Source organism: Euphorbia lathyris, chromosome 1, assembly GCF_963576675.1.
Source record: "Euphorbia lathyris chromosome 1, ddEupLath1.1, whole genome shotgun sequence".
In the NCBI taxonomy this organism is placed as follows: domain Eukaryota; kingdom Viridiplantae; phylum Streptophyta; class Magnoliopsida; order Malpighiales; family Euphorbiaceae; genus Euphorbia; species Euphorbia lathyris.
In genome coordinates, this window is record NC_088910.1 from 23,366,884 (window position 1) to 23,438,972 (window position 72,089).

The window sequence follows — 72,089 nt, forward strand, 5'->3', positions numbered from 1 at the left end:
CATTATGTCTGAGTAACCTTAATTTAGTAAAAGGGATTAAAAGGTTATGTTATTCCTTCGACACCATCAGCTTTGGACATGTTTTCAGGGAACAGAATAGGGTTGCTGATCGCCTTGCGGCTGAGAGCCATGTGAGATTACTTAGTGTCTCTACCTTCCAGAATCCTCCGAATTTCCTTTTCTCTCTACTTTCTGATGACCGGGTTGGGGTTAGCTTTCCCAGGCTAATCCCGGGTTAGTCTTTTGGTTTTTGTTTTTTCTTTCCCTTGTCTACCAAAAAAAATAATAAAAAAATATACATAATAAAAAATAAATATAAAAGATATTTTTTTTTTTAATATAATAAATGTTATATATATATATATATATAAATAATTGGACTACTTTTATTGTTTTTAACTATGGTAAAAAGAACAACCCTTGTGAAGAATAATTTTCTAACTATACCTATATGGATAATTATTTACATAAAGTACCCCTATTTGAGGATTACCCCTGCAAAAATTCATTTACTTTGTCAATTCTAATCTTTTTGCTTAAACACTAAAATCGACTTCTCTACGTCCCTAACCAATAACTATTGCATGAAAACGCAAACCTATGACCTTTTACTTTAAGCAAAAATGTTTGAGAGATTAAACACCAAAATCACCTATATCTGAGTGTTAGAATGAGAGCGCTGCTGGAAAAACGTCATTGGTAAGCAGCAAAAACTGGAGTATTTATAACGGGCTAGCCTTTAAAATACAAGACAAAATAATAATTAAAAACATGATTTTCTCCTATTTTAAATTAAAAATATGATAAAAGACAAAATAGAGGATAGTATGTAATTTCCTCATACAAATAACCTTGTAACGGACAAATAAGCCCGTCACAATTACATTTTTCGTAACATGTCTAATCTATTCCAGCTTAGGTTAAATATTCTTGTATACTCTAATCACTAATTTGTTATGTGTGCTTTACCACTTTGAGAAGAAAATAACTCTAATTCCATGATTCTGCAGTCTTCTGAGAAAGTGAAATTACACCTTAGAGGAAGAGTTTCACATTGTACATCAGGCTTGTTCAGGTTGATAAATACATACAATCAAATGCTTTTGTTTTCATTTACATGCTTACACATTTTATTTTGAGGCATGTGGTTTTGGACAATTGTTTACCAAGTCTAAGCTGAAATCCCACAGTTTCGTTGCCAAATTGCGGTCAGTTGCTTGTGAGCTTGCTTCTGCTATGTTACTGTCTGCAAAATACTGACCACTCATCCCTTTAACATGTGGATGCAATGCGACGTAGCAAGTAGTTGCTGCTCCCTACACCAGATGAATTCAACATATAAACAACTTTGTCATAGAAACAGAGAAATTGATTCAAATATTTAGAAGAACGCTTATTGATTGAAGTATCTATTTATAATACTGTGTAATAAAGCCGCGTGCAATTTGCAATAAATACAAAAATGTCAAATTTCCAACGCTGTGATGTGAATCAGCACAGAATGTTTTATCAACAGAAACAACTGTCTGAGTGAAGTGTGCACGACTTCATTGCTACACAAGATAAGGAGATTAGTTGTGAAATATGAGTACCTGTTGAACATTTTTTAGCACAAGTTTACCAATGAGACCAGCAAGACCTGCATCAAAGCAGTTCTTAAATGAATATAAACTTATCCAGGCCAGTCTCAGTTTCATCAAATATATCATACAAGATGAGGAAATAAAGTAGGATGTCATGTTAAAAAATGCAGCATAGTTGCTAGCCGTCTACATGGAATATAAAGATTCATGTGATATAGAATGATGCTTGTCAATACAGTGCTTGCTGACTAAACCAGAGGAATCCCATAAGAAAAAAAATGCGTAAAATACAATGACCTCAGAATTATAGCACTATTAACATTATGACCCTTAAACTTCATTTCTTGATATAAAATTTCTTGAACTTTATAGTCTATAACAGTAAAGTCCAAATCAACAAAAATCCATAAAAAAGATTAACGAAATGACCTGGGCAAGGGTGTTAGATCAATGACTCTTTCTACCCATGTCAACAAAATTATAGCCGAAAATCTACTTTATCCTCATCGTTAATTTAATGTTTTAACAGGTTTTTGGTGATTTGGACTTTAATGTTACAAAATGTAAAGTTCAAGGCTTTTTAAGTCAAGAAATAAAGCTTAGTTTGCAGCGCTATAGTTCAGGGGCCATGATGAATATAATATAAAAAGAAGTAAAAATCATCAGCATTGTGAAAATAGTAAAATACATGTAAATACCACTAATAATAATGTTCTGGCGAAAAAGGTTGGTGTCTACTGGTCCTGGATGAACTGAATTTGCAGTTACCTGTGCCCCATCATCCTGTTATATCACAATTTGTATGGTTAGGGTAACTAGCAACTCTTTGTATGCAAACCTGCAATACTTCTGATAGAGAATGTGATATTGGAAATAAAGGGTAAAATGGGAATTAAAGGAAACGTGGTTTATGGGCTTAGCTGGAGTTTGTTGGAAGAGAAGGAGAGAGAGTTATAGGTTATATGTAGGCGAGGGTTTTAGATGATGAAAGACATCTTATGGAAATTAGTTAGTGATCGGCTTTATGCTTGGGCAGTGTAATTTTTCTTCATTGAAAGTAGTTTTGGCAGTAGGTTTTCTACTGATTCTGTTCTATCATTCCATTCCTTGTATTTTCTATTCTGTTTGGTTAATTTGTGTTTGGAAATACAGTTACTAGTTTCAATTCATTTCATAAGCTCTATTCATCTTCTATTTTCCATATCTCTGTCTCGCGATATCCATCAACTTATGACAAGAATAGGATGTTTACAGATTATCTAACATTTGTGAAAACCTTCATCAACTAACTAAACCTAGAAGAGGAAATCCATAGCTATTACTTCATGTGACTCTAGCTGTAAAACAGAGTACAAAAGTTTTGAAGAACAGACCTGTAGACGCCTTGAAAGTTCATTGGCATGTAAAACATTTGCAAGCTTTGACTGACCGTATGCAGATACTCTGTTGTACCTGTAAATGTTGGATCGGAGCCAAAAAAAAAAATCATGTTCTCTGAAATTTTTTGGGAATAAATAACATGAGAGTCGCCTACAAAATTATTAACAGCTCAATAAAGTAAAAGTTCTCAATTTATGGAGTCTAATAGTCTGTTGGAGATGAAAAAACATACAACTCCCTGAGCAAAATTTCTTCAATGGTTTCCCTGAACTTAACTACTCTTGTTATGAGATTGCTTTTTTTTTTTTTTTGGTTGAGTGTTATGAGATTGCTGAAGAAGACTATTTTGCAAAAGCACTTCACCGTTACAAGAAGGGTTTGGATTTGACAGCTAAAATATCAAATTGATTGCTTAAATTGGCTTGTAGGATCAATTTAGTACAAAATCAGGTTTAGGTACCAATCTCACACTTTAACTTGGCATTTGAGGTCAAATAAGAAGCCAACTTTGGAGCCCAAATTGGCCCTTTATCCATAACTTGCCCACCTTCATTGGGTCTTTGTGAATGAAGGGTCAAAAAAGTCCTTAAAGTTGGCAGCCAAGATCAATTTCACCTAAATCGAATTTTAGGTATAAAATCAACTTCAAGTTCGCAAATTTTGACAAATTGGTCCAAATACAGTCGGTATTATATACGTAAAATTTGTAGAATTTGCGTTAATTTGTCAAAATTTATCAAGTTGAAGGTTGAGTTGATACTTAAAAAAGGGCTAAATTGACCGACCGCCAACTTTAGATACTTTTTTTACTCTTAATTTGGGTCTTTGCATTACCAAATATGAAATGTTCCAACAGTCCAACTCAATTTTGTTAGGAATAAATGATCAATTTGGTCGTTGAAGTTGGCTAATAGGATCAATTTAGTCCAAAATCAAGTTTAGGTATTATTTTGGCCCTTTAACTTGACATCCAGGGTCAAATAAGCCCAAAAATAACAAATGTCAGTATATGATTGGTTGTTATTTGACAGGAGTTACTTCCTCATGCTGGCACATTTCATTTTTAATTAATTTGATCTCAAATGCCAAGTTGGAGGACCAAATTGATACCCAAACTTGAGTTTGGACTAAATTGATTCTACTAGCCAACTTCAAGAACCAATTTGATCATTAATTCGTTTTGTTAAAGATAAAAAATGCTACTTCTCGAACAAAATGATAAAGATCATCTTTGAATAAGGAGAATTTTTATTTTTTTTTCCTTTAACAAAAATTTCCTGCACCAAGACTGCTGCAATTATGGGATCCACTAAAATAGGTTTACCCTGATGAATCATTAATTTTAGTAAAACGTATCCCTTCAGGATAAGAGAACTTGTGTCGACGTGAGGAAACATTCACGATCCTTCCTTCTTTCTTACTTTCACTTGCTGTCTTTTTTATGGTTTCCATCAGTAGATTTGTCAAAAGAAAATGACCTATAATATAAGAACATAAACAAGTATGTATCAGATGCTAATCAAAAGATCACATCAATTACCTGAAGAGTATTGATAAACTAATAAAGACTCGCCATTCTAAGGTCTCCAAATGTTCATAATTTGGGATGTCCCTTTTTATACTGTCAAGGACACAATTCTGTTATTAATTGTCGACCGTGCGGCACTAGCAATATCCTCCCCTAATTGCTAGTCAGCCTCTCCCAATTTGCTAAGCTAGAATGCTAAGTAAAGTTATAAGATTTATAAGGTTCTTGCACAATTAAGTGAGGAATAGTTTCTTTTATTGCCTTAAAAATTGGTTAACAAAGTTATAAGCTTTACAAGGACTTTGGAACATATAACTATGTTACAAATGCCCCCAAGTTCTATTTATAAGCTTACAACCAACTTAAGCAATGGCTAGGATCAATTTGATCCAATGGGTAGAATTAAATTCCTAGTAAATTAAATTCTAGAGATTGACCGTTGGCAGGCTTTAGAAGCGGTTTGGGGCGCCACTAGAAACTTCTAGGCAGTTCTGGCCCATTCTGGCAGATGCGTGGGCCCGTAGCATGCTGATCTGAGGTTCTATTGGCAGAGTTTCTCGCAGGCGCTAGCCTCTGTTGGGCACTGGCAGTCTGGCGGCCGCACAAACCCGTGCCAGATCACACGGGCCCGACGATGAACCCTCTAGCCAAATTGCAATCCCTAGCCCTTCCCCGTGCCTTCTCAATGCTTCTAGACTCCCTTTAGTCCCCTTTGGATTATCCTCAAAGTTTCGGAGCATTTGAAATTCTCTAGGGCATTTTTAATGGGGGAGTGTTTGTTTGAATTTGACCATACCAACCTACTCCTCCCAGACCCAGAGTCAGTATAAGCACTACTATAGGGGGGTGGGCAGACTCTGCCCAAGCACGGGCCGATGCCCGGCTGCAATGGGCTCATAGGCTATTTGAATTGGCTTGATGTGGGGGAATTAGTGCGGACTGTGACATCCTCCCCCACTCCAACGAGGAACGACCCCGTTGCTTCCTGGTGGTAATTCTCGATTTATAGGCTTAACACTGACTTCAGGAATGGCTAGGATAACATTTAAGTCATGGTATCTTACCAATGTGGTTTGTTGCGAACTGAAGTTCTATGTTGTCATTGGAAAGCAAGAACGGTGTTGCCATTATTCCTGCATTGTTACTGAGAAATGAGGATCTGTCTTCAGCACAAGTTTTTGCTAGTCCAAGCAGAAAATGAAAAGACAGTATAAGCATTTGGGAGAGAGATTATATATACGTATATTTACGGTTCATAAACATAATGATTCATCATAGTATAAATCTGCAAATGCAAATAAACTCACATGAGAAGGTTTAGGGGAAGATCCAAGGATTTGAACTCGTCTGCAAATTTTCTTACTGATGCTAATGAACTTAGATCCAATTGCATGGAATCAACTTGAGCAATGGGATTTCCCTTGATTATTGCTTCTTTGACCATTTTTCCAGCTTCCATATTCCTCACTCCCATAATTACATGAACACCACGCATTGCCAAGACACGTGCTGTTTCAGAGCCAATACCACTCGTTGCTCCTGCAGTTGTAATGAGTGAAGAATCATCAACATTTGCAAATGTCATAATAATTAAAATGGACTAAGCTCCATCACAAGCCAAAACCATGAGGTAAAAAAGGATGGCTATAAATTATCCATTTTGCAACAACGATAGTTATTAAATTCGCAAGGCCGAAGGCTCGGGCGCATCTGAGTGGTACAAGGCCCACTATAGAAAAATAAGATATGAAATCATAAATAACAACAATTAACATTTCTAAATGCAACAAACAATCAAATACTAAATCATATCTAATTATTCATAATCTTAATCATAAAATGCATGAAATAAATTCCAAATTAACGGCCAACTCTTCCATAATCATAATTCAGAATAAAAATCCTAAATCTAGAGACCAAAGTTAATTAACTAATAGTTTAATAACTACTTTAGTTTTGATCAAGACTAAATTCTCCATTTGTGATAGTTTTAAACTCTTCAAAATGGAGCAACATTTTTTCATGTTGTTCTTTGCCATATTTGTGTTGTCCAAATCTTATTTCCTTTTTATTTATTTCTTTTTATTCTAATTTAATTTCAGCCGCAGATCATATAGATAGAAAACCGTCGAGATTAAACATCCTAATTTTCACTTGAAACCCTAGAAAACACTTTGTAGCTTCTAAATTTGTGCCTAGGTGCGCTTCTGGCAAGGCGCTAGGTTCAGAAAGACGCACTCACAGGCGTGCCTCTTGAACAGAGCCCACCTTTTGGCTTCTCTGCCTAGAGCCTAGTAGGCGCAACTTTGATAACTATATGCACATCCTTCTCAAACAGCCATTATTTGACCATATATATTCATCATCATCTATGTTTATTTTCATCCACAGCTAAAAACTAAAGATAAGAAGGCGGATCAGAATCTAAGCATTGTGTGCAAAGGCAAACAACTTTACATTATCCAATTTTATATAAAGTAGCAATTCGAGTCTCAAAGGTTTTAGTGTCATTCATCTGCTCAATATAAATGTGAAGCAGAGATGGCTTCAGATGTTACACAGCAACACGAGTTGGAACTTGAGTCCAAGTAGTTCACACAATTAAATGCAAAAGCACAACCAACTAAGTCATAGACTAAGATACTTCCCCTTAATTCAGTATATGCATATTGACATTATGGACTGAAGAAATTTGTTCAAACAAACTGTTAAAAGTATGCCTAGAATCCTATATCGTTTGTTTTTTCTAATTAGAATAGAAATTGAAAATTTTCTCTTAAGTAAAGAAAATGATTATACTTTTAGGCCTATATAAGTAAGGATTGTTTGTTCATTTATTTGGGATGAGAGTTTTGGAGCTTGAACTCTTGGCATATGCATATGTTTGAGTTTTTGTTGCAATCGGGTCATGATGAGATTTTCTTACTGTTGTACCAATTTGTCGATTATTAATGAATTATATGCTTCTGCTCGGACATAGATGCAGACACAAATAGTTCGTAAATCTCACATATTGTACGTCTAATCTTCTATTAAGTTTGATAAGCTTGTTATAATCAACAACTGATGAAATTCCTAACACAAACAAATTTCAAGGTCACGTTATTGAGGATCTTGTGGAATAAAACTCCCAAATTCGTTGTCAAAGGAAGAAATTATATATATAATTTTGCATCAACATATGGGGTAAATTACATATTAAACTATACAACCTTTATCACATCCACCCTTTTCTCTCTGCTTCATTTATTCTTTGAATCTCTCTCTAACTCTCCCTTTCTCTCTCTAAAACCAGTTTCCTTTTAACACTAAAAGTTGTAACACCAAAGTGTGAAATCGAGCTGAAGTTATACAACACTTATGTAATTTACACTCTAACATATATGTTCAACTTTTAAGCCTATAAACAACATGGCTATAACGCACAAATGGTTATTTGTCCAATTTGGTATTTTTTCCAGTAAGCCATCCAGTTGAGTTCCTCGCAACTTATTCATACGAGTAAGCATTTCGTTTTATAATTCAATTTCAAGGTACCCAAATCAAATCAATTAATCAAATGAAGAGAAGTGGAAATGAATCCAGCGGTGAATTTCTCATTTATGTTGTAAAGTAGACGCAGATAAAATATAAAAGAAGTAAAGAAAGAAGGACCTGTAACAATGGCGGTGAGACCAGAGCCATCAATCCCTTGCGTCACTTGTTCAGCAGTGGAAGAAGGCGAGAACCCAGATGCTCCTTTCCTACTAAATAACCACATAATTCTCTCCCGAGCAAACACCAACGATTCTAGTTTCAGTTTGTGTCAAACATTTTAGAATTCAAATAACTGCCTAATCCAATTGGCTGTAACGTCCACTTGCATATGATCAAGAAGCCCAATTTCTGGCCCTCTCGACTTCACGTAATTCAACAAGCCCATTTTCTCCTTTCTTCGCTAATCAAATCTGGAAATGGATTAGTTTTAGGGAAAATTAGACAGAAATTTATCTTTTAAAAACTATTTATAGCTATTTCAAATCATGATTTTGGATTATGTCATCAAATTATAATTTTAGATTATATCAAACTAATAAAATCAGTACTTTTAATATATTTTAAGAATTAAAATTTATAAATTAGAAGTTTAGAATATATTTCTAGGGTTGATGATTTATGAATTGGAGTCTAGATCTTTTAAATTATGGTATAAAATCATAATATATAGAAAATAATGGCATATTAAGAATTAAGTTTGGTGATATGACTTAGTTGTAATTTTATACTTAATTATGATACTTATATATTTGACCCATAGTTTTAGCTATTTTGCCAAGCCGTCTATGTTTTTTTAGGGAGAAAATCATAATTAATTATAATACTATTAATTAAATCATATTGTAAAAATTAATTTTCTAAATGTCACTATTTTTTTTATATATTACAAAAAATATATATTTTTATATTCTAACTTAAAATTCTAAACACTAATTCATAATTTAAATTACTACTTTATATAATTATGTAATTATAGATCAATTTTCAAATCTAAATTTCCCCTTTTCTTTGGGGGGTTGGTTACATGGAATTCATTACTGCACTAAAAAATATACAAATTTCTTATAACAATGAGATTTATTCTTTAAATGTCAAAACTCCAAAATATTAATAAAAACTATTAAGTTTTGTTTGGTTTCTCTAGTAGATTGTGTACTTGTTTTTATGGGATACATGAACATGTCATCATGCATCGTCCACATCATGTTGGTGTGTTCCTAATCCGGTGGTGCTTTGACTGTATCCTACGTGTGAAAGAGTTTTGTTCTAGTAATTGGTTAAAGACTTATAAAAACCATTTATTTATGGGTCAATTACATGAATATTATAACTAAGTACAAAATTGCCAACTTAGTTGGGATGTCTAACCTCTTAATCGCGTCCCAATCTTTCACTAAAAAAAACTAAGTACAAAATTACAACTAAGTCATATCACCAAATTTAATTTTTAATATGTTATTATTCTCTATATATTATAAATTTACATCATAATTTAAAAATTCTAGATTCCAATTCATAAATCATAAATCATAAACCCTAAAAAATATATTATAGACTTCTAATTTATAAATTATAATCCTTAAAATATATTAAAAGTATTGATTTTACTAGTTTGACATAATCTAAAATTATGACTTGACATATTTGTAAATAGTTTCCAAAAAATGAATTGTGTAATTATCCCTTTATTTATAAATTAGTAATTCTCCTTTCTTTTCTATATGGAATGAGAAAGCTTAATTTCCTTTTACTCTCTTCAAAATCATTTCAAGTGGTTTACATTAAGCATCAATTTCTCATTCATCACTTGTTTGTTTGGAGCTTATAATATACCGTCAAAAAGATCCCATTGCATAGGATACATTGACGTATTTTAAGTTATCCTAAACTTCATTTATCCATTATGTATTTAAATTTCAAATTGAAAAAAAAAATAATAACAAACTAAAAATTGTTATTTTAACAAAATTTATACTACCTATAATAGCCAAAACAAAAATAAATAAAAAATTACGGAAACTGTTCTAAATGGATTTTAGCTTAACTGGTAATTTGTGACAATATAAATGCATTTTTAGCTTAGGTAGTAATTTGTGACTATCTATAGATAGCCAAGCCCTAATTCGCTAAAACCTAATCGCTGAAAGAAGCCGCCAAACCTACCGTCGTGCTCAGCCGCCGTTCAGATCTCGCACCGCCTTCGTCTTGCACTGCCGTCGTCTCGCATCGCCTTCGTTGATTAAGGTGTTAAATATGGTTATGTTAGGGTTTTGGATTTCTCCGCCGCCGCTCCCTTCTTGCCGTCGTCTCCTCGTTTAATCTCGAGGATCTGTTTCTCCCGTCCGTCGCCGGTCTCTTCGCCGCCGCCTTCCCGCTGTGGTTCTAATAATAAGTTCCGGTCTCATAGATCGTAATAGATGGAACGACTGGCTCTGTTAGGGCTTTGTATCCCTCCGCCGCCGCTCCCTCCTCGCCGTTGTTTCCTTGATTAGAGTCGCGGATCTGTTTCTCCCGTCCGCCGCCGAGCCCTTCGCCGCCGACTCCTCTCTTGATTCGCAGATTTGTTCCGGAGCTATTTCCAGTCTGAAATTGCAAAGGATATTTCATCATTGTTTTGTTTCCTATCGTCGTACTCTTTGTTTCTGTGGATATTCCCTGCCGTCGCCGTACTCTTTGATTCTCTTCGCCGCTCGCGGTTCTGATCCAACGCCGATCCATTTCCGTAACTGCAGAATGGCGGCTCTTGTTGTTTGAACAGATTGAGTTTATGGATTGATTAAGTAGAAGACCTAAAATAATTATAAGCCTATTGGTTTAAGTAAAGTGATAAAAAGGGATTGTTTTCATTGGTTAATTGGCTATTAAACATTTTTGGTTTCAACAATATGAATTAAGAATCTCAACCGTATGAGGTGTTTTTTTCGGACAATTTTATTGTAATTTTTTCTGTGTTCAGATCTAGTCTTTGTATTCAATTCAATGGCAAATTCGAATAATCATAATATGATTGATGGGGTGGGGTGGATAGAAGTCTGCAGTTGGGGCTTGTGCTTGAAGCAGATGATGTGATACAAACGGCGCCGATTCATCGATGGAGCTTTCTTGGGCATTTTTTGACAGAGAGGATTATAAGAACCCAAAAAATGTCGAGCGTTTTGGCTGATATCTGGCAACCGGCAAAAGATTTGACGGTGGAACCATTGGGTCCTAATCTGTTTCGGTTTGATCTATATCATCCATGGGAGCGTGAACGGATCTTAAAAGGAGGCCCTTGGACTTATGACCAACATCTTTTAATCATGCAAAAAATTGAAGGGGATGTTGTTCGTGGTGATGAAGAACTTATGTATACGGAGATGTGGGTCCAAGTGCATAATTTGCCAAGTGGTTTTATGTCAGAAAAGGGTGGCTGTTTTGATTGGCAATACTTTAGGGAGTTTTGTTGAATCGGATCCGAACAACTTCAATGGCGTCGGCAGAACGTATATGAGGGTTAGGGTTTCTTTTGATGTTCGGAAAAGATTGTGTGCTTCTATGCCTATCAGCAGAGCGGGTGAGACTCCGCAAACTATTACGTTCAAATATGAACGCCTGCCTATATTCTGTTTCTTCTGTGGTTGTTTAGGGCATGCTGAGAGATTTTGTATGAAATTGCTTGATGTGCCTGATTCGGCTACTATCATACGGCCATTCTCGATGGAATTACATGCTCTGCCCCGCAGGTTGCAGCCCCCACCTCAGTCGAAGTGGCTCTTGTCAAAGCCGCCTGAAACGGCTCGTCCGTTTGAAAATATTACGGCCCCGGAAAGTTCTATTGGAGGTATTATGAAACAAGGAGTTGGAACAAAGACAGTGTTGAATACTGTTTCCTTGTTTGAAAATAATAAGGGAATGGCCTCAAAGCAAGGAGACAAGAAGGATAGCCTTGTTGTAATAGAGTCAAAGAGGAGAAGAAAGGAGGAGGTGATTGAGAATAAAACCTCTGATATGGTGGTGGATACAACGCCAGTAGTGGCTGGTTCAAAGAACTTTCAGCAGGCGGGCTCTGGAGACCAGACCCGCCGAGGAGAATGAGTACATTAAGCTGGAACTGTCGAGGTATGGGCAACCCTCGAACAGTTCGTATGTTAAAGAACTTAGTTGCGAGGTTCAAGCCCGACTTTATTTTTCTGATGGAGGTGAAATGTAGCCGCGAGAAAGTTGAGGTAATAAAGCGTAGTCTTTCTTATTCTGGTCTATTTTTCATTGATCCTATTAACCAATGTGGAGGTTTGGCTTTTCTTTGGAAAATTCATGGTTCAGTCAGTTTGTTACGGGCTTCTAGAAATTTTATTGATGTCAAAGTCTCTTTGTTGGGTTTGCCGGAGTATCGATTAACTGGTTTTTATGGTTTTCTTGAGCGTTATAGAAGGTCAGCTTCTTGGGAGATGATCCGGGATCTGTGTAGTAATGATTCTTTGCCTTGGGTAATTATTGGAGACTTTAACGACATGGCTTTACAGAGTGAGAAGAGTGGTGGTCGCAGACATCCACCTTATTTAATTAATGGTTTTTCTGATGTGATTGAGCAATGTAATCTGTTCGAGGTCCCTATGTTTGGGCATGCGTTTACTTGGAAAAAGAGCAGAGGCTATCATAATTTTGTTGAAGAGAAGTTAGATCGGGGATTAGCGTCATCCAGCTGGTTTCAATTGTTTCCTTCGGCCAAAGTTATTAATGAGGAAGCTTCGGCCTCTGATCATTCAGCTCTTGTGTTGTGTCCAACCCCTAGTGAAAGGGTGTTTGTTCGCCGGTTCCGATTCGAAGCTGCTTGGACTCAAGAACCTGATTGTCATGAACGGATTGTATGCTCCTGGAATATGAATGTCTCGGCTGACATTTTGGTTCGGCAGGAGCAGTGCGGGCAGGCGCTGTATCAGTGGGGAGCTGAGTTACGCAGTCGGTTTTCTTCCAAGCTTGTGGATTGTCGAGCTGAGATTAAAAGGTTGCTGAATTGCATCGACGGGGCTGGTCAGGCATTACTTTTAGAAGCTCGGGAAAAGCTGAAAAATATCCTGTACCAACAGGAATTGTATTGGAAGCAAAGAGCAAAAAAATTGTGCCTGGCTGGCGGTGATATGAATTCAAAATTTTTTCATGCAGCTGCTAATAATAGAAGGAAAAAGAATAGCTTTGTGAGGCTTCGTGATGTAGATGGCGAATGGCGCAGCTGGGGTGCAGGTTTGGATTCTGTTATTCCCTCTTACTTTACTCAGCTTTTTGCCTCGAATGGTTGTGTTTTGGGGCCTATTATTGAAAATGTGGTGCCAAAGTTGTCTGTGGAAAATTGTGATATGCTCTGTGGTGATTTTAATGCTGTGGAAATTAAAGAAGCCTTGTTTTCAATGCACCCTGACAAAAGCCCAGGTCCTGATGGTTTTAACCCCGGTTTTTATCAGAAATTTTGGGATGTAGTAGGAGGTCATGTTACTGAAGCATGTTTGTTATGGTTAAATTCTGGATTGTTGCCTGATGAGATTCATGAAACTAATATTGTATTAATCCCTAAGAAATCGAAGCCTGAGATGGTTTCTGATTTGAGACCGATAGCTCTTTGTAATGTGATCTACAAAATTGTGTCAAAAGTCTTAGCTAATCGGTTGAAGAAAGTCCTTCATGTTCTTATATCTCCGTCCCAGAGTACCTTTATCCCTGGCAGACTTATCACTGATAATGTTATGCTGGCATTTGAGGTGAATCACTATCTCCATCAGAGGACTGGAAGGGTTTCAAGTGGTATAGCTGCTCTTAAGCTTGATATGTCTAAAGCATATGACAGGATGGAATGGAGATTTCTTCAGGAGATGTTAGTGAAACTTGGTTTCCCATCGAGCTTTGTTAACCTATTAATGCAGTGCGTTACAAAGGTTAAATATAGGGTTGTCCATGGGAAGCATGTTGTGGGCCCTATTGTTCCACAGAGGGGGCTCCGTCAAGGGGATCCGCTGTTACCATATCTTTTTATTATCTGTGCGGAGGGTCTTTCTCTCTATTTATCTCGGCTAGAGTCAGACGGTCGGATCCAAGGTTGTGTTGTTGCGGACTAAGCGCCAGCAATCTCTCATCTGTTCTTCGCTGATGATAGTTACTTCTTTTTCGGAGCCAATCGATCAGAAGCTTCAGCAATTAAACAAGCTCTAAATGACTATGAGTGTGCTTCTGGACAGAAAATAAATTTATCAAAATCCTCTATATCTTTCAGTCGAAACTGCCCAGATGGTGGGTGTGCTGAAACTAGTAATATCTTAGGGGTTTCCGTTGTAGCCCTCCCGGATAAGTACCTGGGTCTACCTTCGGTGGTGGGAAGGAATAGGTCACAGGTTTTTGGCTTTGTTGAGGACATGGTGCGGGCTATATTGAAGAGTTGGAAAGCCAGATTTATGTCAAGAGCAGGAAAGGAGATTATGATCAAATCAGTAGTGCACGCGCTTCCTACTTATGCTATGAGTCTCTTCCTTTTTCCTATGAATATCTGTGATGACCTTGAGAAGTTGATGAATTCTTTTTCGTGGGGATCAGATGGTTCGGGTAAAGGTAGCTTACATTGGAAATCGTGGGATAAGCTGTGTTGCCCTAAAAAAGCTGGTGGAATGGGGTTCAGGAAATTGCATAATTTCAACTTAGCTTTATTGGCTAAACAAGGTTGGCGTCTCAGCTCAAATCCTGAGTCTCTTGTGGCTCGAGTTTTTAAGGCTCTTTATTATCCGAATTGCTCTTTTCTTGATGCATCATTATCTGATGGGCCTAGCTTCATCTGGCGTAGTATTTTGGGTGCTCAAGAATTGTTAAAGTCAGGTATTCGTAGATTTGTAGGGGCGGGTGGGGAGGTCTGGATTTGGGATGACCCGTGGCTCCCTGACGATCATTTTCCATATATTGAAAGTGAAAAATTGGATGGGTTAGGGGTGGAAGTGGTGGTTGATCTTATGGAGGAGGGTAGGCGGTCTTGGGATGTTGGGTTAGTTTCGGGCATTTTTGCTCCTCGAGATGCAGATCTTATTCTCCGTATCCCATTATCTAATCGGGTTGATCAAGATGTGTGGTATTGGAAGGATGACCGACGGGGCAACTATACAGTTAAAGGTGGGTACCGAAAGCTTATGTCTGGATTTGGAACAAATTGGTTCATTGATTCTCCACTATGGAATAAAGTTTGGAATCTTAAAGTGCCCCCTAAAGTTAAGAACCTTCTTTGGCGGGTTCTTGCTAACTGTTTCCCTTCTAAAGTCGCGCTAAAAGCCCGAAGGGTTCCTATCTCAGATTTATGTGAGCTCTGTCATGGGGCGGTGGAAGATTCTTATCATATTTTTCTCAAATGTACTAGGGCTCGAGCTATTTGGACTATTTCGCCTATTGGGGATGTGGGAACCCAATTTCAAAATATTTTTGATTATTGGGGTTGGATCTTCTCTAAACCGGTGGAGCTTGTTGAGCTTGTAGCGGTTTTGTGGTGGATTATTTGGGGTTATAGAAATGACATTGTGTGGAATCGGAAGGATTCACAAGCTTCGATCATGTACCATTCGGCCGGTTCCTTTCTACAAGCCTGGAAGAAAGCGCAGGCGTCGGTTTCTCCTTCAGGCAGTCCGGTTGTGCCAAGCCTGACGGTGTGGCAGCGTCCTCCAAGTGGCTTCCTAAAATTGAATGTAGATGGTGCGTCATTTGCGGACGAGAATGTGGCTGGGTTTGGGTGTATTGTTCGGGATGAGTTGGACCGTTTTGTTGCGGCTAAAAATGGAACCTTGCAGAATTATCAAGATGCATCGTTCATTGAAGCGCTATCGGTCCGTGAAGCTCTTAGTTGGATCAAAGACCGCGGATGGAAGGATGTAATCATTGAATTAGATTCTTTGATCGTGGTACAGTCTATGGCCCGTCCGTTAGAGGTTTCATCTCCTTTTAACGCCTTAGCCAATGATTGTCATTTTTCATTGAACGAGTCTTTTAATTGCTCTATTCGTTTTGTCTGTCATTCTGCAAACTCTGTTGCTCATTTGTTAGCTAGAAGTAGTATTTTACCTTTACATCAGGGTGAGTGGTTTCTATACCTCTGATTTTATTTGTAATATGCTTTTTCTTGATTCTTAATATATGTTTCTTTGGTTGTCAACAAAAAAAATAGATAGCCAAAACAAAAATACACACTCTGATGTATTATAGCTTAGGTTCATGCTTCAGCGTATGTTATCTGTTATTTAATTGATGTATTATTTTCTTAGACAAAGTAAAAGAATATATTTGTTTGTAGTTTGCATCTATCATTATTAAGCTTAAGTTGTTTAGGAAATCCCCACGATACACTTTAGAAGCAGACAAAGAATTAATGCTATATTGTTTAGGAAAAATTCAACTATACAGTAAAACCTTTATATTGGAATACATTTGGAACCGAGCTATTTGTATAACAATTGGGAGGTTATTACTAAATAGAGTTTAGTATAATAAAATTTGTCAACATATAAAATTTTAAATTCGATCGATACTTGTTTAAGATTATCATAGGCATGCATGGTTTATATATAATGCATAACAATAGATATTAATGGAACAAATTAAATATTTAGAATTTCTAATATAGATAATTGGAAGAGTTTTATGGGAAAAATGTAAATATCAATGATAAAACTAAATATTTATAATTTCAAGTTGTAGTTTGTGTTTTCAACTCATAGATAATTTCAATATTTTTTTTTAATATTTCATAATTTAGTTTGAATTCTTAATATATATACATATAAATATATAATTATTACTATATAGAGATATAGTTTCTAAAGGTGGGACTTGAAAAGTGTATAACAAATAATGTTTGAGAGGTTATTCCTATTTATAACTGGACCAAGCTGGGACCGAATTTTTTTTATAACAAAATAGAGGTTATTCCTATATAGAGTATTCTTATATAGAGGTTTTACTGTACCTCGTTTGGATTATAGAAAGAAAAAGAAAGTAGTTGCCTTCTACGAATTAATCGTACTCTGAGAAAAACATCTAGCTATCTTCTCTGAGCCCATTCTACAATTAATTCTAGTAAGCAACGGATATGGTTCTTGAATAACAAGATTGGAAGCTCTATCCAGCGATAATACACACTCTCGTCATGGATGTGTTTTGATAGTACCTTTCTCTGATCTTGATGTTAAGAAGAAATTGCAGTTTGTTGAACTTCTTCATTTTTGTCTGATGACCGTCCGATCTGGTATCATAATCCAACATCGCTGCAAATCGAAGTGAATATAGATCTTATAGGCCATCACAAAATAAGGAACGAGCACGACCTAGATAGATTGAACAATATCTGTTTCATAGGATCGTACCCCGATCACAATGGAAAAATCCTATCACATTGGAAAAATGAAACTAAATTTGGTAGAGAAATCATGGATAGATTGAGCATGATTAACCATCCAGCTTAGGTACAAGAAACCAATATGAGAATGGAAGTCTCGGTACATCTTGCATATCATATTTACAGATTCATCAAAATTTCATCAAATTTATTACCATATATATCATTTAACATTTCATTACTTTGATATTTAAAATTTATAAACATTTAATATTTCATTACTTTGTATCTTCCATTCTTTTCCTTTAATAACTCTTTATGCACTTAACTCAAAGAGATCATAAGTGTCATTCTCATAATTTACACACTCATATGTTTTTAAAACACAACATACTTGTATAATCTAAAAAGTTTTTTTTATATGAATTCAGTTCACTTATTTCCCCATAATCACAACATAACCAATTTGTTCATACTTCAATCCTGAAAATGATGAGAAACAAACCATTTGGCTCATGGTATCAGTACAACTGATCCTGATGTTTTTCGATTCTCAAGGTCCTCGTGTGCTTGTGCCGCCTGAGACAGAGGATAGGTGTGGTTGACTCTAACTTTCAGGATGCCAGATGCAATGTTGGCAAAGACCTCACCAGCACATTCAAGGAGCTCATCTCGAGTTTCATTATATAGCATCAGGGATGGTCTTGTCAAGTACAGGGCTTTTGGCGCAAGCGCTGACAATGGAACAGGATCTGCTGTACCTGACGACTGCCCAAAACTCACCATGTACCCACGAGTCTTCAAGCATGCCAATGATCCCTGAATACGAATATGGAAGGCTTAAATATACATCAACAATCACAAATATTGTTAATCCAGAAGATTATGTATTACCATCCATCTAATAGGAGGACAGATCAAGACTAATTACCTGAAAGGTGTCTTTTCCCACGGAATCATATACAACATTGACACCACTGCCAGATGTGATCTCATTCACACGGGCGACAAAATCTTCTACATTATAATTTATTACATGGTGACATCCATCCTCCTTGGCTTGCGCTTCTTTCTGCTTGGTTGAGACAGTTCCGATAACAGTAGCTCCAAGGGCATTCCCCCATTGGCATAAGAGAGACCCAACTCCACCGGCTGCTGCATGAACAAGGATAGTATGCCCAGGTTCAACCTACAACGCAGAGAGAGCTCAGACGGATAATTCCATTTGTGCAAAGACTGATTTTCAGTTCACAGAGGCCCTCATAAAATGCTGGAATACCAACATTTACAAAAATCCAGTGCACGCAATGATAACATTCAAATAAGCAATAGAAGGACTTTGCACTAATGCAAGATTAATTTATATACAATAGGCTACATTAATGGACATATTTTCACCTGTTATGATGTTGATATATAGACATTAAATTGTAAAGAAATGATACTATCATGCAACACCATATCTCATCTTGTCAAATTCAAAATGACTTTTCAACCTGATAATCAATGAAAATATGAATTAGGAAAGCTTCTTGAAACAAAATGCAGCTTACTTTGAAGCAACGGCGGAGCAGGAACTGAGCAGTCATTCCTTTAAGCATTACAGATGCTGCAATAACAGGGCTAATGGAGGAAGGAACAGGAACAACCTTGTCTGCAGGAAGGATCTGCTCTTCAGCATATGAACCCATAGGATTGCCAGCATAGGCAACTATATCTCCAACTTCCCGACCAGTAAGTCCAGGGCCGACGGCTATCACCTCTCCAACCCCTTCCATGCCTACAACATTTTATCAATGCCTGATTAACCAACATGATAGGTGCAATAGAAAAGTGAAGAATTTTATACATGTATTGGTGTCGAAAACGGGCTCAATAAGAGGTACCTCATAATTCAGAACATCAAGATTCTAAATTTCACATGTTATCTTTTATTTTTCAAAATGCTGATTTCTTTATTGATACTTTATGGTTAATAGTATTCTCAAGAAAAAGATTAAATAAAAGAGCATCAAATCTTTTTCTTCATGTATGACATTTATATTTTGATAAAAGAAATTCAGTGAAACCATAATTCCAACAGAACCTAATTGCATACGAATTACAATAGGTGCACTCACTAACTTTCATGTAAAGTTTAATCTACTGGCAACCAAAAAAGAAAATTCTACATGATATTCCATCCCCAGCTAAAATCACAGGGGTAATGCAATGTCTATCAAGTATCACTCGCAAAATTTATGTTAGAATTTTCCTCACGATTCAATCTCAGAAATGCATCATCTTCAGAGGTGTCATGTATAAAACTTTCACCAATTTGTGGTTTGCCACAGCCCTTAACAAGCAGGATTTTCAGTCACCTAGAGCAATAGAGAACCCCTTCACTCCTTATTTTGGCATCATTGAATTTGAATTCATGCACAAGTATAAGCACCAAACCTACAACTATGAAAACAGAGCTTCCCCTTCTGCGAATAGCTCATGGCTTGTCTGGTTGGTTGTTGTTTGCTTGATCAATGAATTTTTAAGTAGAGTAATTGTCTATGCAATAAATAAGCCAATAAAGGAAGATAAAAATTTGTTTTGTCCTCTGATGCATAAATGGTGGATCAAAGCTAGTGATAACCATGGTACAAGATAATTGAAACCTACATTTAGGTATCAGGCAAACTTAAACCATCCAGAGAGAAAGAAACACATGTATGCAAATAAACAACTCCATATGACTCGCATGTAAGCAAATTGTTATCATCAATAAAATGTAAGCATTCGATAGAGTGAAAAAGGTGAGAGAGAGTAAAACCTGGAGTAAAGGGCAACGACGAAGCCTTATAAACTCCTTCCCTGAAGTACACATCAATGAAATTAAGCCCAATTGCTTTGTTTTTCACACGTATCTCGCCACGACCTGGTTCTCCTATCTCCACATCCTCCCATTTCAGGACCTAGAATTAGTCACAAGTGAAGATGAATAAGCACTAAGCAGAGCTGACTTGATGATTACAGTAGACAGAACCCAGAGATTACAGAGCTGAGTTGATGATTTTGGTAAAGCCATAACAAAATAAACAAATTTAAATACGATCATAAGAAAGTGATCGAAGAAAATACATGGCCCATCATGTGTCTCAGATACAAATAGATGTGTAGAAGAGAAAGGGATATAAACCTGAGGTCCACCAAGCTCATGAACCCTGATCGCTTTGACCATTTTTGGCGCTGTTGCAGTGGTAAGCGCTCTCACCGCTAATTTCCTTTGAGCAGGGAAACTTGAAAGGGGAGTGGAAGATCTTGGGTAACGATTGAATTGAAGCAGCAGTGGTTTAGGAACCAAAAATGAGGTTTGATTCCAGAATTTGACACTCAATAAGCACATTTACCAGTGGCTGATTTGCAATTGCCACTCTTCGGTTATTATTATAAAGTTGCGATTTCAACATTCACATTTTTGTAATTCCCAAATTGGAATAAAATATTTAATTTTATAAAATTTTAATACTATCTCATCGATATTTTAGGGATGTAAACGGAACGGACAGGGAATGCATTTCTCATCCTTGTTTTCCGACTAGTCGGGGATTCTCATCCCCGTTCGCGAGTGTTAAACGATGACAAACTTATTCCCATCCTTCCAGTTTTCACTGGGATCCTCATTCTCAATTTATAAATGTTTCAAAAACTTTATCAGCATTCCTCATTCTCTGCGGAGAATCATTGTTTATATTTAAAAAAAAATAAGTAAATACAAAAACGTTTAAGAAACAATGACTAACAATACTAAGTATTAACAATTATTCTCAATTTTTTCAAATCGCAAAAAAAAAAAAAAAACTAAAAATTATCACCTAATTAAAATGTACTTAAATCATCCAAAAAAATATCAATTATCACGGGAATAATTGGAGATCCTCATTGTGGATTAATAGGACGGGGGACGAGGATAACTTTCCTCATCTCCGCCCCATCCCCCTCCCATATGAATCCTTATCGGGAATTATCCGTCCATGTCCGGGTGATAGGGATGAAAAATCCTCACCACATTTACATCGTTGTACACTTTCCAAAAAAAGATACATTGATATTGACTTATCACTTATTCACTATTTAAACCTATTTGAATCTCACATGATTTTAATTTTCATCCTACAATTTTAATAAATCTATCTCCATTTTATAATTTTAATTTTCATCCTACAATTTTAATAAATTTATCTCCATTTTATGACTTTAATTTTCATCCTATGATTTAAAAATTTATCTTTAACCTATCATGCGATTTAATAAGCTTGAATTTAACTATCACTGATTGAGGTAGTTTAGTCACTTTATATGAATTAATATAATTAAGAAACAAGTTAAGAGAAAATTTACTTAAAAATGATTTTCTAATAACATAGTTAAATTTGAATGAAAATTTCGATATATTTGTTAAAGTTGATGATGACGATGATGTGATGAAACATATTTATGCCCAATTAATTTTTTTATCATCTAATTCATGTAGAGAAAAAAAAAATCACACTAATATAAATTTCAAAATAATAGTTCAGATTAAACTCATATCAGCTCTTTATCGGTAAAACTTTCCATTAAAAATTTGACGATTTGAAGTTATTTAGTACAGTTGTAAAAGATAGCAAAATGAAATATATTTTTTTTTGGTAGAAAAGGAAAAGAAAAACGAACAACAACAAACTACCTAGGAATTAGCCTAGGGAAGCTAACCCCAATTCTATCTTCTAAAAGAAGAGGAGAGATGAAACTAGGGGAAACATGAAGGGTAGCAAAATGAAATATTAGACAAAAGTAATTGGACAAAAATTTCCTTAATCATAAAAGTGTTGTTAAAAGTTTTTTTTCCAGCGGTGAACAAATACCATTTTGTCACGAAAAAAAACCACAATTTTCAAAATGTAAAAGCCTAAAATCACAAGATTTTTTTAAACTTATACATGTAATTAATTAAACTTTAACAAATGTATTCTTTTAAATGTAAAATTAGGTGTTTTTACTAACAAAGTAAGTATTACTTTTATTTTCAAACTATTCTTAAAATTCTATATAAAAAAAATGTAAAAGGTAATTGATTTTCATGATGTGTTGATTCTCTATTTTCTTTCTCGCTGTAGGGTTTGTGAATTTGTCCTTACCCCTCGAAGAGGATAGGAAACTAGTTCTGGAATCTAACGTTGATGATGGAGAGGAGAGTTGAATGAGTTATGCTTGGTGGGGGGATTCTTGACAAATCGTGTTATTAAGTTTTCGAGCATCAGATGGCAATACTATGATGACCTGGGAAAAGAATTACGATCTGAAACCTTAGCAATGGTTTATATCTATGTCCATTTTATCATACTCTAGATTTGAAATACGTTGTTGATGGGGGATCATGGACCTTTCACAAGATTTTTAGTGCTTCATCATCTATAATATGGTGAAGAAAAATGACAGCTTTGTAAATAAAAAACCTTCTATATGGAAAGGAATTACGATCTAAGACCATTTGTATATAAACTTAACGTCTCTAAAAACATCATAGATCGTAAACGAAAACAATCCCGTCTAGCATTTTGTCTTGAAGGACGCGAGATTTTTCCCACCACTGCATTTTAACGAAATAATTCATCCCGTCTCAAGCATATGAATTCATTTGTGTCAAAACTTTGTCTTCCATCACAACATTCAGTCACAGATTCATGATTTTCTAGCAGTGTCAATTGTTTCGTTGTTCCATGTACCCGTAAGAATGGATTACAGTTGTTTTACAATGGAATTTGACTTACGAGAAGTATATGATTTCTATTTTTTTTTTTTTTTTTGTATTTGTATATTTTTATGGGTTTTATTGTTCTTTGTAGTCTTTTTATTGCTCTTTGTAATTTATTTTCTTCCCTTTATAGATCTTGTACTGGTTGTACTCAATATGGTATGAGGTTTTATTCCTCTTAATTATGGTGATGTATTTTATACTTTGTGATTTAATGGAATAATAATGGAAAAATAATTTCATTACTATCAACACTATTAACTCATATACATCAACAACGCCTTAAAATAAAATTATATACTCATTAATGTATAGTAGTGATTACACCTCCAAGATTACACCTTTCTTTGCCTGGTCATGGAGATGAGTTAACAAGATTCCTTGTGAAATCCCAGAGTTTGTTAGCCAAATCCACATCTCTGGCCTGACCACTTGCTTCGCTTATGTTACTATTCACAAAATATGCACCACTTATGCCCTCCACTTCCGGATGTAATGCCACATAGCATGTGGTTGCTGCCCCCTACATTCAAATAAAGCAGAGAACTCCATATTTAGAGGCAGCAATTGCGTATACAACCCGAAAACATATGAATCACGAATTTAGCAGGTTAGTATTTTCTTAAATAGGTAATAGGTCGTTTTTGGATTGACACATAATTTTTTTTGTTGGGTTAGGTTGAACCTGTTAACTCGAAAATGACATGCTTTTACATGTCACCTTGATAGAAGTAATAAAATTACAATTGTTACTCGCAAATACTGACTTAAAACTTCTATATTTTGATATTGTCAATCTTAATAGAGATAGTGAAATTATATGTTATGTAATATGTGAACTCATTACACGAATCTGGAATAGTATTAGCAAATTAGGGACTTGTTAAATAGATTTTGAGTCAAACTTTTGGCTAATCAAAGTTAATCTGTAAGTCTGAAAAGTGAAGTAAATATTTGAAGTATTATAATGTTCTCCTATATTTCTAAATATCACTGGTAAGTTATATATGACCAGCGAACGTGACACTAACTCAATTAGGTTGACGCGGTTATGACACGAATTTTTTAGGTTGGATTAGGGTTACACTAACGTTTAATTTATCCAGTGATGCATCACTAAGAGTAAGGGATCATTCTTGATACAATAGAACATGGTTTACCTGCTGGACGTTTTTAATGAAAGGTCTAACAAACATCTTAGCAAGGTCTGCAGCAGCCAAGAAGAAAATCAATAAAGGAAGCAATTTCAGCAAAGTATTAACAAAGTATCAGAAGCATCATATGTGAACCAAACCTCAATGAACATTTTCAAGCCGTAAGAGACGAGCAATTACCATTAACAATTTTGTTGTTTGGACGAAAAATATTGGTGGCAACCACACCAGGGTGAAGAGAATTTGCAGTTATGTTTACCCCATCATCCTGGTCAAAGAAACAACATCAAATTCAAGAACATTTCACCAATCAATGGAGATGAAATAAGACGAGGAGAAGTTCAACTACCTTTAAGCGTCTTGCGAGCTCGTTAGCATGGAGAACATTAGCAAGCTTTGATTGGCAATATGCTAACATATTATTGTACCTGTGGCAGATAAACATGTTCATACTTCATACCATAGCACTGCCACATATTATCTATTGATGATAAAACTGTATCATAAAATCATTCTAAATTGTGTTTTCACTATATCATGTTACCCTGAAGGATCATTAAGCTTATCAAATCGAATCCCTCCACGATATGAGATTCGATGACCATCAGAAGAGACGTTTACAATTCTTCCTTCCCTTTTACTTTTAATTGTTGTTTTTTTCATGGTTTCCAACAATAGATCTGTCAAAAGAAAATGACCTGAAACCAGAAAAAAGGACTCATCATTCTCATGTTGTAAAATTCCAATTTATATAATACCATTGTTAAGCTTGCAAACCGATATCATTTCCTTCGACATTTATACCAAAAATTCCTAGTAAATTGCAGTCTGAGGCAAATATTGAATGAAATTCTAGCAACATATGAGAGATGTCTAACATATCTGCAATACATACCCAAGTAATTTGTGGCAAAATTAAGTTCTATGTTGTCTTTGGAGAGCATGAACTTATTGGCAATCACACCTGCATTATTACTTGCAGAAATAACAATGATAAATAACAAGGAAAAAACAAACAGCTGGCTGAAGTAATTCAAATCCACCATTCTTTTCCAGTAAAGCTCATAGTACAAATTCAATAAGTGATCTTACATAAGGATATTAAGCGGTAGACCAGATGACTTGAAATTTGATGCAAATTTCTTCACTGAAGCCATGGAACTGAGATCTAACTCCATTGCATCAACTTTAGCAGTAGGAATTTCCTTCACTATCGCTGCTTTAACATTTCCAGCAGCAGCCATATTCCGCACCCCCATAACCACATGAACACCACGCAACGCAAGAACGCGTGCCGTTTCGACTCCGACACCGCTGGTTGCTCCTATGAACAAGCAAATTGAACCAAGGGATATCCAATTCAGTGATTAAAAGAGGCAAGAACACCAATTCAACTCAGAATTCAAAAAAAAAAAAACCTGTAACGACAGCAGTGAGAGCAGAGCCATCAATTCCTTCCGTTACTTGCTCAGCTGTGGAAGAAGCAGAAAATCCAGATGGTGCTTTCCTGTTAAACAGCCAGCAGAACCACATTTTCACTGTTCACTCCTCCTTTCCTGTCAAATCCGTGGACCCGACGTTGTAAACTGCGTGCAATCCTTATCCGGTGCTCGAAGGTTCTCTACGTCGTCGTTCTGGTTCTGTCTAAAAACTTTTCTTTTTTTTTTTCTTTTGAGCAAATAACTTAAATCTTTGCTAAATATAGCAAGACTAGAGAGAGAGTGCTTGAAGTACATTACATGGGAAATCTCACTTCGAACCGACTGAAGACAAGGTAACAAAGATCCTAGCCTGGGTAAGGTTTCCAGACCTCCCAATTGAATATTACAGTGCTGCTTCCTTGATGAAGTTTGGGAACCTAGTCGGACAAGCTCAGTACGTGGACAAAAATTCCTCTGCTGGTACAAGAGGGAAATATGCCAGAGTTTGTGTTGAACTCGACCTGTCCAAGCCACTGATAGCCAAATACAAATTGCGCAGAAAAATCTACCGTGTAGAGTACGAAGGCCTTCATAATATCTGCTTCCATTGTGGTAGATATGGTCACAATTTGGAACACTGCCCTTCACGCAAAGAGGAGTCCGTACCTAACGAGCAAGCCACATCAGGAAATCAAAAGGAAAATGAGGAAGTTGACCTTAGAGGGGAGGTGGTGGACGACTACGGCCCCTGGATGGTGGTTCGTCGGTCAAAAGGTAGAAGACAGGCAAGGAACACCAGTCCAATCAATATCCAAGAGGTTCCTGCAGAAAAGCCAAAAACCAACGCCAATGAAGGTAATGACAAGAATATGCCCATTATTTCCACTGTACCCCATGCACTATCAAACAAATTGCCTGTTTTAGAAAGTCAGGATAAGAGCAAAGCTTTAATGACTATTAAAGATACATCAGGCCACATAGTAATAAATGGGATGGGAGAGGGTCAACCTTCAAAAGCCACCATAGACCCACTAAACAATCATTTGCCCCAAATACCCATTCAGTTACCTTTTACCAAAACCCACCCCGAAACAAATCTTTTGACCATTTCTACACCCTCCCATATCCTTCCTTTGCAAATGAACCCTTCCACTATCTCTCCTAAACACAGCAACGCCCCTCTTTCATTCGTAAGCGACAAGAACATTCAACCTTCAATCCAACGCCAGAGTGCTGAAGGTAGGAACTCTTTGGAGCCTCCCACTTTATCAATTACAAAACAAATCCAGAAACTTTCTCAAGCCTTCCAACAAGAATTTTCAAATGGAGGGGATGGAAAACCACCAGACAGAGGCCCTGAACCGCTTAGGCAAACACCTACCTTACCAAAGGCGAGCTCTGCGTCCCCGAGAGTGGGGAAAAGACAAGTTTCTAAAAAGCTTTTATAGCTTTTTCCACACTTCTCGTACCATTTCCTTTTATGATAGTAATGAGTTGGAATATTAGGGGGGCTGCTAGCAAACATAACCTCCTTCACCTTCACGACCTTCTTAAAATTCATAGGCCGATTGTGTTTGCAATTCTGGAAACCAAAGTTGGAGGCACGAAAGCGGATGATATCGTTAAGCGTTTTAAAGAGTGGTCCTGTACTCGAGCTGAAGCTACTGGCAGATCGGGTGGCATCTGGCTTTTCTGGAGGAAAAACCAAGTTAGTTTTTACCGAATTGCTTCTAGTAATCAATTTATTCATGGGAAAATCATGAATGGCAATAAGTTAATCTGCTTCCTCACAATAATTTATGCTAGTACAAATTGCTATCTTCGTAGTGGCCTCTGGGATGACTTGTATAATCTCCAGATATCCCCAAATGACCCTTGGCTGACTATTGGCGACTTCAATGACATAGCCAGTATTGAAGATCAGCGAGGAGGCTCCCCATTGTATCTGAAAAGGTGTGAAATTCATAAGAGGCAGATTAACAGGGTGGGTTTGATAGACTTGGGCACGACAGGAGGGAGATTCTCTTGGCGCAGAAGGAACCTGCAAGTTAGACTGGACAGAGCCTATATGAATTCAGGTGGCCGCCTTGCCTTTCCTGAAGCAGAGACGTGGACCCTCCCCTACAGATCCTCCGATCACGCGCCGATCGTTTGCAGTCTACATGGTTTTACCGCTCGTGCTAGGCAGAATAAACCCTTCAGATATGAATTAGCTTGGGAGACGCATGAATCCTTTCCGGAAGTCGTGAGACGGAGTTGGCTCCCTCATTACAGTTTCAACCTTGCTGCCGCTAATTTCAAATCGGAAGTCCAACGGTGGAATCGAGAAACCTTTGGTAACATTTTTCAGAAGAAACGGCGTATCCTCGGGAGAATTGAAGGCATCCAAAGGATACTGACTCAAGGATGGCACCACCATCTATATGAATTGGAAAAGGTGTTACAGATAGAGCTTCTGGGTATCATGAAACAAGAAGAATTGATGTGGTATCAGAAATCGCGTAAGCAATGGATTAAAGATGGCGACCGGAATACGAAATACTTTCATATCTCGACCATGATAAGAAGGCACCGTAACCGTATTGTTTCTTTAAAGGATGAAACCGGGAATTGCATTGAGGATCAAGATATGTTGAAAACTATGGCCCAAAATTTTTTCAGGAACCTATTTGTTTAAATTCATGAAATGATGAATTGAGAAAATATCTCAGAGAGAATTGTTATTGATCGAAAAAAATTTACAATGAATAGAATGGCCTTTATATAGGCAAAGAAAAGGGAAAAGAATAGGAAATATGGGAAAAACTAGCTTGCATTACATCCTATATTACCTAGTATGAACCTTCATTAAATTCTCAATTCTAACACCCCCCTCTCAAGTTGTGGATGGTAGATTGACCAATCCCAACTTGCTCAAACTCGGATTCATCTGATTTGAGTTCAATGGCTTGGTTAAAACATCAGCCAACTGACTTTTGCTGTTCACATATGATGTAGATATGAAACCATTTATCATATATTCCCTTACCACATGACAATCGATAGCAATGTGCTTCGTTTGTTCATGGAAAACAGGATTTGATGCAATATAAATTGCAGATTGATTATCACATCTGAGGGATACTGGTAGCTGTACTTCAATATTGAACTCTTTAAGTAGATAAGCTAACCATTTGATCTCACAAACAGTCGTGGCCATTGCTCTATATTCAGCCTCTGCTGAAGATTTTGTCACAGTGCTTTGTTTCTTGGACTTCCATGAAATAAGAGCATTTCCCATGAGAATGCAATAACCAGTTACAGATCTTCTAGTAATCTTGCATCTCCCCCAATCTGAGTCACAATAAGCATGAAGCTGAAAATCATTATCACTAGGATAAAATAATCCTAAAGACATTGTCCCCTTGAGGTACTTCAGAACATGTAATGCCATCTGCATATGAATTTCTAATGGTTTAGTCATGAATTGACTTAACTGTTGAGTTACAAAGCCTATGTCACGGCGTGTAAAACCCAAGTAGAGCAGTTTACCAACCAATCGTCTATACCTATCTGGTTTAGAACAAATGGGAGATGCATCAGTGAATTGCAAACTACTAGAAAAAGGGCTCGATGTTTCTTTAGCACCCTGCAAACCGGCTTCCACTATCATATCTTTGATATACTTCTGCTGAGACAATATAATACTAGAAGATGACCTTGCAAGTTCTATCCCAAGGAAAAACTTTGCAAACCCCATGTCTTTAATAGTGAATGTCCTGTCCAATTCTTCTTTAACTTTTTGAATAAGTTCATCAGATGTTCCTGATATCAGGATGTCATCTACATAAACTATAAGCACAAGAAACTCCCCTCCACTCTGCTTGGTAAACAAACAATAGTCATGAATGGATTTTTTAAAACCCATTGATAGGAGCTTGTTAGTGAATTCCAAATTCCACTGTCTCCCAGCCTGCTTCAAGCCATACAATGATTTCACCAGTTTACAACATTGACCTGGCTTTGCTTTATCATACCCTTCTGGTGGTACTAGGTAAAGATTTTCATCAACATGACCATGTAAATATGCATTATTAATGTCAGCCTGATGTATATTCCACCCTTTAGCTGCTGCAATAGCAATGAAAATTCTGACTGTAGTTACCTTTGTAACAGGGGAAAAACAATCAGTATAATCCTCTCCATATGTCTATGTAAACCCTCTAGCCACTAGTCTGGCCTTGTATCTATCAACTGTGCCATCTTGATTGTATTTGATTCTAAACAGCCATCTTGAAGTGATTGGCTTCTTACCTGCTGGTAAATCAGTTAGAATCCAAGTTTCATTGGACTCCAGTGCCTGTAACTCCTTATTCATGGCCTCCTGTCATTTGGAATCATGACATGCCTCAGCATAAGTTTTAGGTTCTTGGCTTTTAGTAATATTAGCTAGAAAGGATTTGTGATTTGATGAATAGGCTAAACAAGACATTTGGTTAAGAGGATGAGCTTTTGATTGAAGAACAAAGTCATTGAATTTCGCTGGTTGTCTACATACTCTATTTGACTGTCGGATTGGGGGAGGAACTGATGGAATAGGGGCAGACTGATCACTATCAGGTGTGTTTATGGCATCAGATGAAGATTCTGATGAATTGTTTTGGTTTTGAAGTTGGAGGGGACTTTGGCTGTTTGTTTCTTTTTGTGGTTCGGGAATTGAAACAAAAACTTCCTCTATCGGATCATTGTAAAAAGAGGCTGAGGTAGATGGAGTTAAGACAGAATTGGGAGCATTAAATTAATCAGTAGTTTGGAATGGAAATTGGGTTTCATGAAAAATAATGTCTCTAGACACACATAACTTCTTAGAATCAAGATTATACACCTTATAACCCTTCTAATTTAATGAATTTCCAACATATACTGATCTGTAAGCTCTGACTTCAAACTTATCCTTGTGAGGATTGACATTGGCAATGTGACAAGCACTGCCAAATACCTTAAACTTGTCATAGTTTGGTTCATTACCATATAACTTCTGATATGGTGTCTCCCAATTCAAAACCTTGGTTGGCATAACATTGATCAAAGTTGTTGCATGTAAGATGGCTTCACCCCAAAAGTAAGTTGGCATTTCAGCTTGAAACAAAAGTGCTCTGGCCACTTCTGTTAAGTGTCTATGTTTCCTTTCAGCCACTCCATTCTGCTGAGGAGTATAGACACAAGTCTTCTGATGTTTAATGCCAAAAGACTGAAATACAGACTGACATGACTGCCCCACAAACTCCATTCCATTATCAGTCCTAACACACTTCACATTAAGCTCAAATTGATTTTTGATCATCTGTATAAAACTTCTAAGTAAGTTTGGAACTTGATCTTTAGTTTTGAATAAAACTGTCCATGTAGATCTGGTGTAATCATCTACAAGAGTAAGCATGAATCTATCTCCAGTAATAGATTTTTGTTTGTACGGACCCCAACAATCCACATGCATAAGTTCAAAAGGCTTAGATGTCTGTATTGCACTAGATGCAAAAGGCGTCCTGTGTTGTTTGGACTGATAACAAACATTACACTCTCTGATCACATCCTCTTTATTGAAAACTCGTAAATGTTTTTGTTTTTCAACTGAAACATGACCTAATCTATGATGCCATAGCCAAGCATTAGAAGGCCTAGACTGATTTATTGTAGCACTACTATGTAAAGCAATATTAGACTTACAGGGGAAAATTGGATCAAGTTGATATAACCCTTGATGCAGTGTCCCTGTAGCCAAAACGGCTTCAATACGCTGGTCCTGTAGATAACATTTATGTCCAACAAAGATCAACTTTACTGTATCATTTTGGAGTAATTGTGGTACAGATAATAAATTTTATTGGAAATTCTCCAAGTACAACACATCTGTGATTGTGAAATCATGTGAAAAAGTCACAGACCCCATTATATTAACCATCTGAGAAGATCCATCTGGAAGAGTGACCTTCCTTGGAGGACATATCTTTTTCACATCATGAAACAAGTTAATGCAATAGCTCATATGTGATGTAGCTCCGGAATCCACTATCCAGGCTTCTACATCATTTGCATTTGCAGATACCACCAAATGAGGTTTAGAAATACCTGAAGTAGATGCAAAAGCACTGAAATCATGAGAGTTCTGTGAATTTTGCTGCTTCATTCCCTTATTCTTGCTTTTTAAGTATTTCTGGATTTCGACCTGCATGATTTTCTGCATTTCTTTCTGTACACCTTGAGAAATATGCTTCATCATATCATCATCATCTTCTGAATCTTCATACTCATCAAAAGGAGTATTAGATCCTTGAGTAAGCATTGCTTTGCCATTATTGTTTGTAGAAGCTCCTCCAGATGTCAGAGTAGGCTTTGGTCCCTTCCACCATTCTGGATATCCATGGACCTTAAAACAGGTAGTTCTATCATGCCTCTGTCATTTGCATATATCATAAAACAATTTGCTCTTATCTTCTTTCTCTTTGTTGTTTTTGTTATTCAAATTTCCAGTACGTTTATTGCTGACAGATTTTGAACTTGTAGACAGATTTGCAAAATCATTGCTAGACACATCAACAACGCTGATTTCTTTCTGCTTTTCAATTCTCACGAACATTGAACAAGCCTTATTCAAATCTGGTGGTGGATCCATAAGAAGTACCTGATTACGAACATGCTCATACTCAACATTCAAGCCACATAAGAATTGCATAAGCTTATCTTCTTCGTATAAATTCTGAATCAGAGATCTGGCTTCCTTGCATCTACAATTAGGTGTAGGCTTCAAAATAGCTATCTCATCCCATAGCCTCTTTAATTTGTTGTAGAACACTGTAACAGATGAGTTTCCTTGAACTACATTACTCAATTCCTTCCTCAAATGAAAGTACAGGTGGCCATCCTTCTCACCATAGCGCGCTTCCAGTTCCTTCCATAAATCCCTAGCAGTAGGAGCATAGAGAAAAGTCTCTGCTAAATCCTTAGCCAGAGTATTGATTATCCAAGCAAAAACAAGGTTATCACCTTGAAGCCAGGTTTCATACTCAGTTGATTCAACATTTTCAGGTGCTAAATCATCCTTTAAAACGAAATTAGTTCGTTTTTTAACTGCTAGGGCTATAAGCATAGATCGTTTCCAGGACAAGTAATTACTTCCGATTAAAGGTGAATGAACCAAAATCAAACCTGGATTATCTGTGTGATGATTTGATTCAGGCTGATTTCGGTTCCGATTCTCATTTTCTGAATTATTACGATCACGATTCATCTCAGATTCTGAACTATCTTCAATTTCCGGTGGATTGGCTTCGATTTCTGGTGACTCTTGATCGTCTTCTTCTTCTTCTTCCTCTTCTTCTTCTTCTTCTTCAGATATATTTGATTGGTCAACAACTTCAGCGTAGCTTTTCTTTCTTTTCACCATGAAAGAAAATGCCCTAAATACCTTGAAGCTCTGATACCATGTTTAAATTCATGAAATGATGAATTGAGAAAATATCTCAGAGAGAATTGTTATTGATCGAAAAAAATTTACAATGAATAGAATGGCCTTTATATAGGCAAAGAAAAGGGAAAAGAATAGGAAATATAGGAAAAACTAGCCTGCATTACATCCTATATTATCTAGTATGAACCTTCATTAAATTCTCAATTCTAACACTATTTACTTTGGAAAATGGCAGCAACCCTATTACCCCACCTCAAGCGAATTTTCCCATACTCCCTCCGGAAGTGATTCAAAAGACCTTCAGTCATATTACCAAGAAAGAAATTAAGCAAGCTGTCTTCGACATGGGGGCTACCAAGGCTCCTGGAATTGACGGACTGACCGCGGGTTTCTTTCAAAAGCACTGGAAAGTAGTGTCTAATAGCATCTATCAGTTTGTTCTTGGTTGCTTCTCAGGGACTGCTTCCATCAATTCTGTCAACGAGACCATTCTAGTGCTGATTCCCAAAGTTAACAACCCAGAATTTTTACATCAGTTTCGTCCGATTAGCCTGTGTTCGGTGATCTACAAAACCGTTACGAAGCTGATTACAACCAGACTAAAGGGGATTATGCCGTTGCTAGTTGATGAATGCAAGACAAGCTTCATCCAGGGGAGACAGCTTCATGACAACATCATCCTGGCTCAGGAAGCAGTCCATTCTATGCGAATTAAATCAGGAAAAAAAGGGTTTATGGCAATTAAGCTAGACCTGGAGAAAGCGTATGATAGGCTCCGATGGGATTTCATAACAGACACCCTCCAATATACTGGGATGCCCCCCAAGCTGGGTCAATCTCGTTGAAAAGTTTATATCTTCTTCTTCCTTCAGGGTGGCCTTCAATGGGGAGCTTACTGACAGCTTTATACCTTCTCGTGGAATCCGTCAGGGTGATCCCCTTTCCCCCTTCCTCTTCGTCTTGTGCATGGAGCGCTTGAGCCAAATGATACGCGCAGAAGTTAGTAAGGGCTACTGGAAAGGGCTCTCGATTGCTAGAAACTGCCCTAAGCTTACACACCTATTTTTCGCAGATGACCTCATTTTATTTGCTGAAGCTTCTTATTCCCAGATGATCATTATTAATCGGTGCCTAGACGAGTTCTGCAGGATTTCAGGGCAAAAAGTAAGTCTATCTAAGTCCAGGATCTGTTTCTCCAAAAATGTCTCCTCGAGTCTCGCTCGCAGCCTCAGCAGTCAGAGTAGAATCCCCCTCACGATGTGTCTTGGGAAATACCTTGGGGTTAATCTTCTCCAGAATCGAACGAAGGTCTCTGATTTTCAAGGGGTGGTTAATAACGTCAATGGGCACCTTACAGGTTGGAAAGCAGACTCCCTCTCCTTAGCGGGCAGAGCTACATTAATTCAAGCCGTCTCAAATTCCATTCCAGCGCACACAATGAGCACCAACCTTCTTCCTAAATCTACGACGAGGAAGATTGATAGCCTCAACAGAAGCTTCCTATGGGGTAGTCAAGATAGGAAAAAGAAAGTCCCCCTAATCCCATGGGTGGATGTGTGCAAACCAAAAGACAAATGTGGCTTAGGTTTGAGGATTACTACAGACCAAAACAGAGCTCTCCTTATGAAACTCGCGTGGCGTATTATCAGAGAGCCCGACACACTCTGGGTCAAAATACTGAAAGCTAAGTATTTCCCCAATACTGATCTCTTCAATGCTGCCCACAAAACTGCTAAATGCTCTCATGTATGGAGAAGCATTCTGTCTATCATTGGCGAATTCAATAGAGGCCTTGTGTGGAGTGCGGGAGATGGAAACACTATTAACTTCTGGCACGATAAATGGTTAGGAGATTTTCGTCTCTGCGACTGTGTGAACCTCATCCCAGATACACATCTTAACTACAACCTCAACCATTACACGACTGATGGAGGCTCTTGGAACTGGTCAGTTTTAGAGAAATGGATCCCTTTGGAATTGAGACTCCGAATGGCGGCAGTACGCATAGACAAATCTGGTTACTTGAAGGACCAGCTGATCTGGAACAGAGCCAGTAATGGTGTCTTCACATCCAAATCGGCTTACCAGTTAGTTGCAAAGGAAGCTTGGGCAAGCGATAACTGGAAATGGTATTTTATATGGAGTTTAAAGATACCTCAACGCATTATCTTCTTCCTCTGGATTGCCCTACACAGTCGCTTGCTCACAAATCTGGAGCGACACCGCCGACATCTGGTGTATTCTAGCACGTGTTCAATTTGTAACCAAGGGGACGAATCTATCCTCCATGTCCTTCGAGACTGCACGGCTAGTAGCTCTACATGGTTAAAGCTTAACCCAGCTCTGTTAACAGGTAATTTTTTCTCTTTGGATATTGAAAGCTGGATGATGGAAAACCTTAAAAATGATAGGAGGGGAATCTGGGGGATCAGCTGGAATATTACCTTTGCTACCTGCCTCTGGTATCAATGGAAGTGGCGAAATTGCAGCATTTTTGATAACCAAAGCGCCATCCCAATCGACAAAATCCGTTGTATCCAAGCGTTCATCAGCCTGTATGTGGAAGCAGACTCAGGGATCAACCACAGAACTCTTTCTGAGTTAATGATAAATTGGAGGAAACCCAACCCACCATGGTTTACGCTGAATACCGATGGATCCTGTTGCTCGAGAACGAAGAGAATAGGAGCAGGGGGTTTAATAAGAGACATTAATGGCATTTGGGTTAAAGGATTCATGCATAACATCGGCATAGGCGATAGTTTCATAGCGGAAAGCTGGGGGATCCTTACAAGCTTGGAGTTGGCTATCGAAATCGGGCTCCAATTCGTCTCTCTAGAATCGGATTGCGCGGAGCTGATTAATCTGCTCAACGACGACACGGGACAACTGGATGTTCACCCTTTGAAGGCTGTCCTGGTTACCATTCTAGACTTCCAAAAGACCTTGAACATCAGATTCAGTCACATTTACAGAGAGGTCAATCGATGTGCGAACTGGCTGGCTAGAGAGGCAAGGAATTCTCCCTGGGGTAAGCATATTCTAGTGGATTCACCTTTGAATCTGAAACACCTACTTGAGGAGGATTATCGAGGGAGTTGTCAAATTCGAAGGGTCACTGATCCTATTGGGAACCTGTAGCGCTTTTTGTTGGCTGGTCTTTTTATTTTGTTTGTTTTGTTTTTTCTTTTCTGCTGTAAGCTCCTGTAAAACCAAAAAAAAAAAAAATTTGTTTATTTTATTTTACTTTTTTTTTTAATATTGCAAAGCACCATTATTATCTTTTTCTTAATGAAAAATATGTTTTTTTAAAGAATATAAAAAATATAATTAAATAATAAAAAATTCTATTATTTAATGATATTTATGGAACCATATGGGTAATTTTGTAGTTGTTAGCATTGAGTATGTTTTTTTTAAGTTACCAAAAGTGGAGGATGACAAAGAAAATAAAATATTATATTTTTAAATCATTTGTTAAATTTTAGCAATTTTTGATGTTACTTGCATGGAGATACATTAAGGGTGTTTGTTTCAATTTTTCAGATCAACGTTTCGTGAAATTGCATAAAATGTAGCGTTTGATTAGATTTATACAATATCAGTGATTAATATTTTTTTATCGAAAATGCAGCATTTTAGAGTTTTTTTTTTATGAAAAGTTGATTGTATATATTTGATGTTCACAAATTATCTTTCTAATTTTCAAACATTTTTATTATTTATATTTTTATAATATTATTGTTGAAAGAACAATGTTTTATCTGATTCAATAAAAAAATTAGTTTTTATTTAGTTATTTAGATTAATTTGGATTATATTTTTTATTGGATAAATTTTAAATATAATTCTATAATTTCGCCAATTTATAAATATATGCTTATATTTATTTATTTTTACTGCTAAAAGAGGATTAGGATTCTCATTGTTAATAAAATTAAACTTTTAACGTCAATTTTAACATTCATAACCTCAAATTATAAAATTTCAAGAATTAAAATATATTCATATTAAATATTTTACATACTAACACTAACAGTTCATCACACTTTTACCAACACTAATAACTAATCAGCTAATAACAAACAGCTAACAGCAACAGTAAACAGTTAATTGCGAACAACAACAACAACAACAATTATTAATTAACAGTTGAACCAAAATGTCATAATACATTTTTCAAAAAACATACTTGATAATTTAGCGAAAAATTGCAAGGTGGCCCGTAGGTATAGACTAGTGGCTAATACATGATTGTTCGCTTGGGGGCCGATTTTGTACGTGGTATAAAAAAAATTGCTAAATTGAACTTGTTCAAAAAAATTTCGTATATATACGTGTTATAATCAGAGTGGTAAAGAATCAAGTTTTAAGTACCAATGTAAAACTTTTCAAAATTAAGCTATATTGTGTTTAAGATTCTTAACATGTAAAAAAATTTGCCTAATAGAAAAAATCGGATTTAGGAAAACGGCCTAATAGGCAAAAAAAATAGAAATTTGGATTTAAGGACTTAACAAGCTAAAAAATTTAAAAATTTGGATTCAATGAAAGTCAAACAGAGAAAAAATTAGAATTTTGGATTTAGAGAGGTCTAATATGTCAAAAAAAAATTGGAATTTTGGATTTAGAGATGGCCTAATAGGACCTGGGCCAAGTTTGAGGTGCTAATTCATCATCTGATCATTATTTTTTGGAAACAGTGGCCGGAACCAGCGCAACCTCAATTTTATAGAGATAGAGAGAGTCGAAACTGTTCGTGATCATGGTGGTTCTGACGATCGGAGGAGACCGGACCCCTTTGTCTCCACCCGTAGTATAGACCGTACTTTCTTTAATTTGAATGACTTGATCCCAAGTAAAAGTCGTATGTTATGTCCAAGACTGAATATTTTTAATCAGAATCGAATGATTTTAGCTGAATGTGAGGGACTTACAAAATAATATAGACACTTCGATGTTTAATTCTGGTCTAGAAATTATAGAAATTATGCAAGATAAGAGAAATAATAAATTCATCCCAAATTTTGATTGTATTCTCTGAGTACTAATAGGGATACTTTATTCCTACTATGTAGTGCCCTTTTCATCTCATTTCAATATTTAATTTGTATTGTCCGGAGTTAATGCATGTTTTTAGTTCAAACTTTTACTAGTTTTCATTTAATGTCAATTGATTTTGATGTTGTAATTAATTTAGTTAAAATATTATTTTTAGTTTTTATCTAGGTAATTTAATTCGATCTAAATGATTAGGGACAATGGAATATGGGTAGAAGACAAGGGGGTATGGCAAGAAAGTTGGTTCGGAAGGCAACAAGAGTAATGGCATAAGTTGACATTTGAAAGAATCACAAATTGACTCAAAATCTACCCAACATGTCGTGCCCGATGTCCATGCACCTCGAGCATGCGCTAAAAGCCAAGATCCGGTGCCCATGTGTGCGCCAGGCTGACACTGCCCATGCATCTCGGAGACAACCAACACGTAGTGCCTAATGACCATGCATCTCGAGCCCGTGCTAAAAGCTAAGATCTGCAAGTCATGCATCTTGTAGTCAGCCAACACGGTGCTCCAGTGCCAATTTTTGTGGACAAAATGTTTTGACTATTCGGACACGCCGAGCCCAGTCTAAGCATGTGGTGCGCACCTTAAAGTCAGCAGTATTCCAAATCCGCACAATTTCTCGCACGTCAACCCCAAATTTTGACAGTAAATTTTTAGATTTTGTTATTTCACGGACTTTAAACACTTTTATTTTATAACTTAACCAATTTTTGCAGTCCACTTTCTCATCTTTTGCAATCCAACTTCAATTTCATACATAAATCTAATATTTATAAATTTCTTTATATATGTTAATTTTGGATATTTTAACTTAGTTTGTACCTGATATTGGTAGATTTTATCCAACATGATGGATTCGCAGTTTATGATTTTGCTTCCGTGGCTAAACAAAATCGTAAATTGCTAGTACATTTGGTTACCAGCAACTTTAACATTCTTCATAGGCATGAATCTCAGCCGACCCAATCTCATACTTCTGCACAAATTAGTCCCTGATGTGCCCCCTTATCAATGCAAATCCAATTGGAGCAAATGTATCGCTGATTCAAGAAACAACATTCTCTTGCAGCGGATTGGGGATGGGGCTTTCAATTTCACATACAACCGTCGAGGGAATCGCCTTGGCTTCATTCATCAAAGCTTGGGCTACAATAGTGGTGAAAGAGATGAGAAATGCAATGTCAAGACAGGTGGAGTTTACAATATTCAGTAGTTGGGTGTAATTTTGGGTTATATGATTGTGATTTTGGATGGGGAAATATTTAGAGTGATTCTGAGCTTCTTCAATATGTTTCTGTTAACCCAAGTGTCTTGAAAATGAGCCATGCTTGATTACTTTGCAGAAAGGGACCATTTCTCTAATGGAAAAGTTAATTGGTTTGAGCAGAAAGAAAGTGAAATATTCTACAAAAGTTAAAGTTATTGATTGCAATGAAAAATTAATTACAAAAATAATTGAACTTGTCTACTTTTGTTTCCACTGCGAAATAAAATCGTAAACTAATAATTAGTAGTTGCTTTCACTGCGGAAAAAAATCGTAAACTGGGAACCCATCAGGTTAGATAAAATCTCCAAATATCATTCGATAAAGCTGCAAACTAACTTAAAATACCCAAAACTAACATATACAAAAGGATTGATGGATTTTGCATTGATGTATGAAATCAAAATTAGATTGCAAAGGATAAAAAGTAGAGCGAAAAAATTAGTTAAATCATAATATATATACTAAGTGATATCGTGTATAATTAAAGATTGGACCCTGGACAGTTCACAAAAGCCCATTAGTCCATACTTTTAGGATCAGCCCACTTAGGATCCTAAAGGCCTCTTAACAGAGGCAGCAAGGATTAAAGCTGTGGACCTCAAACACACCCCAAAGCCATTTGGTACGAGAATTTAGATTCCAGACTAATATGGTGATGACATATGTATCCAAACCTAAGCTCAAATATCTATATCTATAAATAGGAACCAAGTTCAAGGAGGAAAGTACACCATTCTAGATACTCAAACTCATTTACATTCTTCCTAAGCTTTGTATTACCATACTAACTTAAGCATCGGAGAGGGTTCGCCGGTCTCCGGCCCCTTTCTAATTGTTTATTATCTTGCAGGTCACTGAAAGCAGTATTTAAGTATTTTGAGGATATTCCGATATCACTAAGTATATTTTGAGAAAACCTAATTTGAAAGTGTCTAATTTGTTAAAAAGTAGTGTAATGAACAAGTCTATCAATTCAATAAGTTTTGTAATTTACCCACATTTGAAACTATAATTGATTTATACAAACTTCATCCTTTTATTTTATTTTATTTTATTTTGAAGGATTTTGTATTAGAACTTTAAAGAAGAATGACATCGTAATAGAAAGATAATATTATAAAAAATTAAACGCGACAACGTTTACTTCTATTTCTAATTTATTTGCAATAAATTTTCTATTAGTTGGAAAAATTGCTTCATCTTGTAAAAGTTTGTATTACTATAACATTTCTAACCCTCACAAAAATCATAATTAAAACATTTATCTTTTCACTCTCTAATATCTAATTATGCTTCTTGTACACAAATACATTTAAGAAAAATATAAGAATGATTGTACTTTGTGTAAACATATCAAGGAAGCATTGAAGCTTTATTCACTTAACCAAGTTCATGCTGAAATCCCAGAGCTTCATAGCCAATTCAGAATCGGTACCTTGTGCAGATGCTTTGCCCAAATTGGAGTCTGAAAAATATTCACCGCTCTTCCCCTTTACTTGTGGATGCAATGCCGCATAGCATGTCGTTGCAGCGCCCTGAATCAGATACGAAATCCCGAGTTAATATCTGCTGCTGAAACATATGCAGTTTAAGAAATAATGAAATTGTTTCACAAGTCTATTTCTCACTTGTTGGGCATTTTTAATCACAAATTTACCAAACGCATTGACCACGCCTGCATTAGAGAAACAAAATCGGAGTTACAGAAGGCATTTTTGGTTCATGCAATAAAATGGGGCACCAAGAACACAGCTTAGTTTGCTCAAGTTTTTTGCTCTAGGACGGAGCAAATTACGATATAGAGTTTCCTGATCAAACAATGTTGAACGAAAATTAAAATGTAATTTACCATTAAGGATTCCCATGTGGCGGAAAAGATTGGTGGCAATTAATCCGGGATGAAGTGAATTGGCAGTTATATTGACCCCATCTTCCTGCTTATTTGTAATCATCAAACATTAATCAAGATTGTACAAAACATCAAATTATTTGTGAAGCAACCCCATGTGGATGCTATGCACATCTTACATGTTTGTAATAAACATCTTTGAATTAGGCAGATAATTTCACATAAAAGGAGCAATATGAGACTCATTGAGCAGATTAATGCTTCATTAATACAAGGACATTGACAATATCACATTTGATTATACAGCCAAGTACAAGTGCAAGACATGTCAGACTAGTTTGAAATGTCCACATTCATTACAACAATTAATGATTGTGTAATATACTGTGGTTTAATTTAACAAATAATAATAAGCTTAAAAAAAAGTTACATATCTGCTTTTTGAGATCAAGATTCTGAGAGAAAATATACAGTGGACAAATCTATGCATGACCCATTGCTTAACATTCAAATTTGTGAAACATTATCTATAAATAAGAGCATCCACAATGGTCAGTAATAACCTTGTGGATTTTTTGTAGGTTAGTAACAAAGGTTAGTAACATCCCACTAGGAGTAGTTTTTCAAAAAATTTGTGGGGTAAAAAAATTATTAATTACAAATAGGGACCGAAACTGTAATTTTTCGAGACTGATTAGTAATTTGCCGCGGACTGATTAGTAATTTGCTGCATAAAGTTTGCAGCCACAGATGGCGCGTATGGCGCCATCCTTGTCTGTCAAACGTGAAGATTTTGGATTTTTGGGATGTAAGGATTGTTTGTGACTACATTATATAACAAACAAAAATTGTTATAACACTCTAGTGGTTTGTTGTTACTCCACATAGGAAAGTAACAACAAAATAATGCCCACTACAGTTGGTCTAAACTAACATGGTTAACAGCATCTTCAAAATTCCAGAAATGTTTAAAAATGATGTCAGTAATCTCTTTCCTGTTTAGCTGCTATTGAAGAGAAGTGTACCTTAAAACGTCTTGTAAGCTCATTAGCATGCAATACATTAGCAAGCTTTGACTGACCATAGGCAAATATGTTACTATACCTGCACAATACAATGTCTAAACACTTTGAGTCCTTTACTCAAGGACGATTCAAATATGGGATAATCATTATGCAACTAGCTGCCCATATTGGTTTTAGAGGGCTACATTAGAAACTAGAAAATTATAAACTTCTCTCGATGAATTACGCTCATGTTCCAAGAGAAAATTCAAGCTTCCTACCTTATTGTTCTTACAGGCTAAAGGTAGAATAATACAAATCATCCAGACGGATTTTCAAGATTCAGTCATATTCCTATACGTGTAACATCAGTTATCTCTTTATTGTGTTCAGTAATAACCCTCACTCTAACAAGTTGTCTGAATTATTCATACAGCGTACTATTTGTCAAAGAGTCACTTGAAACTTCAAATCTACCTAATCAGTTGGGCTATAGCATTAACCTTGAGAGAAGATGTAAAATATAATAACATAAACATACTTTTGGATCAAGAAATTTGTCTTAAATGACGTAAAGGAAAGACTATTAATGCCGATCTTCTGTACAAAGCATGAATGTTAATCTATTACTTGAAAAATAAGAGGAGTGAAAAGGCTCCAGCCTATACGACATATTTTTCACAAATCAGGCATGCTGCAGCTGTGAACACTTAATGAGAAATCAAATGCAGGTTGAAATTGTGAAAAAATTACCCAGACTGATCATTAATTTTATCAAAACGAATTCCTTCACTATAGGAGTAACGGTGAGCCTCTGATGAGACGTTGATGATTCTTCCTTCTCTTTTGCTATCATGTGTTGTTTTCTTCATAGTGTCCAACAAAAGATGTGTTAAAAGAAAATGACCTGCAAAAGACCCTTTAATAATGAGAAGGACTACATAAACCTTTTGATTAGTTATTCTGAGTTCTATGGGAACAATTACAGGTTTAAAAGGACAACAATCCAACAAAGCTTCATGTACAAAAGTAAATGGACAATAAATGTGACACAATAGAGTCTGATATCATCTTTATGATTTATCTTGAAACTTCATCTAATTAATATATATATATATATATATATATATATAAAAATAAAGGTAGCTCCTGAGTTGAATGATAGTATTGGTACTAGGTCAGGGACCACAGAAAGCTAAGTCACTCTAATCCCATCAATTCTTTAGTACCTTGAACTTTAGCAATAATTTTCATCAATAAATGATATGTCCAACCAAAAATAAAGAATTACTATATAATTACTCATCTAAACTTGTAACTTTTTTGGGCCCAAAATTGACAAGTTCAGAATGCTGAAGGGCAAAAAATTACAAGTTTAGATGTGCGATAGATCTAACTTCTAAGCATATGTACAAGGTGCCAAACGGTAAAACGTTATAAGTTTAGGTGTGCAATTAATTAACTAATTATGTATTACTCCCAAAATAACTAAAAGAAATGAAACAGTAACTTGAGAGTGCTCATGAAGCAAGTACAAGCAGCAGCATGAGTTATATCCAACATACCTATGTGGTTTGTTGCAAATTGTAGCTCTATGTTGTCTTTGGAAAGTGCAAAGGGTATAGCCATGATTCCTGCATTATTACTTTACAGTAAAAGGAAAGATAAAAGGTATCATTCTTTGCTCTATAATTCAACAGCAATGTATTTGAAGATAGATGAAAAGTACAGACAACTATATGACTGGTACAATCATGAATTGTATACATGTGGATGTGATGTATACAGTTATCGTTCCCATTTTACCCTTACATGAGGATGTTCAATGGGAGACCTGCAGATCCGAAATCTGATGCAAACTTCCTCACAGATGTCATTGAACTGAGGTCCAATTCCATGACCTCAACTTTGGCAGAGGGGATATCCTTCACGATAGTGTCCTTCACATTGTTTCCAGCAGATACATTTCGTACCCCCATTACTACATGGACACCGCGCAACGCAAGTACCCGTGCGGTTTCAGAACCAATACCACTAGATGCTCCTACAATCACAGAGGTTCACACGGGTAAATTGCCACTCAGTAAATAAAGTAAAACTGCTGCAACACAAAAAAAACCTATCTTCTACCACTGCCTCTTTTACTACATCTAAAGTTTACAAATGAGTTCAAAAGAAGGTGAAGCTCTCATTATGAGTAACAAAAAACAATTAGATTGCCATGTTCATGTTCTAGCAACAATAATAATTGAGATGAGCTTGCTGACTAAAAGCGTTTTGTTCGCAGCACCTTACATATGTTGATTACAAAATATGACAACTAAAACTTCCATTCAAGGTAGATCTGGAATTCCTTGTTCATAAAAAACTCCATAGATAATTAATTGTTATGTGATTTTGTAGCTTCTGCCTCAACGCCATATAGACAGTTCATACCTACTCCGGCAGAAAATTCCTCCTCGGTGGTGAAAAATTCAACAAAATTACTGATAGATTCATGCTAATTAATCATGTGTTTGACGTACGAAATGAAGAAATTACCCGATTAAGCAAATAGCAAAAAAAAAGTTGTTTAACTCTCACTTTCATGTATATGAAATGAAAGTGGACCTAACGATTTACTAACTGAAATTTGATGTGGAACGAGAATTTTCAGAAGCAATAAATGCCAAACATCAATAGAATGTCAGAATTTAAAGCTTTTCAGCGAAAGAAAAAGCACAACTAACGTCTTCTTCCATCCATTCTAACAACAATTAGAGAAACTCTTAATTCCACATCGAAACTTATGTTTGGCGAAGAATTGATAAAATTAAAGAAGAAAATATAAGAAAAATCAGGACCTGTAACAATAGCAGTAAGGCCCGAACCATCAATCCCCTCTGTGACTTGCTCAGCTGTGGAAGATGATGAGAAGCCAGATGGCCCTTTCCTACTAAACAACCACATATTCTCTCTCTTCTCTCTCTCTCTGAACTGCTGAGAAAAGTGGAAAATGAAGATAGCTTCTTTTTTCTATGTAAAGAAGTATTGCTCCCTCTCACCTTTTGATTTTTCAAACTTCATATAGTAGTATTTATTTATTCAAATAATCATAACTACACACTTGAACATCAAACTTGGATAAAAGTTTTGGTCTATTTTATATTTAATGATCCAATTTTAAGAGTGGAGAATTTGTATTATACTTTTTGGTAATCGAAATTTGTATTATACTTGGAATAGTATTATTATACATGATTGATGTTAATGTATATATATATATATATATATATATTTATATATATAATATTATTATGAAGATGGAGAATTTTGAGATTTATCTTCTCTCTCTCAGATCTATTTCTCTCTTTTAGATCTTTTTTCTCTCTTTTAGATCTATCCTCTCTCTCTCAGATCTATTTCTCTCTTTTATATCTTTTTCTCTCTTTTATATCTTTTTCTCTCTTTTAGATCTATCTCCTCTCTCTCTCTCTCTCGGCTAGGGTTCATGGTAAAGCGTGTTAGGGATAGATCTAGGGAGAGGGGGGCTGTGGCCGGCGAGGGGGGGTCGGATCTGGAGGGGATTTGCGGCAAGGAAGGGGGCGGTGGCCTGGTGGTTTGGGGCGAGAAGGGTGAGGCAAGTTTTGTTGGCGGCGAGCGTGCACCTGGTGTAGATCGGGGCGGGGCGCTTGGCGGGGTGGAGGCAGGGGAATCCAGGGGCGTCGGTAGGGATCTCGTGGGCATGGATGGTGCGTCGGCAGGGTTCTCGCGGGCGCCGCCCGTGCGGCTGGGGACGGATCTTTGCGATCCACAGGCGGCAGATTCGACAAGGTTGTCGCGGCTGGGTGCGGATCAATGGGAGATACGGGCGGCTGGGTTTTCTGATGCCGGGGGTAAGGCTCCCCCAATCTCGAGGGGAGAAGTGGGGCCGGGGGTGCCTGGCGCAGGGCTATGCGCCGATAGTGCCGGGCACTGCCCAGGCGCTGCCGGCTCCTCGGTCGGGCAGTGGGCTGGGGCTGTCGGCGCAGTGCCTTGCGCGGGATCCTCTCCTCCGGGCTGTGAGGGGCAGGCAGGGGCTACGACGGGGAGGCAGGCTGCCTCGGGTCTGGATGTTTCTAATAATTCGGGAAGGGTGGGTGTTGTAGGAGTAGCTCATGGGAAGACGGTCTCCCCCAGACCTAGGGTTCAGATGAGCGAGATTGGTAAAAACTCTTGGAAGGACACGGTCATGGGGGTGGCTGAGGAAGAGCCGGTTTTAGAGGAAGTTTTAATGGTGGGAGATTCTGATGATATGTTCTCGGATTCTGATGAGGAAGATAATGGCCAGGAGGATCCTCTCTGTCCGGTCATTAGACTTTCCGCTGCAGAGAAGCGTGAGCTTAGAGAGAAGTGGAAGGTGTCTTTGATTGTTACTGTCCTGGGTAAGCGAATTAGTTTTAACTATTTTGCCCAAAGAATACAAGCGCAGTGGGCAAGAAAAGGTAAAGTCAGTATTACTGACCTGGAAAATGACTACTATGTCATTAAATTTACTAGGGTTGAGGATTATAATTCGGTTATCAAGGGAGGCCCATATATCATTTCCAATCATGTTTTGGCCTTAAGGCTTTGGGTTCCTAATTTTAATCCTCACGACTGTTCGGTTAACAGGATCTTGACTTGGGTTAGATTCCCGGGCCTTCCCATTGAGTACTACAGTGAAAACTTTCTGAGTAAAATAGGAGGTTTGGTTGGTAAGGTCCACCATGTGGACAAGACTACAATTGGGGCCATTAGGGGTAAGTTTGCTAGAGTATGTATAGATGTTGATCTGGCTAAACCTTTACTTTCTAAGTTCTGTGTTCAGGATAAAGTGTTCTTTATTGAGTATGAAGGTTTACATAACATCTGTTATGATTGTGGCATGTATGGTCATTCTCAGGAGGGTTGCCCTAAAAGGGAGAGGGTTGTTATAGAGAGGGTTGAGAGTAGTGTGCGGATTACTGGAGGGAACCAGGGGTATGAAGGGAACTTTGGTCCCTGGATGGTGGCAAAGAGGCCCGCTAGACGTAGGAATCAACCTGCAGTGGTTCACAATCGTCCTCCTGATATCAACACAAATTCTAAGTCCCTTTCTCCTAAAGCTACTGTTATTCCAAATGTCAAGGAGAAGCCTGTCCTCAAAGCTAGAAAGGAGGCTGGGGTTTCTTCAGTAGCCTTGCCTGGGTCCAGATTTGGGGCCCTGATGATTGAGGTAGTTCAAGAGTCAGACCAAGATGAGAATCATATGGATGAGAGTATTCCAGGATTAGAGGCTGTAGATCCAGTCGAGAAGGTGGTTGAATCTGTGAACCCGCTTTTTGTCTCTAAGGATGAAGCCCAGGGGGGGACCCTGACCCTTGCAGCTAGAAGGATGAAGAATTCAAATGAGGTTAGTATTCCTGTTCCTGGTATTGATCCTGGGATTGGGAAATCTATGGGAGTTAACAAAACTAATATGAAAAAGCTTAAAGGAAAACAAAAAAGTGGCCTTAACACTTTGGCGTTTCTAGATAAGAGGGGGCCCGGGGGTACCTCGGTAAGGCTCTCAGGAGCCCCTAGTAAATACCTAGCTTAGGGTAGGGGTGTGGTCAGTTGTCCTCCTTTCTATGGATTTGTTATTTTGGAATGTTAGGGGTGCGGCTAGCAAGGCTACCCGTATCCATATTAATGATCTTACTAAGCAATTTAATCCATCTTGTTTTGCTCTTTTGGAAACTAAGATTAGTGGTGAGAAAGCAGATGAGGTGGTTAAGAAGTTTAAGAACTGGCACTGTGTTAGATCGGAGGCAACTGGCCGGGCTGGGGGGATTTGGCTTTTTTGGAGGCCAGATCGGATTCATTTTGATATTCTTAGCATGGATAAGCAGTTCATTCATTGTAAAGTGAGTATTTCCGGCAATACTCCCTTTTTTATTACCCTTGTGTATGCTGACCCTATCTTGTCTAATCGAAAACGGCTCTGGGAGGTTCTCTATTCTATGAGTGTCAGCATTTCGGAGCCCTGGTTTGTGGCGGGTGACTTCAATGATATCGCCTTTATGAGTGATCAGAGAGGGGGATCCAATCATTATGTTAATCGCTGTCTGCATCACAAGAATAGTATGGATTTATGTGGGCTTTCCGATCTGGGGGCTTCTGGTTATAAATTCACTTGGAAGCGTAATAATACTTTTGTTCGATTGGACAAAGTCTACGCTAATGTTTTAGCTCTAACTTCCTTCCCCGAGTGCTCTGTGTTGAACCTCCCGTTCCGTCATTCGGATCATTGTCCTATTTTGTTTAGACTTTTGAGAGGTAAGCATCCTAGGGGTAAGAGACCATTCCGGTATCAGTTGGCTTGGGAGTCCCATCCTAAGTTTAAAGAGTTCGTTCATGAGAGTTGGAGACCTCATTCGTATGTACTGCAAGCTGCTGAAGGGTTCAGGAATAAGGTGCAGGGGTGGAATAGGAATGTGTTTGGGCATATTATCAGAAGGAAGAACAAGTTATTAAAGAGGATGGAGGGCATTCAACGCAGGTTGGAGGGGAGGTTTGATCATAGCCTTGAGGGCCTCCTCAGAACCCTTCAGAAGGAGCTGGAGGCTGTGCTTAGGCAGGAGGAGTTCCTTTGGTTCCAGAAGTCTCGGAAGTCCTGGATTAGAGATGGGGATCGTAATACCAAATACTTCCATCTCTCTACCCTGATCAGAAGGCAGAGAAATAGAATTGAGGCCATTAAGGATTCTAATGGTGATTGGGTTTATGAAGATGAGGTTATTCGGAACTTAGCCCTGGATTTCTACAGAGAGCTGTTCAAAGAGGAACCTGTTCTTTTGGAGAGGGCTCACTCTATTGCTACATTTCCTTTAATCAGTGAGGATTGTAGTCAGGAGGCCTTTCAACCTATTTCCCGAAAAGAGATTGACCAAGCTATCTTCAGCATTGGGGCTTCTAAAGCTCCTGGGATTGATGGTCTTCCGGCGGGCTTTTACCATAAGCATTGGGATGTAGTGAAGGAAGGCATCTATAATTTTGTCTTGGGGGTGTTCAGTGGTTCGAAGGATATTGAGCTGGTTAATAGAACCCTCCTGGTTCTGATTCCTAAGATTGATAAGCCTTCTTCCTTTTTGCATATGAGACCTATCAGTCTTTGTAATGTTCTTTACAAAACTGTTACAAAGATTGTGGCTAATAGAATCCGTGGCATTCTTCCTGCGATCATTTGTCAGAATCAGGGTAGCTTTGTGCCTGGTAGACAAATGATGGATAATGTGGTGATCGCCCAAGAGATGGTCCACACGATGAAGATTAGGAAGGGGAGGAAAGGCATTGTGGCTCTGAAGCTGGATTTAGAGAAGGCCTATGATCGAATTAATTGGGATTTCTTGATGGAGAGCCTTGAGAGAGCTAGAATCCCAGACAGCTGGAGAAGTTTAATTAAGGTATGTATTTCTTCTCCTGTGTTTCAAGTTATGGTCAATGGGGATATGTCGGAGGAATTTTCCCCGGGCAGAGGAATCCGTCAGGGGGATCCTATGAGCCCTTTCCTTTTTGTTATTGCTATGGAGAGGCTCTCTCACCTGATTCAGGATGCGATTGATAATGGGAGTTTCCACCCTGTGGCGATCAACAGCTTCTGTCCCCAGGTGACTCACTTATTCTTTGCAGATGATGTCCTTATCTTTCTTGAGGGTAATGAGGAGCAGTTGAGAGTCATTATGGATATTCTGGATTGTTTTTGTTCGGCCTCTGGGCAGAAGCTTAATATCCAAAAATCTAGGATGATGTGCTCTAAGAATATGAATCAGAGAGTCTGTAAGAGATTAAGTGATCTCTCAGGTATTCCTCTTACTGATTCTCTTGGGAAGTATCTGGGCGTTCCCCTCCATAGTGAGCGTGTGTCTAAAGGCTCCTTCAAAGAGACTTTGGATAAAGCTAATTCGAAGTGTGCCACTTGGAAAGCCAAGACTCTGTCTCTCGCTGGCCGCCTCACGTTAATTCAATCTGTTAATTGTGCTGCTCCCAATCACATCATGCAGGCTTGTAAGCTTCCGGATCCTGTGCTTAATGATCTTGATAAGATTAACCGTAGGTTCCTGTGGGGGAAAGCTGTGGAGGGCAGGAAGATCCATCTTGTGCCTTGGAGTGAGGTTTGCCAGCCTAAAGATTCTGGGGGTCTGGGTATTAGGAAAGCAAAGGACAATAATAAAGTTTTATTAATGAAACTCCTTTGGCGTATGTGGCAAAACCCCTCCTCTCTTTGGGTTCGCCTCCTTTGTGGTAAGTATCGGAAAGACAAAATCTTCGGGGGCCCGAAAGAGAGAGTTGCTAATTGTTCCTTCCTCTGGAAAGGACTTAGTGCTGTGTTTGATGAGTTCTGCTCGGGAGTTGGCCTGGAGGTGGGGAATGGTAAGTCCATTAGTTTCTGGTTTGATAACTGGATTGGGGATAAACCGTTAATTGAGGTGTGTTCTTCCCCCCCGCCTAGTGATATACGCAACTGGAGGATTGCCGATGTGGTTGACTCGGAAGGGGACTGGATCTGGTCAAAGTTTGATACTTTCTTTAGCCTTGAGACTCTCCTTAGAATGCGGGGAGTGAAGGTGAGTAATCAAGAGGAAGACTTGGATAGGCACTGTTGGGCGCTGACTAACAATGGAGTTTATTCTTGCAAATCGGCCTTTGAAGCTTTCTCTCTCTTTAGATCTGATCCTCCCTCGGATGTGTGGAAGTCGATTTGGACCCTTAAAGTTCCTTTCCGTATTAGGAGTTTCCTGTGGCTGGGCGTTAAGGACAGGCTTCTTACTAATTCGGATAGGCACAGAAGGCACTTGGCTGATTCTGGAGCTTGCAGTAGATGCAGAGGCCATGTTGAGACTTTGTGCCATGCTCTTAGAGATTGCTCTAATAGTAAAGAGGTTTGGAGGAAAATTCTCCCACACCATATTTTCTCTTCCTTCATGGCACATTCTGAGGTCGACTGGTTCTCTGATGGTGTTAGAGGAAAGTTGCTTCCATACATGGAACATGGTGACATTTTCTTTGCTATTATCTGTCACCAAGTTTGGAAATGGAGAAACGAGGAGATTTTTGGAGATAAAACTGTTTTTATGACAAACTTAGCTGATTTCTTCTCGAAAAAACTTTTCTCTATTATCGATAGTTTCAAAGGAGAGTCCCTTGCCAGAGCCTCTCAGTGTTGTGATGTCCATCTCGTGGGATGGAGCAGGCCAAGAGAGGGGATTGTGAAGCTGAATACTGATGGTTCCTGCCTCAGTAACGGTAAGATTGCGGCTGGAGGTGTGCTTAGAGATGTAGGGGGCGTCTGGCTTTTTGGGTTCTCCCAGAATTTAGGGTTGGGTTCTTCCTTTTCTGCGGAGCTCTGGGCTATTCTTACTGGAATCAATCTTGCTAAAAGGCTGGGTGTTAAGAGGCTCTCTGTGGATTCTGATAATTTGGAAGCAATCAAAATGATTTCTGAGAATCATTCTATGGGTCTTATCAGTCGCAACCTCATCAAAGCTATTATAAGGCTTTGCTCCTCCTTTGAGTTCGTAGAGTTCAGACACATTTTTAGAGAGCAGAATCGTGTTGCTGATCGCTTGGCGGCGGCGGGCCATGAAGGGACGTTAGGCGTTACTACCCTTCCTGTTTCCCCTAGTTTCATCTCTCATCTTCTCTTAGAAGATAGGATTGGGGTTAGCTTCCCTAGGCTAATTCCTGGGTAGTTTGTTATTATTCGTTTTTCTTTTCCTTTTCTACCAAAAAAAAAAATTATATAATATTATTTTATCGATTAGAAATATTATCCCGAAAATTACTAGTAGTGTTTACATGAACTTTGACGGATTTAGGCTTATTAAATTTAAGTATGATTTCATTTTCATCCTAAAATTTTAATAAATGTTAATTTAATGGTGACCGATAAAATAGTCGGTCAAGATTCATGTGGACGTTGTTTCTCCAAAAATACTATTGATATCAGAGATATAACTATATCGCGTGGTGTTTAGGAGACCCGAACCAACTTTTGAAGAAAGAGAGCACGTGGCATCTCCTCAATAAAACAGAGTAGTATGATTGTGTATCATGAAACTTGATTCGGAAAGTCTCACTAGAGTTAGTCAAGAATCCAATCGTTACCATAACCACGTTTGATCCCGAGAATCACGATTTTGAGGAATATCAGGCCCCGATATTTGGGTACACGTTCACCGGTCAATAGGTGACACGTAGCACGTCCCACTCTTCAACCCGTCGCAGTATAAATAGAGTAAGCTCATCTTAAGGTACATAGATTCATTCATTCTATTAAGCTTACATTATATCTTTTGTTTACTGATTGTGACCATCTCGCTAAATTTCAAGAAATTGATAGAATCCCGTCTTTTTTGCTGTAAAAAAAATCAATCTCCTGGTCCTTTCATAAATTCACGTAGGCATCGAAATGGGTTAGTCAGACAATGACTTCTTCTGACCTTGTTTTTGTACAATCGCAGATTGACAAGTGGACTCTCATAATTCAACCACGTCAATGTAAACTATTGTAAAATTATTTATTCATATGAAAATTATTTATGTATATAATTAGTACTTAATATTTTTAATTAATTTATATTAAATATTAATTACTTTAAAAAGTTATATTCAATTTATTTGATAATAAATATATAGTTATTATTTTATTTTAAAATAAATATAATTGTATTAATGAATGTATAGTTATATAAACAAATGTAGTATACATACGAATTATTTGATAATAAATATACAATTATTAATGAAATGTTGTGTTACATTTAATTTTTATTGTTTTTCATAATTAATATTCTAAAAATTTATTAATTTAATATTAATTAATTAATCAAATAAAATTAATATATTGGATAATATATTAAAAAATATTTAATTTATTAATCACAAATATTTAATATTAAAATATTAACTGGATTTTATAAATTGAAAGTAATGTGAATTGGAAATAAATATAGAAATAAAATATATTTAAAAATAAAATTAAACTTTTGTTGATTATACATTATTTTGTAATTGCTTTTGCAATTCCTAACCTAATGTAGATATTTTCAGGAAAAAAAAAAACTTTTATTTATTACAATTATTGAAAAAATATAATATATTATTTTTCTAGAAAGAATATGTTAAAATTGTAATGATTAATTTTCTATTATTTTTTTTTTTTACATATCCCGGTTTTCCATTTGTGGAGGACCTTCTATACATATTTTGACATGTGTAATATGGACTCAAACATATTATAAAATGCTCCACTATTTTTATTATTACGTGGGATCATAATACACGTGTCCAAATATGAATTGGAGGTTCTCCGAATAACATAGAAGACTCGGTGCTTAATATAAGAACTCCTATTTAAGTCACATTTTAATTGGTATTATAAATTTCATATTTTTTTTTATTCATATTATTTAATTATAATTTTTATGATTTAGAGGGTGTTTGTTTCAGCTTTTTTGAGGATCGTTTAGCTTTTCAGTCCAAACTGTAGGAAATACAACGTTTGGTTAGGTTTATATAACCGCATCGTTTAGTATCTTTTCTGGAAACTGCAGCTTTCTAGAGCGTTTCACGAAAAGCTCCTATTTTGAGCTTTTCATAAACAGCTGTTTGTAGTTATATGTTATTGACAAAATTATCCTTTTCATTTCCACAAAATATGTTTATTCTTTAACATTATTTATATTTTTACAACATAATTACCGGGATAAAAGGTTTTATTGCGTTCAATAATTTTTTTATTTTTATATAGATTATTTTTATTAATTTGTGTAACACATTTTTTATTTTATAATAGGATAAGGTGCAAAAATACCTAACATTTGTAGCTAAGAGCAAGCTTACTCTTAACGTCTAAAATTGTGCAATTATACTCCTAATGTTGGCAGCCAAAAGTCTTTTTATGAGCGTTTTTTCACATTTTCCCTTTTATAATTTCAGTGTTGATTAATTTAAAACATGTCCATTTTAGACGTTTTAAATCCGAATATCAACAGTTCAATATAATTTTACCAAACACTAGTAATTAAACCGCTAATAATAAACAGCTAACAGCAACCGCTAACAGTTTATTGCAACTACAAACAGCTAACAGCAACCACAACAGCTATTAGCTAACAGCTGAACCAAACGTGCCCTAAATATGGATTACATTTGTTGTCACAGGGTTAAAAATCTTTTAAAAGTTTGGAATCACTCTCTATTTTGTCCAATTATATTTGTATACGTTTGGTATTCTATTGGGATAGGGACAAGGATAAAGGTTGGGATATGGATAAGGATAAATGGTTGGCATAAGGATAAAAATATGATAGTCGAGAATTATTATTCAATGTTTGGTATGTGGGATAGGGATGAGGATAAAATAATACATTTTACTATTTTAACCTTATTTAAACTACATAACATTAATTTGAGGGATAAGATGGACTTTTCCATCCTATTAAAATCGCAGGAGTTTATCCCACCTCTTTATACCACCCCCTCCTGGGTATAGAATTTGAGGGATAAGAAGTTTATCCCTCATCTGTCACACTCTTCTATCTCCCAAACAAACACGGGATAACTTATCTCGTATTTTTTTTATCTTTATCTCTTCTAACAAACACCCGTATATGTTCAGAATCACTAATAGATTACGAATTTTTATGTAATTATGTTACTAGATAATTAAAAATTCTAGATACATTAATTTTATCTAATCAAGTATTTATTTAATGAAAATACTAGTCTATTCTGTTCCACAATATTTCTTTTTCTAGAGAATTTATTCCATAATATTTTTATTAAAGAGTGGGAACAACGGACGAGCTTTGCACAGACATCCCAACTATGTTGGCACCCCTATCTACCGCGTCAACTCCGAAGCCCAATTTATTAAAATAATAAAGAATAAAAGTACAAGAAAGTATCCAAAACAATTAACGAAAATGAAAAACAGTACGACCTCCTAAATTGCTAAGGAAAGCCGAACTGCAAAAGTGAGGAAGCTCATTCCACCAAGCAGCATTAGCCGAGAGTCTACCATAGTTCGCAAGAATGTCTGCGACCTGGTTCCCTTCCCTGTAAATGTGGGAAACAACAATCGTCATGGAGGTCATATTTTGAAGGCATTGCAGCCAATCTTGCTTTAGCATCCATGGCACCACTAAAGACCGGGATTTCAAAGTTTGCACCACGTAGCTCGAGTCGCTCTCCACCCAAAGATTGTTCCAGCCTCGCGCAAAGGCCATGTTGATAGCAGAAATTGCAGCAGACAGTTCTGCAATATAGGAATGGTGAAAGTTCGAACGAAAAGCAAACGCTCCCGCAAAGGTACCGTGTTTGATTCTGAAAATTCCCCCGCAGCCAGCTGTAATCGGAGTGCCTGCTACTGACGCGTCGGTGTTAACCTTCCACCACCCCGAAGGAGGGTCAAGCTAATGAATCAGTATAATTCTCTGCGCGCGGTGAGGATTCCTCCGGAGACCAAGCTCGTGAAGGATTTTACATTCCACCGTGGAGTTCCACATCGAGGCATTCGACAACCCTCCCGACTCACGGACTAATCTCCACAACCGACTAAAAATTAACGTGATGTTTGGCTTTTCTCCCTCAAAAATGATTTGATTCCGTCTATACCACAGAACCCAAACCCTATTAACGATTGCGGAGTTCCACAGTGCAGCTATTTGCGGACTGAACCTCTGCTGAACCGCGTCAAGGATCAGATCCGTCACAGAACCTTCAATATAAACCGATCGACCAAACAAGTTTCCAACGCCTCTCCAGAACTGAACCGAGTATCTGCAAGTGATGAAAAGGTGCTCAGCTGTTTCAGAATTCTCCGCACAAAAACAACATCTCGACACAATTTGATAGCCTCTCCTAATCAGCCTGTCGTGAGTTGGTAAGGCTCCCATAATCTCCTTCCAACAAGTTAAAGAGTGCGATGGTAATATATATTGTTTCCAAACCATACGGCACCAATCCGGCTTCAACAGCTCAGGTCCGAGCCAATCAAGAAATAGCTTGGTCGAGAATTGACCAGAAGCTGCCGGCTTCCAGATGCAGACATCCCCGTCCTCCATGCCTCGTCTAATTCCGAGAATCTGATTCTCAATCTCCCTCGGCAGCCTCGGTAAATCCTCCCAAGTGTTGTTGTTCAGGTATAAACTTACAAGCTCCTTCGTCTTATGTCGTCGTTTTGGAAGGACGTTTAGCTGTTCGTTGATTGATGGAGAAATCCAACCACCATTCCAGAAATTCAGCTTTGTGGTCCTACCAATCCACCACAAACATTGCTTTCGAAGGGTGTCATAGACCAATCTAACGGAGCCCCATATTGAGGAATTTGAGATATAATCCTTCCCCAAACCCACGGAGGAAATGAAGCGAGACCGTAACAGATCAAAGCACCTCGAATCCTCTTGTAGAATTCCCCAGGCCATTTTCCCTAACAACGCCAAGTTCAGAAGCTTGAGATCCCTTATCCCTAAACCGCCCTCTTTCACTGGACGACAACATTTATTCCAAGCTATCGTAACTAGTTTTTTAGAGTCAATGCTACCCGTCCAAATAAAGTTCTTGATGCAACGGGTCATTCGGGAAAGAAGCGCTTTAGGCCATTTGTAGATGATGAAGGAATGTATAAAGCTACTTGTGATTACAGAGTTCACCAGAGCAACCCGCCCCGCCATTGACAAGCAAGAGCCTTTCCAGCAACTGAAATTTACTAAGATTTTATCCAGAATGCCAACTAAGTGTTGTTTTCGTGGACTGCCAAAAAATAGAGGAACACCTAAATACCAAAAAGGGATCCGTCCTTGCTTTATCCCCAGAATCCCAGCGAGCCGCCCACCACGTCTAGCTGTTACAGTAGTACTAGTGAGTATTTCGGACTTATCCCAATTCACCAATTGACCCGAAAGAGTCCCGTATAAAGAGAAAACCTCCTTAATTGCAATTACGTTGCTAGTTGTAGCTTTGTAGAAAAGAAGAATGTCATCAGCATATAGAAGATGAGTCGGGAAGGCAACCGATCGCGTGTAATTCATGGGTTGAAGCTGTCCGAAATATTTCAAATAGCAAAGTCTGCGGCTCAGAAAGTCCTCTGCTATGCCAAAAAGGATTGGCGAGAGCGGATCCCCCTGACGAACCCCGCGGGAGCATCTAATTGGAGCTGTTATAACCGAACCGATCATGAATGACATCCTAGCAGAAGATAGAATCCCAAAAATCCAATTCCTGAACTGAGGGGAGAAACCAAAGGCCTGTAAAACCATTAGCAAGAACTGCCAATCTAGAGTGTCAAAAGCTTTCTGTATATCAATTTTCATTGCTATGTTATCACCAAAACATTTTTTGTTGAGCATATTAGTTCCTTCAGACGCAACAGCAATGCCGTGGTGAATGCTTCTCCCCCGAATGAAGCTAAACTGATTATCTGAAACAATACGCGAAGCAATCCCAGCCAATCTATCAACGAGTAGCTTTGAGATTATTTTATAGGAGAAATTGCTCATTGCAATAGGCCTGTATTGATCAATAGAAATGGCGTCGTCAGCTTTTGGAAGTAGGACCATTAAGCTTGAGTTCAAACCCGGAAGAACAGCCCTAGTGGAGAAGAAGTGCTGAACAACTTTATAAACATCAGTGCAGAGGATATCCCAGAACTCTTGGTAGAATGTTCCTGTGAAACCGTTAGGTCCAGGAGAACTATCACTATCCATAGAAAAAACCGTATTACGCACCTCCTCCATACTTGGACAAGCCGTCAGAAAGACATTATCCGAGTCTTCAACAAGCCGCGGGATAGTGTCAGTAATCAGCGCCTGGTCCGTTGCAACCGAGGGATCACTTTGGAAAAGATTACCAAAGAAAGTAGAGATGTGTGTTGCTATTTGATCCGGATCCGAAACGAGCTGATCGTTCACCTTAAGCACGTTAATACCAGAAGAGGAAGCTCGTATATTAGCAATTCTGTGAAAAAAGGTACTGTTTCGGTCGCCCTCCTGCAACCAACGGATCCTACTTTTTCCTTTCAGTAAAATTTCTTTTCTGCGCAAAGCCAGATTGAGATCTGAATGAGCTTTGAATTCCTCTTGTATCGAATTGATAGCAGAATCAGACTGAATAGTGTGTAGATTTGCTTCGGCCTTGCGAATTTGGTCGTCCAAATCGCCAAACACTTCTTTATTCCATTTTCTAAGCACTAGTCGTAGCCGTTTGAGCTTATCACAGAGCGACTGCATGGGCGGAAGTCATGGGTGATCCCCATTGCAAAAATCGCTAACGACCTCACGAAGGCCACCATGTGTGATCCACATTGCCTGAAATCTGAACCTCGAAGGCTTCTGAACCTTTGATTTGTAGCAGAACAGAAGCGGGCTATGATCTGATTGGTGACGATTAAGAACCGTGCTACCATGGCTGGCCCAGTCATCCGCAAGTTCTTGAGAAATCAAAGCTCTGTTAATTCTACTCTCAACTCTAGCAGAACCAGCTCTGCCATTGCTCCAAGTGTAATACAGCCCCTGCGTTGTAACATCAACAAATTCACACTCTTCAATAAACTTCCTGAAGTCCGCGTAAGGTCTCTGAGCCGGCACTCTTCCTTTCTTTTCATGGGCACCTAAAATCGAATTGAAATCCCCGATTGTAAGCCATTGCCCTTTTATATTATTCCTGAGGTTCAGAATACTGCTAAATAAATCCAGCCTTCTATTAGCCCATACACTGCCATAAACCGCACACAAGTTAATAGATGCTCCCAGGATTTGTAGCTGGATCAAAATAAATTGCTCATGCCTCATATGAATGTTCACATTAGGAAGCAACTTTGAAACAACAAAAACCCAAAGTGAAGGAACTTCTTTACAGTTGTAAGTCACCCTAGTCATTCCAAGACTTTCCCAAAATGAAGTGTGAATTACCTGAAAGTCGACCATTGGCTCCGCCAGACACAAAATTGTTGGTTTATGTAACTTACACAAATTAAATAAGTAACGCTGGGGTGTCCAGATTGTGGATACCTCTACAATTCCAGTAAAGAACATTCATTGACGTTTAGAACGGCGTTTACCGATCTGACGAGCTCGGTTTTCTTTGCAGTGACTGTCTCCCAAACTCCTTCCTCTTCATCATCATCATCATCCTCAGCCATGTCTGCCCAGGATTGAACAACAATCAGATTATCTGTCCCGGGGGAGGCAGACCGCTCCTCCAGTGCCAAAACAGGTTCATGCTGTAACCCCCTCATTTGGATCACATGATATCTCACACAATATCAGTCATAGACATGTTTTCAATTCTCAATCATATAAACTTCAATCTCATATAAATTTTACATATTATACATAAGAGAAAGCATTTATAATTTACAATACACGTTTAAGTCATTATCCTACACAGAGGATTTACAAAACAAAAGTACATTCACAAGACTCCAAAATGCCTAGATGAGAATGGACTGACACTGCTGGTGCGACCTTAAGCAAGAAGAACTCCACCTAACCTGTAAAATCTGTTGGCAAGGGGTGAGCTGCCTACTCAATAAACATATTGCACATATATGTATATACAAGTAATGTAAAGAGCACAAACCAAAATAGGTCATCAGTACCAAGTTAGAATTTATTCATTTAGAATAGTAATACTGATTTTAGAAAGGCCTTGCTATACTTAGACAATATATATAAAATGGTCCTTGGGCCCAATCTGTATTCCGGCTCACTAAATTCGGAATACAATCATCTGTGCTACGGAGGAGTTACACTCACTCACGTACTCATATATCTCAACACATGTGCTTCCGGCTCACAATATTCGGATAACACTCTCAACTTGGACCATTTCACATATCCATCTAAGCAAGCTCATATTCATTTATAATCCAACCATTATTCAGTTCCAGTATGTGCACACGGCTTAACATGCCATATTTACGCATAACACTGCAACATACTCAATCATAACACTTTCTTATCAATCATGACGTATCATAAACACTCAAACATTATCCACATCATTCACATCAGATTCAACCACATCTCACACTCAACAAGTCACAAGGCACAATACATTCATACACATATATAAGCAATATGCTTACCGTCGCACTTGGTTCGATCTATTCAACACGATCGGGTGTGCGTTCAATTGCACCTTGCCCTTCTAATGTCACATAACATTGATACAATTAGACTTAACATAAACTTAATGAAAATAGAAACTAAGGAATGCTATATGATTTACAAGACACTAATGCCACAAAGTTCATGCAATCTAATCCTTTTGTCTTAGATCATCACATGACCTACTTGCACACATTCTGCCATAACTTTCTGTATATGAATCCAAATGCCCTGATTCTTGAACCTACTGAAACTAGACATATATGGGTAGAACATATCCAAAATTCACTTTAATATCACTTCTACACAATATATGGCATGCAAAATGATTCGGTCCTGTTTCCAGCCAAGAAACAGACTATTCAGATTTGCATCTACCATAATTCACTCAACCTAGCTCACAATAAACACAATGGATTGCCAAATCCTTTTACAGACATATACTTAAAGTATTGAGGAACACTTTTATATAAAGAAACTTTCTCCAATTCAGACTTTAAGATCCTCAAAATGCTACATCAACATGGCTGCCTCACATGACATTCAATTTCGAGGCAGTCATGATCCATCTAGGTTTTCTTCCTCTATATATGGAATTAAAGTCTCATATTTTACAGAGGGTTTCATAACACATATAGGAACATATGTTATTCTTTATGTATCTTCAAATTCGAACAATAGCAATATGAAAAACAGGCTCCAAAATGACTGAAAGCAGTACCCTAGATTTCTGTTTAGGGCACTTGATATATATCTTTCATTTGGACAGCCTAAAACCAATGAAAACAACACCAAAACTCAACAAGCTCAATCACAACTCATCCACAACAAATCCTATGATCATACCTAGGTTTTTTCAGAATCTCCAACTCATAGAAAACAAGCTAAAGCAGCATACTAACCTTCAACTTGTGTCTATCACCTAGTATGCTTCCTAACTTGACTTGTTTGGCTTGAAAATGGAAGAAATTGGAAGAGTTTTGTTTGGAGGATGTTAGGGTATATCAAAGGAAGGTTTGCTGAAGTTTTGGTCGAAATTTTGGCTGGAAATGAGGAGAAATGAGTTGTATCAATCATTGTTAAAACAAAGAGGCATACTTTGTCTTACTTGAGTGACACCTCGTGCTTGCTCACAAACCTCCAATCCAGCCCTCCACAAATGTAAGTTAATCAATTTAGGACATATGAATTCATTAATTCATTCATTTAAGTCCTAACTCAATTAACCAATCGTTACATCTTAACGACACACTAATCGCCTACTAATCGCACGATAATCGCATTATGCATACAAAACTTCTACTGACAATGAGATGAATCTAAAATGTATGTATTCAATCATGAAAATATATATGAATGTGGGAAGACTCATATGTTAGGGTTTTGGGGATGTTACACATGCGATCCCTGCCCCTGAGGGCTGGCTTGTAAAGCAGAAGTCCGCAACGGCTCATCTCTCTACTTTGTGGTATTTGGTGGTTCTGTTGCCTTTCCAGGAGGATTCAGTGCTACAAGGATTCTGTCTGTCACTTCCGGAACTGGTATTTCTGTACGAGCCCCCATTCTGTTTTGTTTCTTCTTTTCTATCCCTACACCCTCCCTCTTGTCAGTGCTCTCAGCAGTTGGTTTCTTGTTTCTTCTGCAATCATACGCCATGTGCCCGACATTTGAACAGACTTTGCAAAAGCTTGGCAAATTTTCATATGTCACTTCAATCCAAATTTGCTTACCCTCCCTTTCAATACCAAGCTTAACTGGTAATTTCGAGGCTAAATCAACATCAATCAACATTTTCGTAAAATGCCCAAAGTCCCCCTCTATAGTTGCCTTATCAATTCGGATTAACCCCCCAATTCCTTTAGCAATATCAGACAATATCTGTGTATCCCCATATTCCCATGGTAAAGAGTAAAGGCGGATCCAAACCTGAGCATTGGTTGATTTCTTTGCAAATGGATCAAAATCCGGTACCCACGGTTGAAGTCTAAAAATGCCTGGCTTGACGTTGACGACCCCTTTGGCGAAAACTTGATTTTGCTCCTCCTGAGAGTTCAAAACAACTTGATAATACCCTTTCCCAATGGAAATTAGTCCCCAGTTATCAGTGAGCCCCCAAACCTTTGTCAGAGCCTGCTTGAGATCCGCAATCTTCCAAGGCGAGTCGCATTTGCTCAAAATTAATCGACCAATCAGAGAGGTAGAGCACATCGCAGCTCGTCTATCATAGGCTGATTGGGTGATCTTTACAGTCTTGATGCCGCCCATTTCAGAAACAACTGCAGAGGATGGAGGTGCTTCATACGATTTCTTTCCCAGGATCCCGGCATAGGAACGGGTCTCCTGATGTCGTGTTACTTCAGGCGCCGCTGAGCTTCTGAGCTTTGGATTGAAGAGAACTCGGATATCGACATAATCCTCAAGGTCAGGTGAACCGTCGCCGGCCGGAACGGCCATGGTCGCCGCACGCAGCAAGCTGTTCAATGGAAGGCGAGGGTTTCTCCGATCGTAATTTAATCATCTAAAATAAGATAAATTAATATAAACGTTTTGTTTTAATAATACGATTTTTACTAAATATGTATATTTAAATTGTTTTTTGATATAAAAAATAGATAAAAATGTATTAATGGATATAATTAATATATACTAGTCGAAAACCCGTGCGATGCACGGGGTATGAAACTTTTATATAATTTAGATAAATAAATAAATTGACATATTTACTTTTAAATAATTTTATATCATGCTATGAAAAAATTTTATATTATGTATATTTGAAATTAATATATATTTTTTAATGATAATTCAAATTAAATTAATTTTAAAAATAATTGACTACTTTTTTTTAGAATTTTAACTAAAGATGAATGATTTATTTATTTTTACAAAATTCAATGATTTGTACTTTTTAGGAATTTTAATACATTTTCATATTCCAAATATTCTGTGAAACAATAATAATAAAATAGCAGATTAATTAAAAAATATATTAGAATATACTAAAAAAACCAAAAATTGATTAAACTATAATTAAAATTAAGTATTATATGATACAAAAAAATTACAATATAGGTTAAACAAAAATTGAATTAAACTACAATTAAAATTAAATATTATATCTACGATATAAAAGAATTACAATCTATGTTAAAATTGAAGCAACATCAATATATTATTCTATAAACTATTACAATCAATACTTTTCTAATATTGCATATGAAGAAACTTTATCAATTCAATATGTTACATATAAAAAAATAAAATTCGTAAGAATTAGTCACAAATTCATCTTGATGATAATTATTTTGGTTGATGGAATTTCATGATCACCAAGTATTCGAATTCAATTATTCATTCTGCTACAATAACCCAATTTATTTAATTGAACCAGTTTAAGATGATGATTTCTCCTATTTTCATCTCGTAATATCTCATCAAGTCATTCAATCAATTTGTTCTTCATTCTTTCACTATATAGAATATCAGCCATACTCGCGGATATCACATATTTGACTTCATTAATACTTTCTAATAATTATATATTCTTGAATTTTGTAAGTAAGAAAAACAAATAAAAGAATTGAAAAAAAAATGTAGGGACAAAAAAGATAATTAGGAGAGAACCATCTTCCTCTCGGGGGTTTTTTTTTTGAAAATAAGAGAGAATGTCGAGACATAAGCGTATAAAAAGGAAAGTGAAAATATTTTTTGCCCATTAATTAAACATTTTATTTTTTCTTAATGAAGTATTAAGTCCATAAATTAATTTTAGTTAAATAGAATTAAATCGCAATTGTAACCACTCAGTACAAAAAAAAAACGTTTTATAATTAATATGTGAAATTAATTATATTAATTAGAATCATTATGCTCAACATTTGAGAATTTGAAGAGATTCAAATAATAATATTTTCTTAATTAATATTTTTCAATAATTTGTCCTATGATCATATTTCATTTTCATCTGTTAAAAACTCTTGAAATACTAACAATTTTGTACGAACCATAATATAATAGTTAAAAATTATATAAGTCAATGTTGCAAAAGCAATTATCTCAATATCCATAATTAATGTACATTTTTAGGATTTTGAGCATCAAAATTTATTTTTATTTACCTTGATTTTGAATTCGTATCTAGCATAATCCACATTATTCAAGAATAAACATCTTATCAAGCGTATTAGACGCTTACAATCTCCTTGTCTAGAAAATTGGGAAAAAATAACTTCTTGATAATAATAATAATATAACATAATTTATATTGAAATAAACTTCATTGTAAGTATAATATTCCAATATCTCTTTAATATTTTATTTAATATGTCTCAAACTTCAATGAACAACTATCGTGTGAAACTTTATATCTATTTGTACCAAAATGCATAAAAATAAAAAAATACAATCCATATCAATTAGCTAAACTCAAACTAAAAAAATGAGTGGATTTCAACATGTTCAATCTAACTTCAATTAAAACTAAAAATTGAGTTCATAAAAAGCCGAAAATCTAAATTTTAGTTAGAGTTAACAATCAAAACGATAACACCTAGGAACATATACTAAAAAAGAATACAAATATACAAAATCTTTATTTTAGTCATTTTAAAAAATAAATAAATAAAAAAGAAAGCATGGATAAGGTAGTGAGAGGTATGGAATCTGGATAACGACAGAAATGGAATTTAATCTCTGAAAGATGAAACTATAACAATAATTGTTTAATAAAAATTAAACAACAGCACAATTGAGAAAGCCAAAAATTGAGTTCATATAAAGCCGAAAATCTAAATTTTAGTTAAGAGTTAGCAATCGAAACGATAACACCTAACAACATATACTAAAAAAGAATACAAATTTACAAAATCTTTATTTTAGTCATTTTGAAAAAAAAAAGACAAATAAAAAAGAAAACATGGATAAGGTAGCGAGAGGTATGGAACCTGGGTAACGACAGAAATGGAATTTCATCTCTGAAAAATGAAACTATAACAACTATTGTTTAATAAAAAGAAAACAACAACACAATTGAGAACAAAAATAACTACAACATATGAAAAAAAATCGAATAATTACCTTGAGAAATATAAGAATTTCTTGTAATTTTTGACACTTTTGTGTTTTCCGGTTTTAGTTGTTAATGCATCTTCTATTTCTGTCGGATTTCTTCAATTGAAGCTATCAGTTTGGAAAAAAAAAGACAAATAAAAAAGAAAACATGGATAAAATAGCGAGATGTATAGAACCTGAGTAACAACAGAAATGAATCTGAAAGATGAAACTATAACAACTATTGTTTAATAAAAATAAAACAATAACATAATTGAGAACAAAATATCTACAACATATGAAAAAAATCGAATATTTACCTTCAGAAATATAATACTATCTATCGTGACCAATGAATATAATGGTGGAATACTATCTATCATGCTTTATATAGATGTTTATTTGTGACTTTTGGATTTCATTTTCTTTGTGTTTTTTCATCTTCCCGTAACTCTTGCTTTCTTTTATTATTTTAATTAATAGGCTAGTAATTATTTAATATATTATAAATATAAATTTATTATTTTTAATTAATTAAATATTTATTTTTAATTAATTAAATATTTTTAATCTGATTTTTTACTATATTGACAACTCATCAAAAAGACCTCTAAAACACTTCTTCTTATTTCTCATAATTATATATATAGTATGGATAGTATAGATTATCGAAACATAGTTATCAAATAAAAAGAGATCAGCCACCTCACGATTTTAATTTATTTGATTTGATATCTCTTTATGGTGGTGGGAACAATGACCGTACGTTGTTATGAAGTGATTGGAGCAGAATTTCCATTTTAATTACAAACAAAAACAATGATGCATTACCTGAATTTTCTAGACCAATCTTGGCTGGATAACACGTGTTCCTATACTTATTTTTTCTCTCTCAAGATCCTTAATTAAAAAAAATATATATATATATAAAGTGTAAAAAATACTAATAATGTTTAGGCAGTTTTGTTAATTTAAGGTTTAAAAGGGATAATTACTAATCTGACCCAATCAAGGACCCCAATTTACATATCTAACCCACTTTGCCTTAAAGTTACCAAATTAGACACTTTCACCCATTTTGGACAAAACTAACCTCAGTTCTATTCGATCAATCGATCGATCTTCTTCTTCTTCTTCTTCTTCTTCCGCTTCTTCTTCTTCTTTTTGTTGTTGTTCTTCTTCTTCTTGTTCTTGTTTTTCTCCATTTCAACTTATTCTTCGGTTCATCTTCTTCAATTTTTGATACCAATCGTTAGCGATTTTTGAGATTTTTGACATATTATGTTCAATTTCCCGTACAAATGGTATAGTTTTAGCTTATACGCTTGCTTTTCTCGTTGGTTTTGCATCTTTCTTCGTCTGTAATGGTATCGTTTCAATTTCCTCTATTTTCCATAAATTTTTTTCATTTTTCTCCATTATTGTCGCATTTGTGACGAAATTATCGCATTTCGTCACAAATGCGACAAGAGTTGTCGCATTTCGTAGCAAATGCGACAACTCTTGTCGTATTTGCGACGAATGCGATAATTCTTGTCGCATTTGCGACGAAATGCGACAATTCTTGTCGCATTTGTGACGAAATGCGATAATTTCGTCACAAATGCGACAATAATGGAAGAAAATGGAAAAAAATTATGGAAATTGGGGAAATTGAAACGATACCATTACAAATGAAGAAAGAGGCAAAACCAACGAGAAAAGCAAGTGTATAAGCTAAAAATATACCATTTGTACGGGAAATTGAACATAATATGTCAAAAATCTCAAAAATCGCTAACGATTGGTATCAAAAATTGAAGAAGATGAACCGAAGAAGAAGTTGAAATGGAAGAAGAAGAAGAAGAAGAAGAAGAAGAAGAAGAAGAAGAAGATCGATCGATTGATCGAATAGAACTAAGGTTAGTTTTGTCCAAAATGGGTGAAAGTGTCTAATTTGGTAACTTTGAGGCAAGGTGGGTTAGATATGTAAATTGTGGTCCTTGATTGGGTCAGATTAGTAATTATCCCGGTTTAAAATGGTATAATTTTACTATTAACTCATAATATGAATAAGTTGAGTCAATTGGAGAAATTATTTATCAAATTGTCTTTTCGATCATAAATCTTATTATTTACATTTTACATGTGCTTCATTTTATGACTCAGTAGTAACAGATCACAAACATACATATAATTAAACGTGAATTTATTTTTTAAAAAATTAAAAAAAATATATTGTATTTTGTACGAGTTGAACAAAAAAATTCAAATATTTGCTGAATTTAAAAATACCAATCTCTATTATTAAATTACAAAAAATACGAAATCTTTTTTAGAATCTACTTGCATGCAATTAATGCATAATAAGAAATAAAATATTTCTGTATTAAATTTTTTTTTTTTTGTAGGAACAGGAAAGAAAAAACAAAAACTAAAAGATTAACCCAGGATTAGCCTAGGGAAGCTAACCCCCACTACATTTTCCAAAAGAAGAGAAGATAAATAATCAGGAGGAGAAGATAAGGTTGTGACGCTCAATATCCTCTCATACCCAGCAGCCGCCAAACGATCCGCTACCCGGTTTTGCTCTCTGAAGACATGGCTGAAACTGATGAGGTCAAAGGAAGAACAAAGCCTTCTAATACCTTTGATTAAATTTTGGCTATTTAAACAAATAGTTTTTTTTTTTTTATCGGAGATCATTTTGATAGCCTCGAGGTTGTCAGATTCTACAAGCAACTTTTTGTGTATTAATAATATTATCTAAAATTGACTCAACTTGCTAACATTAGAGATAAAATTGCTCTTGGCTGCCAACGTTAGAAATAAAATTATATCATTTCAGACATTAATGGTAAAATTACTCTTACATATAAATATTGAGGTATTTTTACACCTTATCCATAAATATGTTCACCACTCAGAAACCACGCCTGTCCATATAAATAACCAAAGAGACATAAATGCCTTAATTGAAAAAAAGAACTAAAAAAAAATCAAAACATTGCCATGTGATTGAAATGTCAAAACAAGAAAACAAGAAACCAAAAATAATTAAAATTGTGTCCATACATTTGTATTTGTATGAATGAATGAATATTCAAACGAAAAAATTGTCAACATACAACACAATGTGACTTGAGCATTGGCAGATAAATTAGATACAAGTTCATGGTAAAGGCGCACCACAAGTTCATATTAGCGATGTTACACAGTTTAGATTCTATAACATTATTTATGTTTTACGCTTCCGACTAAATTGTCGTAATATTTTTTAACAAGTGATATTAGAGATTGGTCAATCAAATGACTAAATTAAATTATTATTTTCACCAAATAGGTAAAGGCTATGCTTACTTTGTTTTTGACAAAGTAAGCCTTACTTTGTGTGTTTTTACCATTGGATGAATTTTATACTCCATCATCCAATGGTGAAAACACACAAAGTAATGGTACTTTGTCAAAAACAAAGTAACCATAGAAGGCACCTCACCAAATAACTAAATCCATCCAGCAAAAAATATATATATTTTTTTCTCTATGGCAGTCACCAATTCAACACTTATTGTCCCAATTTTCAACGATAAAAATTATTATCTTTGGAGCATTAAATTCAAACAATGTTGTGTGCTTTAAATTTATGAGATATTGTAGAATAAGGAACTCCACAAATTTCTCCATCAGCTGAAACAGAAGAAACACCATCAAATTCATCATGTAACTTAGAAACTGAGGAACTAGCACCCTTATCAAACTCCAAAAATAGCAAGCACCTCCAAGTCTACAGCTAAAGGAATTGATCTGGAAGGATGCAAATGCACTAACAAAAATTCACAATATTGTTACTCAACTTTTTCCGAGAATCATGAATGCCACCATGACTAAACAAGTTTGAGAAATATTGAGAGATGAATTTCAAAGGACTGCCAAAGTTCGCAACATCAAGCTCCAAACTCTTCGGAGAGATTTTGAGAATCTTAAAATGAAAGATGATGAATGTATCAAAATCTACTCGTCAAGAGTTAATGAAGTTGTGAAACAGCTACGAGCTTATGGAGAAGATATTATTGATCAAAGAGTTATCCAAAAACTATTGATTACACTAACTGAAAAATTTGTTTATCCAAAGACTCGTGATTACACTAACTGCAAAATTTGATCCAGTCGTCAATATTATCAAATCCATTGATCTTTCCAAGACATCAGTCGTCGAAGTTCTTGGCACTCTACAAGCTCATGAAGAAAAAAATTTCATACGAGCAGAAATTCATTCTAAGGGAGCTTTACAGTCTAAGCACAAAAATAAATCCTCTTCCTTTAGACAGGCCCGTCCCTGAGTCTGGACAGGAGGGGCGCCTGCCTAGGTCCCAGGGATAGAGGGGCCCAAATATTGTAATTTATTAGTACTAGTATTGGTCTATGTTTTAAAATAGTTTTATTTCAAAAAAAAATGTTTTAAAATAGTTTCCATTTAAAACTAAAAAAATCAATGCATATATAAACTTGATTAAAAAAAATTATTATCTCTCTGTATTAATAAAAACGTGGGTATGGATTAGTCTTTCAAAATTCCTTAATTGATTTTCAGATTCTTTCTAAATTCCCTAATAAAAACATTTGGAATCAATTTCCTAATTTATATTACTTCCCAATTTGAGAGTTTTTCCATAATTATCTTTCACATCCATCAATCCCAACAAAACTCATAATTTATCTATTACTTATTTAATCACACTTCAATCACAAAGAATATTATATGGTAATATTGTCCTTCATCTTTAATTCATTAACTATATAAATAATCAATTTTGTACTCTCATCACCTCACCGTGAAGCTTTCAATTGACAATACTTTTTTTTATCTTTGAGAAATTCTATTAGATTCTAATTTAATTTGGTTTTCAGAGGCGATTTGGGAGAAACGCATCAACATCTTCTAATTTTAAGAACTTAATCGCTAAATCTAGTTAAGGGAAATGATTTTCGTATTTAGTTTCTTATTTTTTTTTATTATCATACTTTATATCATAAAGAGCAAAAAAATCTATTAGCACTATTTCATTATTATTAAATTCGAGAAAACTTTTTTTAAGATGCAGTACTTCATGTTGTTGCTTACCCAATTCAATAAAAAAAAAGCTTAAGCAATTTGACCTCAAATGCGAACCTCTTTTTTTTTTTATCATAGATCTGTAAAGTTGAGAATTAACTATATTTCTTGCAGTAATTTTCTATCAGTAATTTTCTATGTCAAAATATTACAAAACTACATTTTGGGTCATTATACTATTTAAATTCTGGTTTCACTAAGCCCTTTAATTTTGAAGTGATTAATATTTATCAGGGCCCCCATTTGATACTTCGCCCATGGGCCTCCAGAAACTCAGGATCGGCCCTGCCTTTAGATAAAAATAAAATAAAACTGGTGGAAAAGCATGCCAAAATTCAGGATAAACTTGGGGATCCAAAGGTGGAGACAATAAAGGGAAATCTCCTCCTTGTGGCTTATGTCAACTGACAAACCACCTGGAGAAAAATTGCTGGAAGAAAGGAAAACCCAAATACAATTATTGTTAAAAATTCAGTCTCACCGAAAATGATTATAGAAACAAGCCACAACAGCAAGCTGCAACCAGTCAGGAGACTCAAGACGAAGAAAATCACTTATTCGATGCTTGTCAAGCTGCTATGGAAAATAAAGATATGTGGTTAATAGACAGTGGATGCATTAACCATATGTCTAAAGATCCTCACATCTTCACCAAACTAGATGAATCTGTTCAAGTTCCAATTACGATGGGGAATAGAGTTGTCCTAAAATCAGAAGGGAAAGGAACGATTGCCATCAATATGAAGAAAGAAAGAATACTAATTAATGATGTCTTTGTTCCTAGGTTGAGCCAAAATTTGCTCAATGTGCCACATATGATGCTTAATAGTTATTCTTTGTAGTTTGAAGGTAACACTTTTGCAATTTATGATTTTCAACAAAGAGAGGTAGTATGTGTGAAGATGGAGGATAAATTTCCTATTAAATGGGAAAGTATAGTTGTGGTAGCAATGAAAGCTCAAACTGAAGCCGGTAGTTGGCTTTGGCACAAGAGGTTCGGACACAACAATCTTCAAAGTTTGAAGTTACTCTCTCGGTAATTAACATGGTGAGAGGTCTATCTGTAATCTTTGACTACACCAAAGTTTGTCACAGATGTCAGTTGAGAAAAATAAATCCTCAATCATTTCCTGCATGTAAGGCTGGGAGAGCAAATGAGAAGCTTTAATTGGTACACACATACATATATGGACCAATGAAGACTCTTTCATTTGACAACAACAAATATTTCATTTTGCTCATAAATGATTTTGCAAGAATGAGTTGGGTTTATTTCATGAAAGATATATCTAAAGTTCTGAAGATCTTCCAGAAATTCAAAAATATGGCAGAAAATCAAAGTGACTGCAAATTAAAGACAATCATAAGTGATTGTGGCACAGAGTATACATCCACACAATTTAATAAATTCTATGATTAAGAAGGTGTTCATCATCAATCACCACATATTATACTCCTCAACAGAATGGCATTTTTTTCAAAA

At 36.4% G+C, this 72,089-nt stretch overlaps 4 protein-coding genes across 5 annotated transcripts; all 4 read right to left on the reverse strand.

Moving 5' to 3' along the window:
* Positions 1 to 972: 972 nt before the first annotated feature.
* Positions 973 to 8,319, reverse strand: LOC136225113 (short-chain dehydrogenase TIC 32, chloroplastic-like). Its single transcript, XM_066013406.1, has 8 exons — positions 8,146 to 8,319; positions 5,799 to 6,030; positions 5,556 to 5,635; positions 4,288 to 4,441; positions 2,957 to 3,035; positions 2,282 to 2,366; positions 1,593 to 1,639; positions 973 to 1,316 (listed from the first exon to the last, which is right to left on the reverse strand). Exons 1-8 carry the CDS (start codon positions 8,249 to 8,251, stop codon positions 1,131 to 1,133), a joined length of 969 nt encoding a protein of 322 aa, XP_065869478.1. The 5' UTR covers positions 8,252 to 8,319; the 3' UTR covers positions 973 to 1,130.
* Positions 8,320 to 17,680: 9,361 nt separating this feature from the next.
* On the reverse strand, positions 17,681 to 20,771 carry LOC136225096 (uncharacterized). Its single transcript, XM_066013405.1, has 5 exons — positions 20,526 to 20,771; positions 20,160 to 20,301; positions 18,910 to 19,136; positions 18,288 to 18,545; positions 17,681 to 18,175 (listed from the first exon to the last, which is right to left on the reverse strand). Exons 1-5 carry the CDS (start codon positions 20,730 to 20,732, stop codon positions 17,870 to 17,872), a joined length of 1,140 nt encoding a protein of 379 aa, XP_065869477.1. The 5' UTR covers positions 20,733 to 20,771; the 3' UTR covers positions 17,681 to 17,869.
* Positions 20,772 to 23,349: 2,578 nt separating this feature from the next.
* Positions 23,350 to 25,934, reverse strand: LOC136225129 (short-chain dehydrogenase TIC 32, chloroplastic-like). Of its 2 annotated transcripts, XM_066013407.1 has the most exons (8): positions 25,696 to 25,934; positions 25,370 to 25,601; positions 25,173 to 25,252; positions 24,822 to 24,975; positions 24,627 to 24,705; positions 24,458 to 24,545; positions 24,284 to 24,330; positions 23,350 to 23,646 (listed from the first exon to the last, which is right to left on the reverse strand). In XM_066013407.1, the coding sequence occupies exons 1-8, from the start codon at positions 25,808 to 25,810 to the stop codon at positions 23,479 to 23,481; spliced, it is 963 nt and encodes a 320-aa protein (XP_065869479.1). In that variant the 5' UTR covers positions 25,811 to 25,934; the 3' UTR covers positions 23,350 to 23,478. The 2 variants fall into 2 exon arrangements, with proteins under 2 accessions (XP_065869479.1, XP_065869480.1); XM_066013408.1 differs by lacking the exon at positions 24,284 to 24,330.
* A 14,742-nt stretch (positions 25,935 to 40,676) lies between these two features.
* LOC136225155 (short-chain dehydrogenase TIC 32, chloroplastic-like) lies at positions 40,677 to 45,394 on the reverse strand. Its single transcript, XM_066013411.1, has 8 exons — positions 45,178 to 45,394; positions 44,147 to 44,378; positions 43,900 to 43,979; positions 43,088 to 43,241; positions 42,356 to 42,434; positions 41,331 to 41,415; positions 41,110 to 41,156; positions 40,677 to 41,016 (listed from the first exon to the last, which is right to left on the reverse strand). Exons 1-8 carry the CDS (start codon positions 45,281 to 45,283, stop codon positions 40,858 to 40,860), a joined length of 942 nt encoding a protein of 313 aa, XP_065869483.1. The 5' UTR covers positions 45,284 to 45,394; the 3' UTR covers positions 40,677 to 40,857.
* Positions 45,395 to 72,089: the final 26,695 nt, after the last annotated feature.

Excerpts from the sequence above, each read along its gene's own strand:
- LOC136225113 (XM_066013406.1), bottom strand. The coding sequence starts at position 8,251 with ATGTGGTTATTTAGTAGGAAAGGAGCATCTGGGTTCTCGCCTTCTTCC. Across the intron at positions 4,442-5,555 it reads GTTCGCAACAAACCACATTG|GTCATTTTCTTTTGACAAAT; the intron begins GTAAGATACCAT and ends CTTATATTATAG. Across the intron at positions 3,036-4,287 it reads AAAATTAATGATTCATCAGG|GTACAACAGAGTATCTGCAT; the intron begins GTAAACCTATTT and ends CAACATTTACAG.
- LOC136225096 (XM_066013405.1), bottom strand. The coding sequence starts at position 20,732 with ATGTGCTTATTGAGTGTCAAATTCTGGAATCAAACCTCATTTTTGGTT. Across the intron at positions 20,302-20,525 it reads ATGAGCTTGGTGGACCTCAG|GTCCTGAAATGGGAGGATGT; the intron begins GTTTATATCCCT and ends GACTAATTCTAG. Across the intron at positions 19,137-20,159 it reads GTCGTTGCCCTTTACTCCAG|GCATGGAAGGGGTTGGAGAG; the intron begins GTTTTACTCTCT and ends AAAATGTTGTAG.
- LOC136225129 (XM_066013407.1), bottom strand. The coding sequence starts at position 25,810 with ATGTGGTTCTGCTGGCTGTTTAACAGGAAAGCACCATCTGGATTTTCT. Across the intron at positions 24,706-24,821 it reads AAGCTTAATGATCCTTCAGG|GTACAATAATATGTTAGCAT; the intron begins GTAACATGATAT and ends TATCTGCCACAG. Across the intron at positions 24,546-24,626 it reads AGCTCGCAAGACGCTTAAAG|GATGATGGGGTAAACATAAC; the intron begins GTAGTTGAACTT and ends TTCTTTGACCAG.
- LOC136225155 (XM_066013411.1), bottom strand. The coding sequence starts at position 45,283 with ATGTGGTTGTTTAGTAGGAAAGGGCCATCTGGCTTCTCATCATCTTCC. Across the intron at positions 44,379-45,177 it reads CCTTACTGCTATTGTTACAG|GAGCATCTAGTGGTATTGGT; the intron begins GTCCTGATTTTT and ends CTGTGATTGTAG. Across the intron at positions 42,435-43,087 it reads AAAATTAATGATCAGTCTGG|GTATAGTAACATATTTGCCT; the intron begins GTAATTTTTTCA and ends TGTATTGTGCAG.